The following is a 72,089-nucleotide window of genomic DNA, read 5'->3' as shown; positions in this document are numbered from 1 at the left end:
ATTCAGGCTTGTGCTCTTCTGAAAATGGTGTGTTTGTGGAGCATTGCAGAATGTCTGATGCTCAGCTGAATTCCATCTGCTTGCCCGTATTTCTTAGCTGCCTTGCAGTTTGTCACTAGCATGTGACCAGTCTTGGCCAATGAAATGAAAGTGAAAGGTATATGCACCCCACCAACGATGCTGCTATATCTCTTCTCCTTCTCCAACAATCAAGGATGCCCCATCTTTCAGAAGGTGCTGCTCCAAAATGGGGGGGCCTCTGCAAACCTGGGATGCTAGGTGAAACTATGAAGGCTAGAGTCCTGTCTGCATGAGTAAGTATATGATAAAGTGCTGAGATTTGGGATTTATTTGTTATAATAGCAAAATGTGGTTTATTCTGATTGATATTGAACAGCTGCTATCTCCAATATTATTTTTTACAAATTAAAAAATAATTAAAGTTCTCGAAACTTATGGTGAGGCTTGTAATGTGAAAAATACTTTAGTTTTTGTCTATTTTTTCAAGGAGGATATAATGCTACACTACCTAAAGAAGATTAAATTCGGATGCATGAGCTTTACTTCCACGAGCACACAGGTCCTCACTTAGTCCATTATATCCTGCAAAATGGATAGATTAACTATTATTATTTAAAAATTATTGGCTCATTGGGGAGCAAAAGACCTAGACACATAGACTAATGAGTAAGGCGGGATGGAGTAGGGTCCTCGGGTGGAATCGGCCTTGGTGGTGGTCAGAGAAACTGAGAGACACACATTTTCCGTGTTGCCCTAGAATCTGCCCTGATGGTCTTATCCTTTTCACCACTGTGGCCTCCCCAGTGACTCCTCTGGCTGTAGCCCCCATGTCCACCCTTCCTCAGCCACTGTGGAATTTGGCACAGTCATTGTAGTAAAGCCGAAAAGGAACAATATACACTGCTACTGTGTGCAATTACCCGTTCATCAAAATCTTAGGAAAGATAAAGGGAACCTGGAATACTTATGGAACTTAAAAAATAGGAGCCCATATAAATTTTAATATCAGAAACCCAAATCAGAATACAAACAAGTGGAAATTAGCAAGTATCAAGCACAGCCATTCATTCAATTAATATTAATTGAGCATCCGCGATATACTAAACACCATGCTATGCACTGAATATAAAGTAAGAAACAAGACTGAATCTCTGTTCTCCCAGAGGGGCTTGGAATCTAGTGGGTACAAAACAAACCAAATATGAAGAAATGAGAAGGAAGTTAAACAATCCATCTTCACCTGTCATTCAAGGTAAATTTTTATATTAAAAGAAATGAATCATATCACTGTGTTAACAAAAATCTTTCCGTGACTTCTTGTACTAAAACAAAAGTTGAATTACTTACCATACCCTATAATTTATTTTGCGATTGGATTCCCACCTATTTAACCTCTCTAAGTATCAGTTTCTTCATCTATAAAATGTTAACAATAATATTTACCTCAGAGAATTTTTGTGAGGATCAAGTGAAATTATCTTTGCATTGTATCTAGCAGTAGAAAGCACAAGATAAATGTTAGCCAATAACATTGGTATTATTATTATCTCTCCTACACTATCTCATGACTTTTCCTTTCCTCTCATTGTACTTCACCCACATCAGCCTCTGAAAACTGTTAGAACAGGTCGAGTTTTTGTCTACCTATAGGCCATGAAACCTTCTAGTCTCTGCCTGGCTCTTGGTCTGACAGGCTTCTTCTCATCCTTTACATTTCAACTTGTATTGTCACTTTCAGACTCCACCTAAAGTGCCCTCCTGCACCTGCTTGTCTCCATCATAGTACCCTGTGTGTTTATTTCATTGGACGCTTTAACTACGTGAAATTTTTTCATTTATTTGAGAGTTTACTTATTTATTGCATGTCTTGACCAGCAGAATTAGGTTCCAAGAGGCAGGGAGCATTTGCCCATTGTCGTATCCAATATACTTAGAGCAATGTCTTGCACGTAGAAGTTCTTTAGCAAATGTTTACTGAATGAATTAAATTCACAGATAGGGGCTGGCCCCGTGGCCGAGTGGTTAAGTTCGCGCACTCCACTGCAGGCAGCCCAGTGTTTCGTTGATTCGAATCCTGGGCGCGGACATGGCACTGCTCATCAAACCATGCTGAGGCAGCATCCCACATGCCACAACTAGAAGGACCCACAACGAAGAATATACAACTATGTACCGGGGGGCTTTGGGGAGAAAAAGGAAAAAAATAAAATTAAAAAAAAAATTCACAGATAAATAAGAAGTTCTAATTAGAATGAAGTCCAGGAAAATATTTTTAAAAGGATTGAATTCCAAAGAATACCAAGTAGGTAAAGCAATCTCAAAGTTTTTGCCTTTTTTGTTAAAGGAGTGGTCAAGAAGTGGATCACATCAAGGGGGTAGGACTTCTGCTGTCATTTGAACAAAAGCTGCCCTATGATACCCAGGTTCTGATTTTAGTGGTTCAAACCATTAATATTAGTAGACATTTAAGTAATTATTTCTTACAGAGCAGTTTAATAGGTGCTGAGACTATGAAGAAGAACAAGAAATCACAAGGGGATTCTGATATAAGTGAAAAGAAAAAATATTCATTATAAAATCAGCAAAAGTAAAAGATGTTAAAGTATAAGATAGTCTTGTCTTAAGCAGTAAAGTACCTAATGAGTGCTGTGGAGATCACAAACTGAAGGATTTGACTTTACACAAACACTGGGTGCTGAGGAGATGCAAGACTTGAGCAGGACCTGGAGACATGAGGCCTTGTACAAGGACAGAGAAAGAAGAGGTTGGGAGAAGAGTGTGAGCACTCTGGGCATGCACGTGATCCATGAGGGTTTATCAGCAGATAGATTAACAACCAATTATCTCGTATTAAAGCTGCACCGATTAAACACTTCTTGTTGGAGAAGCTCCAAAAAACAACAGGACACTTCAGCTAGCATCACTGAATAAAGGTGGCAATACTTTCCATCAGGAAACATTCTATGATTAAAATGTCATTTCCAGTTGTATAATGTGCCATAATTTATGAAGCATTTTCATATAAATTATTGTAACTCACAATAAATCAATTAAGGAAGTCCTCATTTTCTAGATTAAAAAAGTGAATTTTCAAGGTCACCAATTAGTAAATTACACTTATGAGAGTGACCTGGAATACCAGTCTCTAGCTCAATGTCTTTCACTGTCCCATACCTGCCTCCCAGTTGCACTAAATATTTCTTTCACTTCAAATACTACAAGTACCTCTGTTCAGAATGAATATCTCAGTCATAGTATTTGCTCACATGATTTAAATTTATATTTTTAAACCAGTTACGCTGGCATTATAGCAGAAACATTGCCTTAAAATTTTACCAGATTTCTTAACAAAAAAGGAGTATGAAAGAACAGAACAAACGTATTTAACCTCAGCAGAAATATTTGTGATCAGAGATTGAAATGTTAGAATCAGATCTTTCAGTTTTCACTCATTAAAAAATGTATGAGGGTATGAATGCTAAATGAAAAGTATGAATTTAATGAGGATGAATAATTTAGGACCATTATATTACAGAGTTAGCCCATAAGAAATTAAGTTGATATCAAAAGTATAATTATATAATACAAAGTATTGTGTTATTTGGGCTTTTTTAATAGAACAACACAAGAGCTTAAAATTTCTGCTGTTATATTTTTGTTTGTGTTTTTATCACCTAGGACATTTACACATTGAATGTTATCAAACTTTTCACTTGTCCCAATTTTGAGTCATATTTTGATCAATATTTTACTGTTTGACATTCATATTATTATTGTAAGTCAAATATCATTATTTCTCATAGAAATCTATAAAATCAAGCAATTTTTAAAAAGAAGAAAATATACCAAATGGAAAATTCTATCAGGCCAGATATGAAGATGCAAAATAATCACAAATAGATACTGCTTTAATTGAGTAGGGACTTGTACATATTTATATTGCTAGTGACATTTATTCCCCAACAGTTTTCTAAAAATTATTACAGTATCCTTTTTCCAAAAATGGAAAAAACGGAAAAATTGACACGCCCAACTTTCTTCATTGAGTATCATTTTAGTACTAATGTGAAAATTTTGTTTTATGCACACTTTTCTTTAGAGTGAATTAAAAAAAAAAACAAAAAGAACCCTGAAGAATTCTGTATCTGTTTCACTGGTGATGACAAGTATGTTAATTGCTTGCAGATAACATCTGTTCTAGTGAAATCAAGATGCAGAGGCTGGGTTGAATATGTGGTGCTAGCAGCTTTCCAAAGCTTTGTCTGGGAGACCCACTGTAAGCATTTCACAGACTCTCCAGGCAGCTGGAGGGCTTTTGAGTTTTTTTGAGAACCTTCCAGGAACTGAAATAAAATCTGCCAGGAATCCTGGGTCATCGAAATGTCTCCCTTTGAGCAGTGGACTCACCTTTGAAGCTCCGAGATATCCACTGACCATGACGCCTGAGTGTGCTCCGGCTAAAGCAAGTTCAGGGTGAGCTGCCGACCGCCTGCATGCAAGAGGGGGCCTCTGACTTCCTTCTCTGTTTACAGAGCGGTGAAGGGCCTCTCTAGAGGGGATGGCAAGAGCCTGGTCAATATAAAGTCAGATATAAGGGGCCCTTATGCTCAACAGGCCACACTTAGACTTTTACAGGGTTCATGGGCTACAATTGCTTACCAGATGTGCCTATGGAGTTTTGCTAACCATGGCATCTTGATGGCTCTGCTTCCAATCTTTTCCAGGCTCTGTATGTTTGCTTCTTCTTTAGGCTATGAGTTTGCCTAGATTCTGATGTACTATTTCTAGAAGAGTCAAAGCTACTCACCTGTGGATCAGACCAGCGTAATGCCTTGTGCTCTGCTGGAGATGCATGGGGTAAGGGCTGGAGTATCCTTTTCAGTACTTACAGACCCAGCTGACTATGTCAACCAGAGTCGTGAGTGTCGGGATCTCACTGGGTCTGCAGGTAGGCTTACAGCGGTGTAGTTCAAGGACCTGAAAAAATATCTATATTTGTTACAGGTTGTACAGTTGAGAAGAAGGAGACCAGAGAGAAGGATGGAAAAAGTGAAGGAGGTAAGCACATGAGACACCTGAGAAAGGTTAGAGATAAAATGCCAAGAGTAAGAAAAGTGATTGCAATGAGAATAGAGATATTAAATAATATGACGTGTTTGTACTATATTGGGAAAATTTATTTTAAAAATGTAATTCCTTATTGCCAGTATGAGTTTTTTAGTATATTTTCACTGTGTTTAAACACACTTTTGTATAAAAGTTAATGATGTAATAGCTTAAAATAAATACACTCTCACCCTGTAATCTAGGAGAAGTAAGCTCTTTTCACCAGCTCATTTGAGGACCTTCTCCATGTAATAACCAATACTATGGCAAATTCATGATGGAAAGTACATTTCCTCACACGTGGAAACACTCTACTCTTTCAGGTTTTCCTGACATTGCTCTGAACTCTACCAGTGCATAAATAAAAGCAATCATTCTTACAAACTTAGTGACACTGAATAACATACACCTGTTCAAAGAAAGTGTAGACATAAATATCAGTAAGGTTAACAATTGCGTTCTCAGGACTGTAGTTCCAGAACACTTGCTACAGAATAAATTAAATTCATTGACTAGGAGTTGGCCTAAATGGTTTTTGTCAGGGCAGATGAAAGTAAAGAAGTCAGCTTCCATTGTTTTTTTGTGGTAGTTTCCTTTCTAGACTTCTGCAACAGAAGGAAGCTTTATTCTTCCAAACGAATCCAGCATCAAACAATAACTCTCCAGGAATCCAACACTGCGTTCATAAGAACTAACAGAAAGTTTGATTTTCTTTTGAGGAATATTGGCCCTGAGCTAACATCTCTGCCAATATTCCTCTATTTTATGTGAGATGCTGCCACAACATGGCTTGACAAGCACTTCTAGGTCCATGCCAGGGATCCGAACTTGCAAACCCCAGGCTGCCAAAGCGGAGCACACAAACTTAACCACTACACCACTGGGCTGGCCCCAAAGTTTGATTTTTTTAATAAGTAATTTTAAAAACTTGAGTAGCATTTATTTGAACTCAGAATTTTAGAACACTTCAGAAGCCTGATTTACAAATGTATCTACATGTTTTTACAAAAAAAAAAGATTATAAATAAATATACAGATACATACAGTCATAGAAATGTACCTTTTGCTTCTTGTTCGGTGATAGCAATCTCACATAAAACACAGTTATTTTTTTAAAGAATATATTTATTTGTATTTTTCTGGATAGAATACCGTGGAATGATGCACATGTTCCTCAAAGCTGCAGCTAGCCAGAGACAGTGAAGCATTTGGAATTCTTGCCTTCATCATTCTGTGCTGCTAAGTATCGTTTCTCTGTCTGTTGATATCACCAGCAGAAAGTATTAAGTTTTCCAAAATGGTCATTTTCAATAGTAGGAGAGAAACTATTTTGTCCATTCGCTGTATTATCTATTGATGACTCTTTAGTGGTTATATAGATAATATTCTTGTTCTCTTTTTATCAATCACCAAAAATTTTTAGAACATTTCACTACTTATTCAAAAAGAGAATAAGAGGAAAGGTAATTTAATAAAAATTTAAGATAGTCTGCATTTATGAAATATCATATGTTTAAATAATTGGATAATGGGAGATATTTGCTTTATATCTAGATAAAATCATCCTTGTTTTCCTTATCAGCATAACCAGGTGAAAGTTCACAGTTGATATTTTTGTTGATTAGAGAGTGATGTTAAAGAAAGAACAGAAATACCAAAAATTTCAGACCAGCAGACTGAGTTGAAGCATAAAAGTAAAACAATATTGCCAATATGTTTAATCACAGATATTATCAACAAGAGATATTTTTAATTTAACAGGAATAGATTAATTGAGTGGGGAAGACCTTGTTACTGAAACAAAAACAGTTAACTGATATTTATTTGTTTCTAAAAAAACACTGAGAAAAAAATCTCAATATGTATGACTATAAATCCAGTGTTACAATCTGATTTAAAAAATCCTTTGGGCTGAGAAATCTTTTTGATAATTAGATTTTTGCCCTCAGCTCCTTAAACTGAACCAACTGAAATTACTGTTAAGAAATCACTCATTTCAGACTTTTACAATTAAAAATATTATTTTGAAAAGATAGAGTTTCATTTTAAAGATGGTGCACATAATAAATATAATTCATTTCTTTAAAAACAAACGTCATAACCTTTTGTCCTCTAGAATTATGGAGGTGAGCAGGTCTCACCATGCATGTTAACCCTGTCGAAGTAGCCCCTATTTTTCGTTTATAGAATTTGTCCCTCTTCTAAGTAGTTATTTGCTCAATAAGTGTTTTCCTACTAGATAGTGAGCACCATGAGGACAGGGACCTGGGGTGTCTTATCAGTGGATCCATAGTTCCTGGAACAGAGGAGACACTCAAGCACTACTCGTTAAGGAAAGGAGGGAGGGGAGGGTAGAAGTCAAGGGAAACACCACCTGTGAATATCATTTGTTAGGTCAGTTTGGTCTCAGGGATGCTCAGTCATCCATCAAGAGAAGGAAAGGGAAGAAGTACCATTTTCTCTTGAAATCTAATGTGAAAGGCAATGTATTAAGACAAGAGAAAAAAAAAGATTCAGTGCCTAACGTAAAATGAAAAAGAAAACCCATGCTGAATTACTTTAAAGGAAGAAACACTAAGGTCAAAGCAGGTTAGAAAGAAGGCAGATTTGTGTATTACCATAAGATGAAGATGAATGTAGGGAAAGAAGTAATTAAAGAATCACTTAGGTCAGTGGTACTCAAAGAGTGGTCCACAGGCCAACGCTGGTCCACAGTTTTACCCGTCCATGACATAAGCACAGAATGAGAGAGTGACCATTTAGAAATGTTTATACAATTTGATGGAATAATTTTGTGCCTGTTGAATCTAATGAGACAGATTTGAGCTTGTATGTGTACATTTTCTATTTGAGTTTTGGGGAAATAATTTTAATTGTATTTTCAAAAGATAAACTGGTTAAGTTGAAGAGGTAAAAACAATGTTAAAAAATGAAATTTTGAAAATGTTTAAAATTTAACAACTGGCCTTCACCAAAGATGGCCTGAGAAGCACTGACTCAAACAAAATGTTGGCAGTAGTGCATGGTTTTCACTGCTTTTTTCCATCTCCTTTTTGGTTGCACAATTCTACTTCACTTAAAGCAAGTATACATGCACGTCCTCTGCAAGCTTTCTTACAATGAAAATACAAGCCTAAGCTTACTTACTGAGAATTATTTTAAAGAGCTTTCTAATTTGCTGTTTGTGACAATATATGAAACTTCAAGTAGAATAAATCCGAGGTTTTGGTTTCATGTCAACACACAAAGCTAAGGCATTGTCACCACGTAGGCTCAAAACTCTTTCTGCTCAGTTGTTTCTACAGGTGTTTACAGAGAAATATACCACTTTGCTAGCTTTGAAAACTGTGGTTTGCTATATTATACATTCATGAAATATTTCTTTCAGAAAAATTTGCGTGCAGAAATATTGAGTTCTAAAGATCTTAAAGTCCTTCTCCAATTTTCCCCTACTGTGACATCACTCCCTCCATAAGTCCACTTACACCCTTTCTCTCCTTTTTAAAAAAAAAAAAAAAATTTATTAGAACACATTTCAGACAAGCAAAAACATATTAGTAATGGCATAATAATCATCAATATAATCAATATATGTAATACCGAGCTTAATAAATTAAACACTAACGAGTGGAGTTGAAGACTCTGGTAGCCCCTTCTCCTGATCATGTTCTCTCTCCTGATTTGCTGTATGCAGAGGTAAATGCTGGTTTTGATTGTTTCTTTGTTAGTTTTAAGAAGGAAGGTGAGTTTCATGTCCTCTGGTATTAATGACTAGAATGTGGAGAAAACTCTGAACCTCTGAAAATACTAAACTGGCAGGCTGATGCTTCCAAATAGCAGGTAACCACTTTTAACTGCTGGGTTTTGAAGAAACCCAATAAGCAACATCCTTTCCCCCAGCTGAGTTCAGAACCACGTAAAAGCAAACACACAAGTCAGACAGAAGCGGATGGAAAATTCCCCAGCTTTAGATCTGGCCACATGTCTTCCCAGCACTCCCTTGACTGGACCTTCTGACAAAACCTTCTGAAAAACCGAGCCTGCTGCGCCCAACTTACCATGTGAAGGAGAGAAGGTGGTCATTCTTTCTGAGACAGGCAGATCTAAAGAGAAAGGAGAGAAAGGCTGAGTAGAATACACAAGTCTTTCTCCTCAAATTACCATTCAGATAACTAACTCCTGTTGCCTGTGGGAGAAACGAGTGGGTAGGCAGAGAGAAGCAAGCAGTCTTGCTCTGGAGGATGCGAGACATGAAATCAAAACCTGGGAAAAGAAATTCTTCCTCAGCCTTAACTACAGCCCCCAAATTTTCTTCTATATTACTTCATACAGAGATATGCCTAAGAAATATTATGTATTGTCTTCATGCTTTTAAATTTATTGATTTTTTTCAAATTCTGTAAATTTAATAACAAATCAAAAAGCATGCAATGGATGACATATTTTATACGATGAGATTCTGATACTAATTTCCTGTTCTTTCTCACAAAGGAACTATGAAAGATTTATTAGTTCTGGCTAAAATAATATTCAAATTGTGGTTTAGTGCTGTCTTGTCCTTGAATTTCCCAACTTTTACTCATTCATTTCTCAGTACCTCCATTATTTTTAAAAAATACCTTTGTTAGATATGATTCACATATATAATTCACCCATTTGAAGCGTACAATTTAATGGTTTCTCACATATTCACAGGTATGTGCAATCATCACCACAGTCCACTTGAGAACATTTTCATCACATCAAAAAGAAATCCTGTAAGGGCCAGCCCTGTGGCCTAGTGGTTAAGTTTGGTGCACTCCACTTCAGTGACCTGGGTTCAGTTCCCGGGCATGGACGTATACCAGTTGCCAAGGACCAGGTTGTGGTGATGACCCACGTGCAAAATAGAGGAAGACTGGCTACAGATGTTAACTGGGGCAAAACTTCCTCAGCAAGAAAAAACAAAAAGAAACCCTGTACCCTTTAGATATTACCCCTCTCTCTCTCCACCCCACTCCCATTCCTAAGCAACCATTAATCTGCCTTCTGTCTCTATAAATTTCCCTATTCTGGATATTTCATATAAATGGATTTACTTAATATGTGCTCTTTTGTTACTGGCTTCTTTCACTAAGCACAATGTTTCGAAGGTTCATCCATGTTGTAGTACAAGTCAGTAATTCATTCCTTTCTAGGCTGAATAATATTTAATTGTATGAACATACACTTTATTTATCCATTCATCAGTTGATGTATATGTGGGTTATTTCCACCATTTGGCTGTTATGAGTAATGCTGCTAATTCACATGTAAAGTGCATCCCCTACAGACAGTATCTGGCTGGATCTTGTTTTTGCATATCCAGTCTGACAATCTTTGCATTTTGATTTGATTATTTAATCCATTCACATTTAATGTTATTATTGATATAGTTGGATTTACACCTGCCATTTTACTTTTGTTTTCTATGTGTCTCATGTCTTTTTTGTTCCTTTATTTCTCCTTTACTGCTTTCTTTTGTATTAAGTGAATATTTTCTAAAGAGGCATTTAAATTTATTTAATGATTTTTTTACTATATATATATATATATATATATATGTATATATATATGGGATTTTTTTTAGTGATTGCTCTAGGGCTTACCATAAACATCTTAAATTAGAGAATCAGCTTTAGCTTTATACTTGCTTGATTCCAGTGAGATATAGAAGCATATAACTCCTATATAACTCTAGTCTCTTTCTCTCCCTTTTGTGGTATTATTGTTATGTCTATTAATGTTATATATTACATCAATTAATATTACAAACCCAATAACACATTGTTAAATCCAATACAGCTTTGTTCCTCTCCACCTCCTTTGTGCTGTTATTGACAAACATATTACATTTTTATATGTTATAGGCCCAATAATACATTATATACATATGTTATACAATTGTTTTTTATATCAGTTACGAGAAGAAAGGAGAAACATATGCTGTTATCCTATTTTTCATAATTTCATAATTACCTTTACTGGTGCTCTGTGTTTGTTTGTGTGGATTGAAATGACCAGTTAGAGTCACTTGTTTTCAGCCTGAAGAACTTCCTTTAGTACTTCTTGTAAGGCAGGTCTAAGCAACAAATTCTCTCAGTTTTGTTTATCTGGGAGTATCTTTAACTTTCATTTTTGAAAGATAGCCTAGCTGGTTATAGGATTCTTGGTTGACAGTTTTTTCTTTGAGCATTTTGAGTGTTACCCTGCTGCCTTCTATCCCACATTATTTCTACCAAGAAGTCAGCTGTTAATATTACTGGGATTACCGGCCGTTTTTCACTTGCTGCTTTCAAGATTTTCTCCTTGTCTTTGACTTTTAGAATTTTTTTCTATAATATGTTTGTTTGTGTTTCTCTTTGCATTCAACTAACTTGGTATTCACTGAGCTTTCAGGATGTTCAGTTAGTATTTTTTAAATAAATTTGGGAAGATTTCAGCCATTATTTTTCAAATTTTTTTTCTGCCCCTTTCCATCTTTCCTCTCCTTCTGGTACTCTTATTATACATACATTAGTGTGCTTAGTGGTGTGCCACATTTCTCAGACACTCTCTTTATTTTTCTTTATTTTTTTTTCCTCTGTTCTTTTTCTCTTCTGTTAGTCTATCTTAAGGTTCACAAATTCTTTATTCTTCCATTTCAGATCTACTGTTAAGCTCTTCTAGTGAATTATTAAGTTCTGTCCTTATATTTTTCTACCTCAGAATTTCCATGTGGTTCATATTTATAATTTTTATATTTTTATAAATATTCTCTATTTGATGCAACACTGTAAACACACCTTCCTTTATTTCTTTTATCCAGATTTCTTTTAGTTCATTGAACATATTTACCATGTCTACTTTGAAGTCTTTGTTAAATTTTCCTTGTCAAATTTTCTTGGTTTTTTTTGATTACCTCATTTTTTGTTGTAAACTGGACATTTTAGATAAAATATTGTAGCAAATATGGATAACATTACCCCATCTTCTTGTTTCTTCTTATTATTATTTGTTTATTTCTTTAGTGACTGGCTAGATTACTTTAATCAAATCTATTTCTGTCCTCACTGTGTAATGTTAATATTTTGTTTGATAGATTTAGCCACATTGTTTTCTTCCTTCATTTTAATTATTACAGCATTCCATTGTATAACACCATTATTGCAAACTGTGGTGCAACTAACATTTTTGAACATATTTCCTTATAATCAACATTAAAGTCTCTTAAGATATATAGCTAAGATCAGAATTTTGGGGTTTTACAAAATATAAATACAAATAATACCAAATTGCTTTTCAAAACATTTAAATCAATTTTCCCTTTTATCAGTAGTGATGTTACTTCTCATTGTACCATGTTCTCACCATCAGTTGATATCTTCAGATTTGCAACTCTCATGTGTATGAACTAATAATTCATTGTGGTTTTAATATTCATTTGCCTCATTTCTAGTAAGGCTGAACATATTTTCATATGTTTATTGACCATTTATGTTTCCTCTTTCATGCACCACATAATTTTTTATTGCTTAGTATATTATCTGTACTGGAAAACATTTAATGCACACTTGAAAAGAATGCATATTTTGCTCTTGTTGGGGTATGTTCCACATATGTTAGGTCATGTTCATTGATAGTGTTGTTCAAATGTTCTATATCCTTCCTGCATTTCTGTATTATTATTATATCAATTGCTGAAAACAGAGTGTTGAAATATTATCCAACTTTGCATTTCTGACAATTTTTGACTAGGTTTTGTTCTAGAATGTAGTTATTTGGAATGAGATTTCTTCTTTTGGGACTTTCTTTTAAGCTTTGTTAGGTCAGGTGTAGGACATCCTTAATCTATAGCTAATTTAACTCCACTTCTGAGGTAAAACTCTCCTGAGGACTTACCTGATATCTTGTTTACCAGGAATTGTTTTTACTGTGATGGATGGGAACACAAACTATTCCTAAGCCTGTATGTGCTTGAGGATGGTCTACTCCTTTCTGGCCATCCTTTGCATTAGCTGGATAGTTTCCTCACTGTAGCAAGATGGCCATCAGCCAAAGACTCAAGAGGATCCCTCTGCAATTTCCCGGAACTCTCCCTTTCTATGTAACTCCTCTTTCTCTGGTATTTTACCCTACAATTTCTAGCCACCTTGTCCTGCCCTACTCCAAACATTGTCTCCTCAATTCATTGAGAGCACTTGGCTCTCTTTGGATTTCCACTCTTTGCATGACACCCTGGAAACACTCTGCACAGTGAGATGAGACATTCACAGCATTCATCTCATTTATTTTCCTGTTGTCCAATGTCTGAGAAGCATTGTATCATATCTTTTCCATTTCTTTTGCTTGTTAAGATGGGAGGGTAAATCTGGTCCCTGTTATTCCATTATGACAAGAAGTAAAAGTCTCTTTAAGTATCTCAAATTCTGAAATATACATGGAAAAGTAAGAATTATCAGACATCTAGGGAAAGTTTACAACCTGAAAGAGAGATACAAAGAGAAAAGAAAATAAAGAAAAGACCTAGGAGTAAACAAAATTAATTCAGAGAAAAAAACTTCAAAAAAACAAAAGTATAAATCAATATCTTTTGAATAATAAAAGAATATAATGCCTATATAAAACATCTAAGAAAAAGGAACAATGTTCAAATTTAAAATATGATAATAACCATATTTTTAAATTTTAGTAGGAAAGTTAGAAAATAAAATCAAGTACCTCTTTCAGAAAACATAACAGAGATAGGAAATTGAGCAAAAAGGATAAACATATTTAGAAAAATCAGTCCAGGATCCACCATGAGATCAGCAGGTTTTCCAGAAAGAAAAAAGAGAATAAGGAAAACACTCAAATATATAGTGCAAAAATCCTATTAATGAAGAGATTATCCAACTTTTATTGATACAACAAATACAAAAAGTACCACACTAATGTACGTTCTTATGAAATACCACAGTGACAGTGATAAAGAGAGGATCCAATAATTGCTAGAGAGAAAAATCTGTTTTATATAAAGGAGATATCAGAACACCACATTGTTTGATTGCAACGTTTGGTACTACAGGATAATGTGGGATCTGAGGGTATGTTTGAAAATGTTTATGAATAGGAGAATATTATATAAGTGTAAAAAGTGAGACACTTATTAACTTCAGGGAAAATAAGAGATTGCCAAAGAGAGGAAACGTAATCCTAGTACACTTCTTTCCAATCTATTAAATATTTACATATTCATAGTATTTCATTTATAGTAATTAAACTACATTATTAACTAATGTTTATATTATATATAAAATTATATACAATATTATAATTAATTATAATAATATTAGTTAATAATATTGGTTAATGATAATTATTAGTTAATAATAATTATACTACATTGGGAAGTGAGAGCTGGCATGAAAGAGATTTACATCCTTTTTCAAGCTAATGAGACATTTATTAGAGATGTTAGAAGTGATAAATCGAGGGAAAGAAATATAGTCATTTTATTTAGGTTTTGAAAAGTGGAGCAATGAAGGCTAATACCAGAAGAAACAACTAGAATTACTGCTTCTCACAGTGGTCTAGGGAAGCGCAGCGCAGGGGACATTGATTTCAAAAGAATCCTCCAGTACTAACTAATTATGTACATGGATTACTTTGATTAAAAATCAAGACATACATATTTTCAATAAAATATAAAAAATATTGACTCTGTATCCTGTGTCCTTGGGGCAGGCCTAATCCTTTTTGGAGACAGAAAGGCCTAGAGGACTGCTATTTTTGATTTTAACCTAGCCAACTCATGAAAGTTTCCTGCCTGCCATCTTGTGGTCCAGGGATTTTTTTTTTTTAAGCAATGAGGCAACTGTATCTCAGTATTCATTTTGTTTATGCTGGTCTCAAAAATACCTCTGGAAGAAAGGAAAGTCACATGTCACACCCAAGATATTCTCAAGCATGCTTTCTGTGGTTCATGCTTACTCACCACTCAACTCTCACCACCTCTACTCAACATCCCTTCCCAACTTTAATCTGGTTGCTCTCTTAAGGTGGTATTAGTCTGTATGCTGTTTCATCGCTAGTTGCTGTGCTCCTTGGTGTGAACAGGTCTCTTGTCCAGTGTAATCAAGGTTTATAGCTGAAGAGCTCACTTGGACCCTGTTCCACTTGGTCCCCTTCCAGCTATGTTCTTGGCTTACTTCACTTTGGTGGTTGAGAAATTACAGGGACCCTGACATTTATCCTTCCTTATCTTACCTGCCTTTTCATATATCTTACCGATTAAGACATGTTCTTCTGATTTAGTATCTTTTATTGCTATTAAAATAACAAAAATCCAAATACACCTAGTCACATTACTATTATAACTTTCCTTTACACAATCTCTAACCAAGCATATTTTGCAAAAGTATTGCAAAACAAAATAAAACTTACTCTTGTCCAATATTACCCATCACTAAGTAGTATGACAGAGGAATAATAATCATCAAAATATTATTACATATCATTTTATCTAATTTAAGTGCTTTCTATGGGCCCTCTCTATGTTAACTAATTCACAGGCATTCTCACAACAGCCCTGTAATGTAAGTGCTATTATTAGCTTATAGATGAGAAAATAGAGACTTGGGAATATTAAATACTTTCGAAAAGTCACAAATCAAGTCAGAGGTACAGCCAGGAGGGATAAGTTCCTGTGGAATCATACAGACAGGAAAACCTATCCTGCCTGTTAGGAAAAAAAGTTTTGGAAAAAGAGTCCTAAAAAAGATGATACCTGAATTGAGTCCTGAAGAATGAATAGAGGTTGGGAAGGTTAAGAACATGGTTAGATAAGGTGTACCCCAAAAAAGGGAACAGCAAGAGCCAACAAGTGGAGGATGAAGGGGTATGGCACCTTAGGGCAGCCCCAAAGGGATCAATATGACAAAAATATAGGCTGTGCTGATGAAAGGGTGAAGTTTTATTGGAACAGCGCTTACCTGTTTGTCATGCATTGTCTGTGGCTGCTTTAGCACTACAAAGGCAGAGCCGAGTAATTGCAACAAAGTTCATTTGGCCCACAAAGCTGAAAGTATTTCCTATCTGATCCTTTATAGAAAAAGTTTGCCAACTCCTATTTTAGAGTCAACTAAGTTGTAGAGCAATTACGAGTAAGAAAAATAATTATTCTTACCCTTATTTATTTTATTTCCAGCACTCTTTATTTCTTTGTGTAGATCCACATTTTTGTTGCGTCTCGTATCCCTGTGGCCTGAAGATCATCTTTTAAGGCTTCTTGTGGAGCAGGTCTCCTAGAAGACCACCACTCTCCACTCAGTGATGAGCTGGGTTCCTAAAACGAGTCTGGGCTCCCCCAAATGGCATTACTCAGGCTGCCTCTGGTTCGCTTCTGTTCTTATAACATAGCTCTTCAGAGTTTTCTCATGCTTTCTTTTTAAACTTTTATTAAAAAATATTTAAGCCTGCAGGAAAATTGCAAGAATACTACAATGAGCTCCCATGTAGCCTCACCTAGAGGGTAATATTATTTTTGTTAACATTATTTTGCCACATCTTTTTCTCTCCACACACACGTGCACACACACACACACACACACACACTATACATCAGCTGAAATATTTGAGAGTGCCAGACGTCATGACCTTTCACTCCAAAATAATTCAGTGTACATTTCCTCAGAAAAAGAACATTTTCTTACATGAAACATGACACAACTATTAAGTTCAGAAAATTAAACGTTAGCATGAAACTATTTCACCTATTGTCTCAATATTGTCCTTTATAGCCTATTTTTTTCTGATCAAGTATCCGATGCAGAATCATGCTTGCATTTATTTGTCATATATCTTTAATCTCTTTTAATCTGGAATGTTCTCATTCCTTCTTTGTATAACATAAGTGCCTGACATTAAGCTTTTTGACTTTAGTGTAAGTGTCTGACAGTAAGCTTTTCGTTGCCAAGGCATCCACTTCAAGGCTATTCATCTCGAATAAACATTTTGCCAGCAGTATGACACAGCTACTAGCAAAATAACCAGATAAAGAACCAGACTGCCTCCACCCATGAAGTTCCCTTTTAAGGAAGCCCTAGGTAACCCGATGACTGACAGGTTGAGTGACCCCACTTTTCCCTTCCCATACCCTAATTCCTGCTCTTATGCTTTAAATTCACTGATAGAGAGTGAACCTGCCAAACTCTAGGCATGCTACCCTCAGACCCAAATAAAGGCAGAGCCTCAGGTCCATGCTCCCTCCCTCTCTCTCTACCTGCTACCTTATTTTGTGGCTCTCAGGCTTGCGGCGTCCCCTCCAGGACCTGTGAGTAATAAATCTTATTCTTCTAAAAATTCCCTGATGGTTTTGGTGAGGTACATAAGAAGCACAAGAGCCAGTCCAGCCAGAGCATTGAGCCTGGTGGGCTGGGGAGGGGCGAACATCTGTGGGGCTTGCTACAGGGAAACGAAGGTTTAGTTAAGTGCCTTAGGCACTCCTAGCCCAAAAAATTTCTGTTAATAGGCTGGGATTGACATAACACTTTGTCTTCCATAAAAGGACTTTTTATAAGAATAGACGACAGACATTATTCACAATAGCCAAGACTTGGAAGCAACCTAGGTGCCCATCAAGGGACGAATGGATAAAGAAGATGTGGTATTTATACACGATGGACTACTACTCAGCCATAAGAAATGACGAAATCCAGCCATTTGTGACAACATGGATGGACCTTGAGGGTATTATCCTGAGTGAAATAAGTCAGAGGGAGAAAGTAAAATACCATATGATCTCACTCATAAGTAGAAGATAAAAACGACAAAAAAAAAAAAACATGTAGTTTTGGAGATTGGACTGGTGGTTACCATTGGGGAAGGGGGGAGGCAGGAGGGCAAAAGGGGTGATTAGGGTCACATGTGAGGGGATGCACTATAATTAGTGTGCGGGTGGTGAACATGATGTAATGTATCCAGAATTTGAAATATGATGTACATCCAAAAAAAATAAAAATTAAAAAACATAAAATAAAATAAAAAAGAGCAAAGAAGAATATACGCCAGATATTTCGTGGAAAGTTCCTCAACTTGGATTGTCTGCTCACTTTTCATGGTTAGATTCAGATTATGACCATTCTGGCAGGAATACAATGTAAGTGATGCTGTGTCCTTCTTAGTGTATCATTTCAGGAGGCACACAATACTCATGTGCCGTGTTGTTGGTGATGTTAACTTCCATCACTTTGTTAAGATGGAGTCTGTCAGATTTTCTTTTCCTCCCCAAAGCCCCAGTACATAGTTGTATATTCTAGTTGTAAGTCCTTCCAGTTCTTCTATGTGAGCCGCTGCCACAGCATGGCTACTGACAGATGAGTGGTGTGGTTCAGCAACCAGGAACCAAACCTGGGCCACTGAAGCAGAGAACACAGAATTTTAACCACTAGGCCATTAGGGCTGGCTCTGTCAGATTTTTCCTTTACTGTATAAACATCCTTTTTCCTTTGTAACTACTAAACAATACGTGCAGGAAGATTTTTTTTTTATGAGACTAGATGTATACCCTACTTCTCAAATATATTTGTCCAATGATTTTATCCCAGCAGTGATAGTGTGCCAGTGGCCTGATTTCTCAACTTATTGCTATGCTCAGAACCGGTCAGTAAAAAGCGGCTGTAGATTCTCGGTGTCAATATGCCATACCCTCTAGGACTTTTGTTTCTCACCTTTTTAGTTTTTAGTTCTTTGTCTCCCAAGTACTATCAGACTGCAGTGGGTTTCACTTTGAATTTCAAAAATTTTTAGTTTACATTTCAGCTTCGTACACAGTCTTAAAATATAGCAAAGGTCTTTTGTGAAGAATGGTTATGTATCTGTGGACCTCAAGCCTTCAGTTTTCCCTCTCTATCCCCAAGTAACTGCTAAACCTATATTGGTTGCCCCTTCTTTTAGTGGTTGTTCTCTGTCTGGGCCAAGCCACAAACTTTAGGTCACACCAGGAACTCACAAATTCCCCCATATGAAAAAACAGCTGCTGTTTATCTACTCACCTCTGAATGTTTTTCCTCGCTGTGTAACTTAGGCCATTTAGTTGTCATAGCTTCCATACTTCTATGATGCCTTTTCAAAAGTATTTTTTATAACTTATCTTTTTTTTCTAGCTGTGAACTATGAGTCTGTAGGGTTGCCATAACCTTTTATATCCTACCCAGAATTCCAAGAACATTCAATCCATATTTGCATCTTATCATGCCAATATCTGCATCTCTTGTTTCTATTGGCCGCTTTTCCTCTTAGCTTTTTGCATGTAATCTGTCTCCATAGCTGTCTGGTAATTTTTTGACTACAGGACAGACATTTTAAATGAAAAACTGTAGAGATAATTTGAAGTTCGAGCTGATGTTATCTTCCTCAAGAGAGGATTCAGTTTGTCTTAAGCAAACAGGCTGAAGGCAAATCACTTTAATCCAGTCAGGAACTGAACCTTTTCTAAATTGGGCCTCCTTCTTTATGAGGGTTGGTCTGTTTCTGTTTCTCTCTTACTCTTAGAGTGTAGCCCTTTAGGAGTCTCATCTGAAACCCTAGATTACATGTTAGATCTTTCTCTTTGGAAAGCCTTGAAGTCTAAGTTTTATTTCCACACTCTGAAAGGACTGTTGGAAACACTGCTCGGTTTCTTGGCCTCTCAGCGGCAGTTTGCAAACTGACAAATGTCAAGTGGAAAAATTGGCTTTTCTCTGTTTCTTTCTTTTTTTTTTAAAGATTGGCACCCGAGCTAACAACTATTGCCAATCTTCTTTTTCTTTTTTATTTTTCCCTTTCTTCTTCTCAAAGCACCCCCAGTACATAGTTGTATATTCTAGTTGTGAGTGCCTCTGGTTGTCCTATGTGGGATGCGGCCTCAGCATGGCTTGATGAGCAGTGCCATGTCTGCATCCAGGATCGGAAGCCCTGAAGCCCTGGGCCACCGAAGCAGAGCATATGGACTTAACCACTCGGCACAGGGCTGGCCCCAGCTTTTCTCTCTTTACAACTCTTTTTTCTGGTACCTTCTGAGTTCTCTATGCCTAGCTCTCCAGTGTCTTAAAACAGATTGTGTGTGTGTGTGTGTGTGTGTGTTTTACTCACTTTTATACTTATCCTCAAAGCAAAGATCGTTCTGCCATTTCTGACAGCATAAAACCCTTGCTTTTGTTTGCTTGCCTGATACACATTGAATACTTGTATGCATTTTATACATTTCTTTTAGATTTTACGTGTGTCTTATGTACATAGCACAGAGTTAGGTTTTGCTTTGTGACCCAATCTGAAAATTTCTTTCTTTTAATAAACCTTTGTCTTTTCTTTTAAATCATTTATGTTTATTAATATTAACATATATCTTGCCTTAGTTCTAACTACATTTAATGTTATGTTTTATGTTTTTATAGTTTTTAAAAAGTCTTTCAGTATGTAGTTTTTTTACTTTACTTGGTGTATATATTTGTGATTATTAAAATACTTAATTATTTTTACATTTTTATTATAGAGATTACTTTTATAACTTTATATCTTACTTAAAGCCTTGTATTTGTGTGTGTGTGTGAGTGTGTGTGAGAGAAAGATTGGCCCTGAGCTAACATCTGTTCCAATCTTCCTCTTTTTGCTTGAGGAAGATTGTTGCTGAGCTGACATCTGTGCCAATCTTCCCCTATTTTATGCAGGATGCCACCACAGCATGGCTTGACAAGCAGTGCTAGGTTTATGCCCAGAATCCAAAACTGCAAACCCTGGGCCACCGAAGCAGAGTGTGTCAACTTAAACACTATACCACTAGGCTGACCCTGTATTTTAAAACTGTGCCCATTATACCTCTATCACAATCAATATAACACTATCCTATTTCTTTTTCTTACCCTCCCCTCATTGCATCATCCAAATTTAGTCAATAATATTATCTTTCTTAGTGTTTACTTTTAAATGGTTAAATCAATTTATACTTCTGTTACTTGATTTCAGTTTGAAATGCAGTCATTTGTTTCCCAACATTTACCTGAAGTAAATTGAAAACTTGCTCTAAGCCCCACTTAAATTGTGAGGCTTATGTGTAAATTGTGAAAGCATGTCATATTTACAGTTTCATCTGTCACCTAATATCTACAGTTAACATATGTCAAGAATTTAGAACAATACCTAGTACAAAGGAAGTACTATATAATTGTTTTGCTGTATATTTTAGTTGTCAACATTTAACTACGTATAGTACTCACACAGTCCTTTTGCTGTAGTGTATTTATCTATCACATGGTGGGCTGAACTTCACCCTCTGGTAGTTTTCTCAAAAAAGCTCAAGGGAATTTTTGCATGTAAATAGTTGTATAGTTTTTTACTACTTGAAGCATAGTTTGGCTAGATTAGGTGACATTTTCTTCTATTAAATTTCTTAGATGTTATTCAGTTGAATGGCATTGATCATAGCTGTGGGGGAAATCTGGGCCAGTCTGATGCTCTCCCTACTATAGGTGATTTTCATTTCTTTCACTGCTGTATAAAGGAATTTTTTCTTTAACTTTCAAGTCCAATAATGTCTTAATATTGATCATTCTGGATCATTTTTTTCACATGCATTGTGCATTTTTAATATTTAGGCTGAAGTATTCTTTTATTTCTTAAAATAGTTATCTTGAATTATAATTGTAATCATGGATTCTCTCCCTAAATTTTAGTTTTCTTTATTAAGGGCTCCAATTATGAATGGATTGGATCTCTTTGCCTTCTATGTTTATCATGTTTTCTATAATCCTTTTTCTCTTTATTTTCCTTTCATTTATGTAGCCCCACCTCACTTCTTCTTTGTAACATACAAGTAAAATTAAAAATCTATGTCGACATAGAAAATGTTCTGTAATGTTTTAAATTTTAAACTTTGAAGTCACTGTATTTGCAGACTTATATATGAGTTGTTCTCCAGTCAAGTCTTAATGGGATAAACTCTGTACTCTCTGAGGAGTATCAGGAGAACACTACATTTGATAAATATAAACATGATATTTCATTTTAATTAAATTATGATATGTGAATGCAAGAAGTAAAATCTAAGAAAGTCTATGAATTTGTCATTTCCAATTCATGTAGTAATTTTCAGTCTCTATATAAACCTCCAGATACGTGAAACTAAGAGGAATCACCTATTGCAATTTTCTCATTTCATAGGGAAAACTTCTTGATATTCAAAGAGGTCAGATGACTCTTTCAAGACTCTACCAAAGAAAAATCTAAATTCTTATAGTTGCCTGAAGTTGGTCACAAAAAAACAACACCTGATGTTGTTTCAACATCCCTATTATGATTTTTATTTTTCCTCTGGTCTTTTAATTAGCTGAAGTTATTTGTGAAGATAAGATGAGTTCTACAAATCATATCATCTATTATTCTGAGACTTAAAAGCCCACTCCAGGTACTGATTTTCAACTTCTACTTTGAATAGACTATGAGCCAAATAAAAATGAGTTACTGGTAGGTTTAATCACTAACAGAGACAGTAACTTAACTTAGAAAAAGATATTCTGCACCAGCTTGCTTCAGGTGCCAACACAAATGTTGAAGAGAAACTCTTATGCAGAGGGTTGAAACATACTGCCACAAAGCTCCCCCCTTATGTTTAAAAGAAAAATAATAATAACTATGCTTAGCATTATTAATGCCATACACATAGTAACTTGTTTAGTGCATGACACAAGATAGATCCATAATATATAGTCATTATTGTAAACTTACGGATTTGGAAACCAAGTCTCAGAGATGACAAGTAAATTTCTTTGGGTCAGCTAGTAAAATGCAGAGCTAAGATTTAAACCCACTTGGTTCACTCTACCCCTCTCTGAAAATTTTCTTTATATTGACCAGGAATTTTCCTCAACACATTTGTTCCAGCTATAGCTTTCAAACTAACAAAAATTAAGAATGATCTCTCTCCAGCATAACAGTTTAAAACATTTGAAGGTGGTTACCATACACCGCAATGGTCCTTCCTTCTGTAAGTTAAATATTCTCTTTCTGGTGGTTCCTCTTTCATAGGACGTGTGGCTGATCTTAAAGTCCATGCATCAATCTGATCATTCTCTCTGAACATGTTCCCATTTGTCCACGTCTCCTTCTAAAACGTAATATCTAGAAATTATCAAAACACTCCAGTTGTGTTGTCAGTGCTGAGCACGAAGTAGACCATTTAGAGGTCTAACTATTAACTGGGAATAATGAGGAATTGCTGTCTCTTGGCTGAACTCAAGTACCAGAAGAGAAAAAACCTTAGAAAAAATATCTCCTTTCAGTCGGGTCATAATATTCTGCTTCTGACAGAAAGTGGTCCAAAATAACCACCACTTTTACTGAATTCAGAAGATATAAATATGTTGGTTATTCTGCAAGAAAGCACCAATGCTGAACCCAGGAAGTTCATGGGACAGTCACTATAGACTGCTGTTTCTCCTGAATTTGCAAACAAGCCTGTTACTTCTACCAGGGACAGGGGAATACCTGCTGCATGCCTCCTATATGTTAAGCACAAGCTATGCTATTTAATCCTAATCACAACCCTAAGAGTTATGGATTATTGTGCCCATTTCATGCATGCTGAACTGAGGGAGGGTGGAGCATATTAGTATTCATTTAATTACCTTCACAATAGAGATTGAAGACTTGCCAAAGTCATGCAGCTGGTAAAGTGCAGAGCCCAGATCCCACCTTAAGTCTGAGGGACTGTCCAAGAGTCCATGTGTTTTCCCACATGTCAGATGGCCTCACACAATGTGATAGGCAGTCTCTGAGATGCCCCCTAATCATTCTCTTCCTCCTGATGTTTGTGCCTTTGTGTAATTTCCTCTTCTGGGTGTGGGCTGGACCTAGTCATGCTTTTGAAATAAATAGAAATGGCAAAAGTGATGCAATGTCACTTCCAGAATTAGGTAACAAAAAGACAGTGTCTCTCATCCGGAGTACTCCTTCTCTTGCTCTTTCCCTCACTCAAGCTGAGGAAAGCCAGCTGCCCTATTGTGAGCTGCCTTGTGGAAAGGTCCACATGGCAAGGAGCTGATGTCCCAACCAAGAGCCACAAGGACTTGAGGCCAGCCAACAGCCATGTGAGTGAGCTTGAAAGAGTTCTCCCTCAGGGGAGCCTTGAAATAACTGTAGTCCTAGCCAATGCTTTGATTTTAGCCTATGAGGAGCCTGAGCTGGAGATACCCAACTAAGCTGTGTCCTGATTGCTGATTCGCTGGAATTTTGAGATAAGAAATGTTTGTTGTTTTAAGCTACTAAGTTTTGGGGTAATTTGTTATGCAGCAATAGGTAACTAATACACCATACTAAAGCAGAGAGTCTGTAGGAAAGAAGCAGAATTGCATGAAATCACCTAGACTAGTGTCTTTCATTCACCAGGTGTCGAGTGTGCTCTAAACATTGTCCCAACTTTATGCTTGTTCCACAGCTGCACCAATCACATTCCTAATGGAGTTGATGCCACTATATACAGTATATGCATTGACTTGTGCGGGTTCCAAACCTTTTTTTTCTTAAACATGGTAAAAAGCATAAACTTCTCATAATTTCCCTTGTTGCTATTGTTTACAAACATGGCTATTAAAATGGAACTGTGTCATTTTAATAACTATGGAGTTTTTGATGCCTGTTTTATAGGAGAAAAAACTGAGGCTGGATCACAAGTTTTTTGAAGGCTGTGACTTTTATTCACCAATGTATTTCTAATCTGGCTCAGATGGTAGAAATGAATGAGTACGTATATAGAACAGTATATGTTACCGCCAACTTAATTGTGTTTAGGATTAAAATGAATAAATATGAACCTACAGTCCAATTGTATCTTTTCTGTTTTCCTTGCTCCTAGGAAGCAATGCTGTGAGAAATTGATACACTCAGTTTGGGCAAAAGACTCTTGTCATAAGTGTTTATGTGCCCTTGCCTCCATGAAAGGGCAGGTCTCCCCTCAGCTTTTGCATACTAATACACAGTCCTTACATAGTGCTTTTACCTCTTCTTATGGAGAATAAACAACAAAAGACTAAATTAACAATTGGCTAAATTTAGAATTTAATTAAAACAGCTACTGAGGTCAATATTTTGAGCAGGAAAATGTGTGTGCTAGTTGAAATTTCATTATTTAGAAAACTGTTCTTTGTAATGTATGAGAAATGATGTTAACAGATTATGCATGACTATTAAAAATGTATAAAAACTGGTGCCAGGCTGGTGGCACAGCAGTGAAGTTTGCACTTTCTGCTTCAGTGGCCCGCGGTTGACTGGTTTGGATCCCGTGTGTGGACCTACACACTGCTTGTCAAGCCATGCTGTGGCAGGCATCCCACATAAAAAATAGAGGAAGATGGGCATGAATTAGCTCAGGGTCATTCTTCCTCAGCAAAAAGAGGAAGATTGGTGGCAGATGTTAGCTCAGGGCTAATCTTCCTCAAAAAAAAAAAAAAAAAACACATAAAAACTGGGGCCAGCCCTGTGGTATAGTGGTTAGAGTTCAATTCACTCCACTTTGACAGCCTAGGTTCACAGGTTCAGATCCTGGGTGCGGACCTACACCACTCATCAAGCCATGCTGTGGAGGCATCCCACATACAAAATAGACGAAGATGGGTATGGGTTTTGGCTCAGAGCCACTCTTCTACAAGCAAAAAAAGAGGAAGATTGGCAACAGGTGTTGGCTCATGGCCAAGCTTCCTCATCTTCTGCCCTTCCCACAAAATGCGTTAAAAACTAAGAAAATTTTGACTGAGAATAACTTCCTCCCAGGGAAGGTAAAGCTGACATAATTCCAATATACCAACAAAATTTAGAAAACTTATTTTTACTTTTGAAGAACAACGATGAGCATTATAAATGAACATGTTCTTTATTTCAACCAACAGTTGTAGCCTTTTCTTGCTGAGGCACGTGCTGCTATTTGTCCCCCAGTATTCATCTTCTCTTCATTCTGTAGAGTCTCAATTTTCTACTGGGTCCATGGTTGTTTTGAGAAACGGCTGCATTTCTCAGCCGTTCTTGCAACTAGGTGTGACCATCAGTTGGCCAATGGGTTGTAAGGAGAGAGTCTGAACAACTGCTAAGGAGTGTCCTTATAGGAAAAGTGTGTTCCTACCTTCATCTCTTTCTCCTCCCTTCTGATTCAGAGAAAGGGGGGAGTTCTAAGAACCATCTTGGGACATGAGGTAAACTTTCTGATTATTAGGGCTCTATGTTACTGACTTGGGAGAACTCAGAAATATAAGTAACATATCCTTCACTGCCACCACATCCAACCCTAATCTCACTCCAGTGAGCCTCAATGGTGAACCATCCCCATGGGAATGCTGCCTCTGGTTCTCCAATTACCTCAAAATGGGTTTCCTAGAAGCCTCAAAGATAGTGAGTAACCAAACTCCCCACTTACTGGGTAGGTCTGAATTAATAGATACTCTTTTCCAATCATCTGGGCACAGGATTTCCATATTCTAATCAAAGATTTGAACATGATAGCCTGGGAAAAACTCTCTAATATGTGAAAAGAAAAAAGAAACTTTAAAAATATATAATTGAGGGCTTCTTTGGGTAATAACATTTGAGCTACAGTCTAGTCAGACTCTTCAGCACAAAGATGAAAGTTTTCTTTTATGGTGTATTCATCTCGGGAAAGATGAGTATGATTTTCCAGGGGCTTTTTTAGGCTTTTAAACAGTAATAGTTTATGACATAGTGTAAATAGAGAGATAACTAAATAATAGTTTCAGTTTAATTTTGCTGGAAGTTTCTCCCAAAATTTTGAAGTGTTCTTAGAAAAACCCACATTATGTTTTCCTTTTTCAATATCTAAAGATTAAATATATGTTCACAGTTCTATTTGTTAAGCTTTAAACTGCCTTTAATATCCTTTCTATAAATCTCTTGTTTTATACTTCACTTCCATTTGCATAAAATTGGACCTGGTTTTGTTCTTTTTTTAAAAATAATTTTTCATGTTTCTGGAAATTATATAACAGCCCCATCCCAGGCAGCAAATCCATCTGTCCTCTGGTAGAGACTGCACTGTGGCACTGCATATGGGACTACTGAGCTAGTCTCTGTGTCTCCTGGTATTATTCATTATAGCATTTTGTGCCAGTTTTAGTCTCCTAGGCCTTTTCAGTTTACATTCCTCATTCAAAGAGATGCCAAAAAGCCAGCAAGAAAGCATTTATTAAGTTGGACAGTGAGACATTACAGAAATGAAGGCGCTGGATGGATGAGTATTTATCTTTTCTAGGCCCCAGCAGCAAGGCTTGTTCAGATGCTGGCAATTGCTTGGTTTGGTGTTCACATTACTGTCTTCCTCCTTCAGAATGCTGCAGTCCCCAGAGAACTGAAGAAAGGGCTGTGAATGCATTGTACACATGTAACCGTTTCTGGGAACGTGGAAGTGGAGACAAGGTCATGCATTTTTTAAATAATATCATGACACAAATCTATGGAAGGAAGAAAAGAAAGTGTATTCTTGAATGTTTAGTAAATCAAAATGCAAGGTTTACTAATATGTTTTGGGCTTAATTCCTTACCACAGTTGAGACTGTAGGAAAAATACCTCACATAGCTTCTGCAGCGAGGGTGGAAGCAGAGGGGCGATAGCAATGTTTTGTGGTTTTGGTGGGCTTCCATGGCTCAGCTTCAACTGATGTTTGTCTGAGAAGCCAGAAGTCCCTTCTCATTGATCCAGTCAGTTCCAGGCTTCTGACATTGTCAGTAACTTCTTACTGGTTAGCATTGGAAACAAAGTCACACTTTTTTAAATGAGAAAATGCAAATCTTCAGCATCACTCCTGCCCACAGATATACTGAGGTTCCCACATGTGGAAAGCAAAAAATTCCAAGACTCTGAGATCTTTGACATCATTTCTGCTTTTACAGCCCAAGCACATTGGCTGCCTGGAAAACGAAAGTTAAGCAGCTCTGACAAGGAAGTATATGGAGACAGGTGAAGAATGCCGCTTTTTTATCCTCTGATTTCTTGTATATCTCCAGGGGCCACTATGGAGGGATGTTTAATTTTTAAAAATGCTTCTGTTGGTAATTTGGGATTTCTTTGCAATGATTATTCTAGACTTCATTTCTGTACTCAGGTAATTTGCAGACCTTGTATACTTTGGCCTCAGGAAACTTGAGGGAAAATATCTTTAATTGGTGCTGGCAGAAATTTCTGGCACAAGATTTCTCTAGTGGCAAAGTGAAGTATTTCCCAGGAACTCACAACTAGATTGAAAGCTGATGGAAGACAAGGGCTAACTCTAATACAATCTTGTCTTACCCAAAATGCTTAGTATATGCCTGGGTATGTTAGTTACTCATGGAATATGAGTCATATTTGAGGAAATTGTTGATATCAGATTATAACCAGAGTTTTTGACAGGATAAAGAAAGGCATCCTGTGTGGCTTATTACTTGAGAATTCTTACTCAGAATAGATCATTGATTCACTTATTTATTCATTCAATAAAAACGCATTGACTTCCTCTTACATAAAAACAAAATAAAACTAAAAAAATGTGAATTAATTTAGGAAAGGATAGTTTAAAGAAGATAAGACATAGGCTCCCTCCACAGAGTTTTTAATTCAGTTAAAAAGTGATTATTTGGAAAAAACAGAAATTATAAAAATAACATAAAGTCCTTTAGATCTATCAAAAATTCTACTGGGAAAGATAAATGACAGAATAGTCACACATTTCCTGCATCTAAATGTTAAAGAAAATATAAGTGCATGTCAACTGTAGGTTATAAAATATTGGTATTTGAAATCAAATTTCCAGTTGCAGCTGATAAGTTCTGCTTTTGACCTGATTTAAACGGGTGATTTCATGTGGAGCATTAGTGGTCAATTTTGACTTATATACAAAGGTACTATAACAAAAGCCTAAAGAGAGAAAGAAAAAAATACAAACCAGATATTCACAACTACATTAGGGCTAAGGATGGCCCACAGAAGACAGAGAGGACGTGGCACCGGTTTTCAATAGCTGAGTACCTTTGTTGGTCTGAGAGCAGTGAGCTCTGCTCCATTCTCTCCCCTCAACCTGTTAGTGAAGACCACACATGTTTATGTATACCCTCAGAAAGCTGGAGGTCAGATCCAAGGAAAGCCAGCACATCCTTTTTTAGTGGTTGTGAAAACCCGAATATTTTCTTTTTTTAATCCTGGCTTTTTTTTTTAAAGATTTTATTTTTTCTCCCCAAAGCCCCCCGGTACATAGTTGTATATTCTTCGTTGTGGGTCCTTCTAGTTCTTCATTGTGGGTCCTTCTAGTTGTGGCATGTGGGATGCTGCCTCAGTGTGGTTTGATGAGCAGTGCCATGTCCGTGCACAGGGTTCGAACCAACGAAACACTGGGCCGCCTGCAGCGGAGCACGTGAACTTAACCACTCGGCCACGGGGCCAGCCCAATTTTAAGGATTCGAGAGTCAAGTAGCTAAAGAATATTTTCTGCCCTAATTGTGGGGGGAAAAGATTAATTATGACAAAATAACAATTGATTCCTCCTCTTTTCTCCTTTCTTTTAGTAGCGTTTATCTTCATTCACAGTACATTTCTCGCAGGCAAGTTAGGAAATCTGTGAATGGAAGCTAAAATATGACATTTATGCATATAGTTTCCAAAAAAATAAAAGATGGAAGTGGAGAAGCACGTCAGTTCTAGAAGCCCCTCTTCCTGCACACAGAGCACCATTCGGTGCAAGAACTGATCAGCAACAGTGAAGATTCCCAGAAGAAATCCCTTTCATTCCCACCATTCTGAATCTCTTTTCACCTCTCTATGAAAATACCCCAGTCTACATTCCAAGATGCAAAATATTAGTATATTCATCAAAAATCCCCTCTTGCTTCATGCTCTCAGACTGAGGATGGGAAAATGAGCTCAGGGAAATGCTTATGAAATTCTTTGGAATGCAGCTAAATATAGGAAAACATGAATTACACAGCCCCATGTAAGTAGTAATTCAGTGAAAAAAAAATGGTGTCTGAAACCACAAAGCATTTGATGATTCTTAAATTTGGCAACAGAATCATGAGATCCCAGGCCCTGACCTTTCTTGGCGGACCGCTGTTACTGGCATGAGGGTAAAAAGTCATTAGTTCCCTCAAGTTACCATGCAAGGTTTTTCCTAAGCTTTATGTGGTTTAATTGCATATCTCATTTTCAGAACCTTGAATTAATGTCAGTCACATAGCAAGAAGACAGATAACAATATCAGAAGTGGTGAGAAAAAAGAAAGTTATTGAAGGATATGTGGTCTGCCAGGTACAAATCTTCTCTCATCTCCTTCCTCTTTCCTTTCTACTGTCCATTGTGATACTAAGTAGCAGAACTCTGTGTGCGTACGTGTGTGTACGTGTGTGTGTGTGTATAACAAGGAAAACAAGTTCTCCTTTATATTTTCACATTCAGGTAACATCTGCCTTCATGTTGGACTTTACCTATATTTCATATTCATAAAAACTGCTTATTTTGTTTCTTCAGAAAATTAAAATAGTCATAAAAGTAGCTCCTACATCAATCCTATTAGATTACATGCCCTTTAACACCTTGCCTTGAACACAATAGTATGGCCATATGGCCGCTAATTCTGTAGTATATAAGGGACCGAGAAGAGAAGCAGCCCACTTCAATCAGGTAGTGAGAGAGAGAGTAACGTGTACGTGCTATAGAAGACGCTATAGGAGAAAAGTGGACGGGTTGCTAAGCCTGAAGAGGTGTTTGGGAGACCACAATAAAGGAAGATATGAGAAAGCAGGAGGCAGACAATAAGGTGAAAACAGAGAGGAGCTGGGAATATTATTTACAACAAGGGAAGTGCTGGTCATGGAGTATGTAGGATTTGGAGTGATATAAAAGAGGGGTTGAGCCTTCTAGCTCCAGAATAGATAAAACAAAGTCCTGGAAGTAGAAAGACACTGATGACTGGAAAAGAAGCTTCATACTGGAAGAAGAAAGGCATACTGAAGAAGGAAGGTAGATTAATGAAGGAGGCACTGGACAACAGGTGATCGTGAAAGCTAGGCTGAGCAGATACCACTTGATATGATAAGAAATGGGAAATCATTGACATAGCCGATAGTGAGCTAAAAAAAAAAGGGACATTATAGATACACAGACCTTATGAACTTCCAGTTCTGACATTTACTAGCTACTCGATTTTGGACAATTTATCTAATCTCTCTGATGCTCAATTTTTTCTTCTGTAAATAACATAATAATACCTATAGTGTATTGTTGTAAGGATTAAATATGCTTACTTATGCAAAGCATTTGGCTATGTTAATAGGTATACAATGATTATTCGTTCATCCTTCCTCTCCTTCTTCCTTCAGAGGAGTGTTGTAGAGCTAGAATATTAGACCAATTATTTAGTCAACGAGGAATGTTAGAGACAGAATTTAGTAGAAGTAATCAGTACATAAAAATATAGAAAAGGTAAGTATTTAATATGCCCAATGGTTAATGAAAATTATTAATAAATTAGCATTTTCTCTAAGACAGAACTTGATTTTAACAACACAAAACAGTTCCTGTTCATGCCAACCTTAACAGATAGGTCATTTATATGAATGGTGTTATCTGATTGGTGTCCTTGTCCTCTTAGAAAACGTAACAACAGTATTGGTTTTACAAAGCTTTTGAGTGGTATAAATTATCCTTTCCAAGAACCATTCTTGTATTCTTTTGAGCCTTAAACAAATCTAGCAAAGAGAACTATTCCTGTTTTTAGTGCAAAACATTTCACCATTAAAAGGGTGACCTGCTTTTAATAAACACCAAAGTTATTGTTGGCTCTAAATTCTCTTTATGCAACTGAATGAATATTTGTGTGTATGCAAGTTCTGAAACCTAATATAGACTGCAAAATGGTCCAAATCCTCTAGCAACTACTTTTGTCCATACAAATGGTATCAGGAGAACTCAAAATATATTTCAAAACTTTCACATCGTCTTTGTTACAGCACACTTTCTATTGTTAAACTTTTATTTAGCTAGGAGTGGAAATAATAGCAGAATTTAATTAATGGGAAATTGGCTGGGCTATCTATATTATGGGTAAGAAACCTGTTCTCAACAACTCCCATATTTTACAAATCTCAGAGTACTGTGGAAAAGAAAATAAACGGGCAGGTTAATTTTACTAAATTAATACATTTCCTGGCATCTACTCAAGTGAATTTATATTGAATGTTATTGAAAGAAATGTCTTGATTTTCAATTTAACTTTCAGTCGTAGAATTAGGTTGATGTGTGTCTTATTTTAAAAGAATTGTTTGCAAGTTGAAGTAGAAATATTAAATCTGCCACTGATGTTTTTTCCACACCCCTTCTTGGAGAGTCCGATACCAACCTTCCGCTAAGTGGATATTGAAACATCTCTATTCTAGACTCAAATTCTAGTTCCCTGATTAAACTTGCAGTGTGTACATGACACAAACTGAGGTAACCATATTCTCCCCCCTGGGAATGTGAAAGCAGTACACAGAAACCACATTAAATTAGCAACATGGTGGTTTCAGGCGTGGAAGGTTGTGGAGGCCTGGGGCAGATATCAGCGTAGCCATAAAGGACCATGTGGATACAGTAAACTCAGTTCTGTGAACAGAGAGGTGTGAGATAGATGCCCACATAGATTAAGAGTCGTGTGACCCCAGAAGGAAAGAAATCAAGAGATTAGCATCCTTCGTTCTTGAACAACATAACAGTCTCTCATTACAGAATCATTTTTGGCCCAGTTCAGCATCCTTTCCTTTTGATTCCATTATGTTCCTTTGGTTTTCTACAATAAAACCCATTTACTAAATGTGAGATTCTTTTTTACTTGTAGTCGTATGATACCCAAGTAACATAAAGGCAATGAGTGCCTTACAGAGCTTCCATTTTTAATATGCTATAGTATGCTGCAAAGTAAATGATACATGGGGGGAAATTTTATAATTTACAAAGGGTCAAAATTTTATATAAAGTCCTAAGCGTTGCTTTTTATCAGTTCTCTTTCTCTGACTCATCTCCTCACTAGTTCCCTCCCTTCTAAACACAGACACAAACACACATATAGACACACCCAGGTTCTGGGAAATTCCCAGGATGTGAATTTGAGAGTAGGTAGTCCTGTTGTGAGAGTTATGACAAAACCAATATATAGTAGGTCATTGTCATTCCCAAAAAGATGAACACTGGGGCCTTGGGAGAAAATGCAATGTTCATACATCAATTTATTCCACTCTCGGCAGCACAAGAGAGTCCAATGTGCATTCAAATTTTGGGGCATCCTGGAACTCTTATGACTGGGTTAGTTCCAATCTGTGGAATTTCTCTAACCCACACTCCAGTCTAGGAAATCAAGTCTGCTGTGTGTGAGAAGCAAATAGTGAGTAAAGTATGTAAATCTCATGAAAAGGGAATTACAAGTCCATCTTTTTCAGGATCACTTGTAAAATCAGTAAACTAAAAAAAAATTGATTGGGAGAGATTCCATAAAATGATGAACAAGGCAGACAACTCCCGCATCATATACTGTATGTTATGAAGCATTCAGAGGTGAACATATTCTGTATCCTTAATTATGGCACTCCAAAATCTTCCAAAACTCTTGAGTTCCTAGTCTTCGTGTTTTATGAACAAACATGACTTAAGCTATTTGAAAAATGTGTACCTTTCACCCATTTGGAAATGAGAGTCTTGTTATTATATTAAAATCATAGAATCACAAGAGGTCCAGTGGTTACTGAAAATTATTGTGATTGCCTTGTAACAGGAAAATTTCCAAACTTCTTCCTTAATGTGGTTGCAGTTTTGAATACTTAGTGTGAGAGAGTCAGTGTGGTAAAGATACGAAATACTTAAATTTCTCTACTAGAATAAAGACCTGGAGGAAAAGTCTTGAGTTGTGCTGACAATTCATCTTGGTCACTGCTTAGAAGATTTATACAAATGTAGAAACACTAAGAAGAGATCATTTTTCTAGTCTTTTGAATGTAAAATATTGGAAAGGAATTTTGTTTGGCTGTGTCTTCAAAGAGCAAATATCAATAGTGTGTAAACAATGCCAATCCAACAGAGGGAGCTAAGTGCACACAGGGATTGAGGAGATGGCAAAGATCATTAGATTATAGTCAGGCAAATATTTTATTACCTAAATCCCAGCCTGACCCATTGACCTGAAGGGGAATGGACAGTTGACTCAGAAGCCCACTGCCGTAACTTCTCTCATCACTGAATGTTTATTCTTCTCCTTTTTATCCTACTATTTCTTTTGCTTCTCCTGTTTTCTTGATGCAATTTCTCTCTCTTAGTTTCTTTTCTTCCTTTTTCTATCTGCTGGGTCTGATAAGGTCTTCCATGGCTGTTATTTATTGCCATTATTAGGACTTAGACCACAGAGTAATCCCTCCTGTGCTCACTAACTGTCCATGTTTCTTTCAATACCAATTTTCGTTCCCTATTTGTACTGTATACTGCAGACTCCAAGAGTGAAGGGTGCAGGGATGAGAAAGGTATCCTAGAGTTATTGGCAACTTCAGGCTCTAAGTCAACCAAAGAACTTTGTGGGAATCAAGAACAGTAGATAGTGAAAAGGTATTCATATTGCTATTTCACTCAAGGCAAATGACACATAAAAACTTACGGAGTACTACCTAAATGACATACAAAGTAAAAGATGTCTTGGAAATTCAGAGGACTGGAAATAAATGGCATTCTTCAATTTTCTTAAAGGAAAATAAATATAGATTATGCTCTTTCAGAGTAAAAAAAAAAAGAAATACGCTAAAGTCACTGTTATACTCAAACAAATCCAAAATGATTGATAATCAGAGTAGCCTTACTTAATAATAGGCTATAGATCAAAGATTCCAAAATAAAAAATATATCTAATAAAAACTATGCTTTTGAATATAATGCTAATTTCAAATTTCACCTATTTTTATCATTTCCATTTTAATAGCATTGAAATCTGGAATATGACATCAAAGGAGAAAACATGGCACCTATTCTCAAATCATGTACAATCTAAGAGTAGGCTCCTCTTTTCAAGACCTTTTTATTAGAAGCTTACATATAAGCATATGTATGTACACAAGGATATAATTTTGGCATTAAGGCAAGTCCTAGATAATGATAAAGGAGACAGTTATGTAGGTTTATGTATTAACTAATATTTTATTGTCGTGCCTCCTTAAGGCATTCTTTATTGCCTCTGGGGTGGGAGTGGATTTTGTCACTGTCAAGAAATTGCAAAATCCATGGTGAGGGAAGCACAGGTATTATTGAAAGCATTTTATTTGCTACCCTTTATGGATAAAAGCTGATAACGAACTGTTACAAATGAAATTTAAATAGATCTTAAGGGAAGTAATGGGATCCAAGAGTGGCAAAAACATAGAAGCAGCTTTTAAACATCAGAGACAAGTGAGTGTGGTTATCATAATAACCTTCAAGGCTAGATCAGTAATAAGAAAGGTTTTAACTACAGAGATCTTTGGCAGTAGCTAATTGGTCATTGGGACTTGAGGAATAAATATAAAGCCTGTCTTCAGTCATCAAAATGGAGAGTTACATTCTCTTACAGCTTGATCCAGTTTGTAAACCCAGAATCCCCGAAATGATGGGTAGACCAGATATCCTTGAAGAAAAATCCACATTGTGTGTTGTAATCTTCTCTTCTTTTTCCCCAACTTTATTGAGGAGTAATTGACAAATGTAATTGTATATATTTAAAGTGTACAATATGAAGATTTACTATACATATGCCTTGTGGAATGACTACCAAAATCAAGATAATTAACACATCCATTCCCTCACATAGTTAACTCTTTTCTTGCGTGTGGTGAAAATGCTTAAGATTCACTTGTGGCAACTTTTAAATATACAATATCATATTATTAACTAAAGTCACCATGCAGATTAGATCCTCAGAACTTATTCTTATGACTGAATGTTTGTGCCCTTGACCCACAGCTCCTCATTTTTCTCCCTCACCCTAGCCTGGCGAGCACCATTATATTCTCTATTTCTATGAAATCAGCCTTTTATTTTTTTTAGATTCCACTTATAAATGATAATATACAGTGTTTATCTTTCTTTGTTTAGCTTATTTTACCTAACATAATGCCCCCTAGGTTCATCCATATTGTCCCAAATGACATGATTTCCTTCTTTTAAGGCTGAATAATATTTCATTGTAAATATATATATCCCACTTTTTTTAATCCATTGATCCATCGAAGGACATTTAAGCTGTTTCCATATTCCAGCTACTGTAAATAATGCTGGAATGAGCATGGGAGAGAAGATATCCCTTTGAGATACTGACCTCATTTCAGTCAGATGTATACCCAGGAGTGGGACTGCTGGATCATATGGTAGCTCTATTTTAAATTTTTTAAGGACCTGCCATACTGTTTCCATAATGGCTGTACCAATTTACATTCCTACCAACAAGGTGTAAGTGTTCCCTTTTCTCGACATCCTCACCAACATTTGTTATCTCTTGTCTTTTTTGATAATAGCCATCCTAACAGATGTGAGGTGATTACTCATTGTGGTTTTGATTTGCATTACCCTAATGATTAGTGATGTTGAGCATCTTTTCATATATATATTGGTCACTTGTATGTCTTCTTTGAAAAAATATTCAGGCCATTTACTCATTTTTCAATTGGGTTATTTGCTTTTTTGCTATTGAGTTGTATGAGATCTTTATATATTTTGGATATCAACTCCTTATCAGATATACGGTTTGCAAATATTTTCTCCCATTCCATAGGTTGTCTTTTTAGTCTATTGATTGTTTCCATTGCTGTGCAGAAACATTTTAGTTTCATGTAGTCCCACTTGTCAATATTTGCTTTTGTTGCCCATGCTTTTGGGTCAAAACTGAAAAATCATTGCCAAGACCCATGTCATGTAGATTACACTTTGTGCTTTCTTCTAGGAATTTTACAGTTTCAGATCTTATATTTAACTCTTTAAGCCATTTCGAGTTAATTCTTGTGAGTGGTGTAAGATAGGGATCCTGTTCGATTCCTTTGCATGTGGATATCCAGTTTTCCCAAGACCTTTTATTGAAGAAACTGTTCTTTTCCCCTTTGTGTGTTCTTGGCACCTTTATCAAAAATTAGCTGAATGTAAATGCATAGGTTTATTTCTGGGCTCTCTATTTCGTTCCATTGATCCATGTGCCTGTTTTTATACCAGTACCATACTGTTTCAATTACCATAGCTTCATAACATAGTTTGAGATCAGGAAGTGTGATGCCTCTGGTTTTATTCTTTCTTAAGATTGCTTTGGCTATTTGGGGTCTTTTGTGGTCACATACAAATCACAGGACAATTTTTTCTATTTCTGTGAAAAACGCCATTGGAATTTTGATAGGGATTGCCTTGACTCCATAGATGACTTTAAGTAGTAGTTTGAACATTTTTACAATTAATATTGTGAAATTATTGTGAGTTAATATTCTTCAAATTCAAGAACATAGGCTATCTTTCCGTTTATTTGTGTGCATTCTTCTTTACCTCTTTGGCTGGATTTCTCCTGTGTGCCACACAGATTCCTTCTGTTTCTCTTTCTTATTTGGATTCCCTTCTCTACCTTCTGTACCTAAATTCTACCCATCTTTAAAAGTACAAGTTAAGTTCTATCTCTTCTGTGAGCCTTCCAATTACTCCAGCTCACAATGTCTATGATTCTCAGAAACTTTTTTCCCGCTCATAGTTTCTGGGGTTGCCCCATGCCTCTCAAACTTGGCCATGTAGATACCCAACTGATAATCTAGAGGTTTTGGAAATTGTAAGGACTTACTTTCATGGAAATTATTTTTTCTCTAAGACTTTGAGGGCACAAAAACAATACAAATGATTCTTGTACATAGGGTAGACTGCAACCATTACATGATGTTTAAAGACAAACCTGTCGTTTCAAAGATACTTCATACTACTTAAGGGCCACTTTGGGCAACATTCCCCAAGGATGTCTATTCTGTTTCCCTCCACTGCTTGTCAGTAAACATATGTTGAATGCTGGCATTCTTTTACTCTCCTCTTTTTGTCTGCAGGAGGTTCTTCTCCCATTCATTTTTCAACAGCACTATGGAACCCTAGAATCTCTGCAGGATTCTGGAATGCTAACATGAGAAAGAGAAACATAGCAGTAATTGCATTATATGAGAAAAGGTAAAGAAGTACCTTCTATTGCACCCTCATTAAAAGTCAGACGAAGTTAGGTGCTTTATATTATGTTGAAGCATATGAAAAATGTCATATTTGTAGGCAAAAATGGTAAATTATCAGCAATTTTATATGGTTCAACCCAATAGTTTTCTTTCTTTTTTCATAATGCCTGAAGTCTGACAAATTTTAATAGAAGAAAACTAGTTGTGTCAAGTCTATGAATCTCTTTCATGAAAACTCAATTTCTTTCTCTTCACCTTATCCATATTCCTCTATTTTATTGTGGCATTTTGAATTTTCCAGTTTCATCAATCCACCATCAGACCAGCATTAATTGGAGGATTTTGCTTTCCATTCTAATATACTAATATGTTGTCTACAGTGATGGAGCTCAGATTTCTGACATCTGCTGGCTCAATACATTGGCTCACCCCTAGCTTAGTTTCAATGGCACCACACTTGTTTTCTGACCAAATCAAATTTTTGTATCCAGTTCTCTAGGATAACACCAGGAGTATTACCTTTTTTTATACAATTAATACTAAATTGTTCATTAATATGATTCACATACTGAAGCAAGGTAAGGAATCATAGTGTGACCCATTATGAATCTCTTTACCGTAATTTATTAGATTGTTTTTATACATATTTAATTTTAAAATGCGGGATATTCTCTCAGTTCATACCATAAAACATGAAAAGAAATAGCTTAAATTTGCTGACAGGTATTTTTGCAAGGCATTTAATACTTTTAAGTCCAAGTGAAATATTTTTCTATAGTGCCTTTTCAGTATTTACAGTACAGTTGAGAAAATCTTTCTCAGATAAGGTCTATATTTCTTTTCTAATGCAATCCTCACAGATTCTCAAATTAACAATATCATGACATGCCAAATCATTATGATACTACTATTATTTTCAGACTTTTTGTCAAAGCAATTACAGATTTATTAAAATTCTCATAAATTAAAAGTTTCCATTTTGTAAGTTTTTTATTCAAAAACTTAGCAAAGGAATCATAGGTTTAAAACTAACCTTAAAGTAATCAGGGAGTAAATTTAGGATGTTTGAGTTTGGATCAGAGTTCTAGGAGCCTCCCCAAATTCTGTTATCTATTTATTCTATAGTCTACTAATATATTTAAACAAGAAAAAAAGTAGATTATTTTGTACATTATATACTTGAGATATAAATTATTATTATTTATATTAAAGGACATATATATAAGGAGATATATATATAAAACAATATGATAAAATAATTCATATAAATATTATTTAAAGAAGCAGGATACAAACCAATTTTGAGTGTCAAAATTTACCCAGAGAAATTTTTTTCTCAAATTTATTTTGGCACTCCCCTAAAAATCTGAGGTTAGCAAAATTAGTATATTTTTTCAACATCTGCCACATGCACGATATATAAGAAAAGTCATTTTGGCATGACTTTTTGGAAAGTCATTTGCTGAATTTTAGAAACTGTGTACATTTTGCATATTTAGAAATCTAACTAGTTTTGTGCGCCTAACCAATCCAAACTTCAGGTCTTTCAAAGAATTGCTTACGTCTAAAACAATGTCTGTTTTATCTTAAGAAAATGCAGAGCCCTATCATAACCGAAATTGACCATGAAGAAACTAGATTCCCATTCACTTTCCAAAAATCCACCAGGACTTTTCAATGGTCTCAAGTGACCAATAGATCTAGGAAATTTGTTTGTGAAAAAATAAATCAGTTTAACAAGATGAGGAACATTTTTGCTTTGGAAGTGTTGACAGTGGAAGGAGAACGATGTTAAAATTTAACCAAGCCAAATTCTGAGAAAGCCTGGACAGGGAAAGATGATTGAGGAGACTCAGCGTGTAATACTAAGGAGAGAAATGTCTTATTTTTTGATAAGTAAAAGCTAGAGTAACTTCTTCAAATAATTAAGCTAACTCAGTCCAGAACATAAAATGAACACTAATTTAATAATCAATAATCTCAGAATACTAATACTTTTATTTTGTTTTAAATTTTAGAGTGCTTTGTTGCACAAGTCATTGAACCTTCACAACACATTTAAAATCTCTATAGGAATTGCAATTGGTTTTCTAGAGCAGTTAATTGTCCATATATAAAATAGAATGCAAAGAAAGATAATAGATATCATTCAAATGTTTAAGGGATTTGACACAATGAAATCTAGCTCTGGATAAGAACAGATGCACATTCATATTTGAGAGTGTTGTGAGATGCAATACTACAAAATTTACTATTATTCATCAATATTTATTTATTTTTCTATGTCTTATCTCATTGAATTGAAGCAGACTGATGGCTTTTATTACAGTGTCTACAGAACAGTACCTTCAAACCTTCAATTACATTTCAATTTTATGAGTTATTAATTTCTGTTTATTCTGAAGTGATTTATCAGGGAAATATTATGTATCCATTTCTATTTGGCTTAAAACTTTTCTTTAAATTTTATCCATATGTGGGAATAAATAATCATCTACAAAGAGATTAAATTTTAAAAAAAGAAGTAGTGACAGTGGATAAAATCCAATCTTGGAAGACAAACAAAACGTTTTTTTCCTTCTTTTTCTAAGATAAGACTAGTTAGTTAATTTAACAATTCCCTGGTATTTGTCTTATTTTTGCTCCCTCTGTTCCTCTGTCTTTATTCATTAACTGTCTTTCTTAGTAACAAGTCTTTGCTATATAACAATTTTCAAGTTTGCTACAAACTCTGCTTTAATTTCCTAGTAATCTGAGAAGACAACCACAGTTGCAATTTTGAGGCAGACAGTGATTCCTGATACTGGCAGTTTTCCTGAAAAGAAAAAGGAAATATAACTACTCCCACGAGTTTACCACAAATAGTAAGCCAGTGGCAAATTCAAAAATTTGCATACAAGCACCATTAAATTGAACAAAAGCATCATTATCCCTAACAATAGCTATTTTAAACTGCTAAAATAAGAAAATTCAGCCAAGTTCAGCTGTATAACATTTTGTAAAGCATTTTAATGAGAAGCCTTTAATGGAAATCAACATTTAAGCCCAGTGTTTCTCAAACTGGCACTTGTGGATTCCTCAGGAAAATGCAAATACATTCTCAGGGCCCATGAGTTCTCAAGTTTGATAACCACTAACTTAAATCAGTTAACGAACACATGATATTTACAAGATTGCTTAAAATTACATTATTTTAAGGATAATTCATATTTAATCTTCTACAATAATACCAAAAGCATACTTAGCCAGCATTTATTTAAATGCTAGAATTTAAGTGATAAAATTGTATGTTTAGCATTTTGAAGAGCTGCTTAAAGTTGTGCTTTTAACTTGTGAGTAATTTCTACCAAAGTGGAGCACTAAGTAAGACTAGGTAATTGAATCAATCTTTATCTTAAAAAATTATTGATCCTCAGTAAAAGTTGCCTAGATAAAGACTAAATAGACAGAGATAGAAAATGTCTCACCAAGAAGAATCTGAGAGGTGATGTCAGTAAGATGGCAGAATAGGAAGTCCTAGCCCACATGTTCCACAGAAAGACTGACTTAACAATGATATATGGACCAGAATACTTTTATAAGAGGTAAAGATTTCAGTTAAGAAGTTGCAGTTCCCCAGATGAGTACAAAACCAAGAACAGCTGTATCGAAATTGGTAAGAAGAGCAATTTCACTTTACCTGTGTCAGCCCCTCTCACAAACCAGCACATCGCAGCATCAAGAAAGTTTAATTTGGCCCCCAACTTCTGCCTCTCAGGAAAGATAGAGTGGAGCATGCATCCAACATCCCAGGCCTTTCGCTCAACTGACTAGGGACTCGTTTCTGTCTTGCCTCATAGAGATCACTAACAGAACCAGTGTAGTCCAGACATTTGGGTACAGCTAAGAACAAAGAGGAGGACAGCTTACTGTTTTCCAGAAAAGCTCTATGAGATTGGGAGAAGACACACAACCCTAAGACTTCTTTCCTAGGAGTGAAGGAGAAGAGTGAAGTATATATATCCATAGAAAAGGTTTGAGAGGCTCCCAGAATCTCTAGCCAGGCTGAGTGGTGAAGGTCTTTCTCTGTTAAAGCTAGCCCTTAAAGAGCAACAGAGGTGGCTGTTTCTTCGTATGTGCAGGCACCAACACAAAGTTACAAATAAAATGAAGAATCTGGGAAATATGATACAACCTAAGGAACAAAATAAATCTCTAGTAACTGACCCTAAAGAAATGGTAATCTATGAAAAGCCTGACAAAGAATGCAAAATATATTCTTAATGAAGTTCAGTGAGATACAAGAGAAGACAGATAGTCAACTAGATGAAATTAGGAAAAGATATATGAACAAAATGTGAATATCAACAAAGAAATAGGAAACAAAGAAGAGCCAAAAAGATATTCTGAAACTAAATAACACAATAACTGACCTGAAAAATCACTAGCTTCAACAGTAGGCTAAATCAAGCAGAAGAAAAAAATCAGTTACCTCAAAGACAGTTCATTTGAAATTATCCAGACAGAAAATCAAAGGAAAAAGAATAAGAAAGAATAAAGACAGCATATAAGGTTTATGGGGCATCATTAAAGAAACAATGAACTCATTATGAGAGTCCCAGAAGGAGAAGAGAAGAAGGGACAGAAATATTATTTAAAGAATTAATGGCTGAAAACTTCTCAAATCTGAGGAGGGAAATGGACAACCAGATTCATGGTAGCTAAAGAATTACAAATAGGATGAACCCAAAGAAATCAACACTGTGATATGTTATAATCACATTGTCAAAAGACAAAGAAATGACTTTGAAAACAACATGAGAAAAGTGACTTATCACATTACAAGGGAACCACCATAAGACTATCAGTGGATTTTCAAGCAGAAACTTTAGCAAAGGAAATGGGATGACATACTCAAAGTGATGAAAGACAGAAAAACTGCCAACCAAAAACATTATACTTAGCAAAACTGTCCTTCAAAAGTGAAAGAGAACAAAGGACTTTCCCAGGAAAACATAGCTAAGGGAGTTCATCACCAATAGGCCTGGCTTACAAGAAATGCTAAAAGTAGTTCTCCAAGTTGAAATGAAAGAACACTAATGAACAACTTGAAAGACAATGCAACTATAAAACTCATATGTAAAAGTAAATATATCAACAAAAATGAATATTGTAATCCTGTAATGATAGTATGTAAATCAATTAATTTTAACATAAATGTTAAAAAAATATTAATAACTATAACTACAAATATTTATTAATGAATACACAACATAAAAGATGTAAATTGTGACATTAATACCATAAAGTGTGTGTAGAGGGGTTTAAAAGTGTAGAGTTTTTGTAGATAATTGAAGTTAAGTTGTTATCAGTTTAAAAATAGACTGTTATAACTATAACATGTTTTATGTAAGCCTCATGATAACTACAAAGAAAGTACCTATAGAAGAAACACAATAGAAAAAGGGAAAGGAATCAAAGCATGTCACCACAAAAAAAAAAAAAAATCAAAGAAACAAAAAAAAGACAGCAAGGGAAGAAAAGGAGAACAAAAGAACTAGAAAATAGGAAAAATTAATGCAGTAGCAAAATAAGTGCTCCCCTATCAATAATTGCTTTAAACACAAATAGATTAAACTCCCCAATCAAAAGACATAGAGTGACTGAATGGATAAAAGAACAAGACAATATATGCTGTCTACAATAGACTCATTTTAGATTTAAGGACACACATAGGCTAAAAGTGAAGGGATGGAAAAAGATATTCCAAGCAAACGGTTACAAAGACAGAACAGGGATGGCTATACTTATATCAGACAAAATAGACACAGTATGTCAAAAACTGTGACTAGAGACAAAGAAGAACATTATATAATGATAAAATGACCAATTCATCAGGAAGATATAGCAATTATAAATATATATGCACCCAGCATCACAGCACCTAAAATATAAAGCAAACATTGACTGAACTAAAGGGGAAAATAAACAGCAATACAATAACAGTAGAAGACTTCAATATTTCACTTTTGATCATGGATAGAGCATATAGACAGAAAATTAATAATGAAACAGAGGACTTGAACAATGCTATAGACAAAATGTACCTAAGAGACATACTTAGAACATTCCACCCAACAGCAACAGAATAAACATTCTTCTCAAGCACACATGGGAATTTTTCCACAATAGATCACATCTTAACACAAAAAACGTCTTAAAAAATTTAAGAAGATTGAAATATACGAAGTATCTTTCTCCAAGCAAAATGGAATAAAACTAGAAATCAACAATGAAAGGGAAATTGGAATATTTACAAAAATGCGAAAATTAACACATTCCTGAGAATTCATTATATTTTTAATTTCAATTCTAGAAAGAGAGGCTTGAGAGTAGAGGAAAGCAATATTTAAAGAGTTAATGACAGAATTTTTCAGAATTGAAAAATAATACTTTCTCAGGTTAAAAAAATTAAATCATTCTCCAACATAATACATAAAAACAAACCCAAAGTTTATCAGTCATTTTAAACTAAATTTGCAGTAACAAATTACTCAAAAATCTTAGTATCTTACAACAACAAAGGTATATTTCTTGCTCATGTTATGCATCCATCATAGGTCTACTGTCTGTCAGGTTCATGCCCTACAAAATCCAAATTGATCGGCATCTCTTCTCTGGGACATTGTTAGTTGTCACAGAAGGAAAAGAGAATAATGTGAAACCATGTAATGGCTCTTAAAGCTTCCACTTGGCTATGAGACATGTCACTTCTGCTCCTATTTCATTGGTTGAAACAAGTCACATGGCTAATACTAATATCAATGGACAAGGTCATACAATCTTTCCATGTTAATATAATTTACCATATTCTTATTTAGATAGTATTAATTAGTATCTAGCTGGGAAAACAGAAACAACTCTAAGTATTTCAATGAGAAGTATACAGTATAGAGACTTGTTTACAATGTGTTAGAAGGGCTACAGGAGCAAAAGGGAATGTAGTGTTATCTAGGTGTTCTGCTGCTGTTGCTGCGGGAACCACTAGCACAACCATATTGAAGGAATCCAACAGCTCATACTCCTGTGGACACTGAAATATTTGGGAGCCTATATTGCCACTGTTGCTGCCATATCCGTGCTACAATTGTTACTTGCAACTCTTGCTGCTAGAAATTAGCTCCTAAGCCTGCCAGACAGCAGAAATTTCCATCATTGGAACCAGAAGCCTGAGCTGCTGAGGTTGCCCAAGTGCTGCTGCTGCCACTCCCAGGACCAAAAACAGAAGAAGAGAAATCAAAGACAAGGGGGAAATTGTAAAAGCAATCAGAGAGAAAAGACACATGAAAAAACAATTAGATGAGAGCAGATTGCTGAGAACCACAATGGAAGCCAGACATAATGCAACATCCTTAAAGTGCTGAGAAAATATAAATGCTAACTTAGAATTCTAATAAAGCTAAACTCATTCAAATGTGAAGCTTAAATACATTTATTATCAGGCAAACAAAGATTAAAACAGATTAAATTTTGCAGACCTCACTGAAAGTACCATTGTAGGAAGAATTTTAGTAAGAAGAGAGTAAAATTAGAAGGAATATTACAAAAAGAAATTTGTAAAAATATTGGCAAGCCTAGCGTGATTTGACTATAAATGCAACAATAACAGTCACTATGGAAGGGTTAAAAACAAGCTGAAACTAAAATATAAAACCATACATTTGGGAGATGGGAAAGAATGATGAGGATACTGAAGCTAAAGCATCCTAAGTTTATTGTATATATAAGAGTAGAGATATCAATTATTTTTAACCATTTGTCAAACCAATTGTTTTCTAAAAATTTAAGAATAACAACTGAAGAATCAAAAATAAATGGATAGTTTCAAAATCAATAGAAGGAGAAAAGTGAGTGGGATTACCACCTAATAGAAATTAGGAAGGAAACAAAAAAGATATCAGTTTAGTTGTGTTTGGCTCCATTTTACCCATGTACAGTGGCTTAAAATCGTTTTTTTTTTTTTTTTTTCACATAACAAGAAGACAAGAGATAGGCAGCTGTAAGTCTTTTTCTAAGGCTAATAATGTCGCTGTTACTCTTTTGGTTACCAGATGGCTGCCACAGCTACAGCCAGCATGTCTGCATTCTAGTAGGACAAAAGAGAAAGGGAAAGGTATGACACAGTGCCAGCAGAACCAAAAGTTTTCAAAGAAGTGTTCCCTTTACATATCTGTGGCCAAACTGTGTAACATATCTATGCTATCTTTAAAAATCCTTCCAGAGAACAGTCATCTTAATTCATTTTAAGTGTTTTTCTTTTTATTTATTTTTTACTGTTTGATACCAAAAAACAAAAAAGCCCAGTCAATGATAGAAGAGCTAAGAAGAGGAAACTATAGGGCACTCTCACTTATAAACAGAACTATGTCACAATGACAGTAGAAATAAATAAAATTTTATCAGTTATCACAATAAATATAAATAGATTAAATTCAGCAATTACAGGAGATTCTCAGATTGATTTATTTTTTTAAAAATATCCAGCTAAATATTAATATCAAATACAAAAGACATCAAGGTAAAAATAATCATGAGATAAAAAGAGCTATTACATGTTTACAAAAGTAACCAATAAAATTAATAATACACTTCCTATAACCGTTCAAAATTATCCCAAAGTAAAGAAAACTAAATTTTCCAAAATTACAAGGAAGAATTCAAAAAATCCACAATGACAATGGAAAATTTTAACACTTAGAAGATGATATATAACTCTTAGAAGATGATATATAAATCACACAAAACATTAGTAAAAAATACAAAATATTTGAATAAGCAAACAACAATTTTGGCAAAAGTATTTAAGTTCCCTAAGTTCCAGTTTCTTCATCTGGACAGTGAAGACAATAATGGCACCACTCTTAGAAGAGTTTTGTGAGGCTTAAAAGAATTAAGATGTAAATTGTTTAGCACAATGTCTAGACGTCAGACAGCTCAATAGATGAAACCAGCAGCTGCCACAGTTAGAAGAGTGCTACCAGGAGAACTAGCAGAAGTTGGAGTAGTAGCAGTAACAACAATAGTGACACAACCTATTCTCATATTTTTTCTAGGTTCTCACAAAAATAATGAAAACCAAAAGATGGCAAAATTATTAAATTTCATCAGCTTATAATTCTATTTGTATTAAATAGATAAGCATTAAAATAGTATTAAGTTTGTATGTGAAAATTTGTCCTTCTAACCTTTCCTTAAATATCTTTTTATGAGTAAAATTATATATAATAATCTTTTCTTAATATTAACATGGCAACTATAAATCTTTAAAGGAATTAAAAATATAACATTGCAAATATTTCCATGTTTCTCTTTCCCTTAAATATTAACCATGTATTTGCACGGATTGAAGACATAGAAATTTCATATTCTTATTTAAGGCCCACTGTCATATTCCTTGGGCACTCTAGCACAACTGACAAATTTCCTTTCCACCACAATACCTGCTACATACTCTTCTTGGCAAATTCAGCATTCGTGGGGAGGACCAATTTAAGAAAATCTTCTCTTGCTCATCTGAATTCCATTGTGTTTCTTCCCCTCTCCTAGCCACTCACTAACACATGCCTACTCTCACACCATTTTATTTACCGTAAGGAACTTATTTTTCATCTTTTTTATCTTCACCTCACAATGCCTCCACATCCATTCTTCTTTCAATTCTCAAGAGGAACAGCTGGCACCTCCTTCCTCTCCCCAGGAAGAAACCAAGTCTTAATATTACTTAGAATTATGTAACTTGATCGTAATGATTACTGTCCCCTCTATAACTTGAAATAGAACTTCTTAGTTCCTGGAATTGAGATGACTTATTTGTCCTTGAGCAAGTCATTTCACATTGATTCTTGCCAGTCTTCTACAAAAATGCCTAAACATTTATCTTCTCACTGTCCCTACACACACCTCTGTGTCTTTCCACATCTTTCTTCTTATTGGAATAACAACCTCCCTCTGCTCCTTTATAATCTTATTTATCTCTTATGTCTTCTCACCATTTTAGCCCTCAAGATTTTGTCTCTTTCTGAACTACACTATATATTAATTTTAGCTCACCTTTGCTATTAATCACACACTGCCTTGGAATATGTCTAGGTTCATTAACTTTTAGAGGGCATGTATGATGCAATTTACTTCTATTGGGTCTAAACCAGAGCTTTACACATAGTGAGTAGAATAAAACTTATAGAAAAGTTTAAAATAATTGCTTTACAACTTGTGATTAACTTTATGGAATAAAATAAAATGAACTGATTACAAGTTCAATTGTAACTTCATTTCCTTGGATGTAAGCACAACATGGTATTTTCTGATCTTTTCTCTACTTTTTGTATGTTTGTCTTTTTACATCCTATTCTTAATACTTAAAAAATGAAATATGCCCTCATCATTGAGCACTTCCATCACTCTTTCCTGTTGTTATTTCTTTTACTTCCTCTTGCATAGTACCAGCACTTTTTGACAATGTGTTTTATTGTTTCTAGATTTTCATTATTGTTTGGTGCTCTTCTTTGTTCAATATTTTTTGGTTCTTCTATGACATACAAAACTGCAGAGATATTTATAAATAAGCCCATTATGATTGTTATTTTTGAAAACACATCAGAAGTAAGACATATATATATATATATATATATATATATATATGTAATTTTTTTTAGTGAGGAAGATTGGCCTTGAGCTAATATCCATTGTCAATCTTCCCACTTTTGCTTGAGGAAGAGTGGCCCTGAGCTAATTTCTGTGCCAATTTTCCTCTATTTTGTTTGTGGGACACCATCACAGCATGGCCTGATGAGCAAGGTGTAGGTCCATGCCTGGGATCTGAATCCACGGACCCCAGGTCACCAAAGTGGAACACATGAGCTTAACCACTATGCCACCAGGCCAGCCCCAGAAGTCATATTTTTTGAAGAGTATAAAAAGTAAATTCTTCTTTTGAAAATAGATGAGATTAAGTTTTTTGTCTCTGATATATGCTGTTGCCAATTGACAAATGAAGCTCTACCTTTTAGTCTCAAAGGCTAAACTAAATTACTTAATAAGTGACAAAGATCTGTATAAATGAAATATCATTTAAAGTACAAGAGAAACCAATGGAGCCTTAGCATATCTAAGTAAGCGTGAGTGTGGTCACAGAATATCTAAGTAATTATACACTTTAATCTTTCGTTTTATTTGAATTTTAAACATAGTTTTGTTCATTTTGGAAAAAACCTAAAAGTCCACAAACTACTGAGAACACCAGTGAATTTAAAATTCACTTATGAATTATGAGTACAGTGAAAATACCACACTAGAAAGCCACCTTTCCCAATTTCCTTTTGAGTTTGTGTGTTAGGGATCTCTTTGCTTGAGAGCTTTATGAGTTGTCTATGAACAAAAAACCAGCAGGTATAAAATCTGAGCTGTAGGACTCTTTTGAGGTCAGTTAGAACAGCTTGTGGTAGGCTGCTTTTAGGGTTTAGAAACTTAGAAATAAAAATAATATAATTGAAATTAAGAACTCCTTTTATGTATTAAACAGAAGATAGATATAATCCAAGAGAGGATTTTTGAACTAGTGGACAGATCTGAAAAAAATACCAAACTAAAAAGCTTCTGCACAGCAAAGAAAACCATCAACGAAATGAAAAAGTGACCTACTGAATGGGAGAAGATATTTGCAAGTCATATATCCAATAAGGGGTTAATATCCAAAATATATAAAGAACTCATATAACTCAACACAAAAAAAACAAACAAAACTTTAAAAAAATGCACAGAGGATCTGAACAGACATTTTTCTATGGAAGACATACAGGCATATGAAAAGATGTTCAACATCACTAATTATTGGGAAAATGCAAATCAAAACCACAATGAGACATCACCTCACACCTGGTAGAATGGCTATTATCAAAAAGACAAGAAATAACAAGTATTTTGGTGGAGAGAAGGGAACCCTTGTATACTATTGGTGGGAATGTAAATCAGTACAGTCAGCATGGAAATCAGTATAGAAATTCCTCAAGAAATTAAAGATAAAACTACCAAACAATCCAGCCATTCCACTTCTGAGTATTTGTCCAAAGAATATGAAAACACTAATTTAAAAAGATATATGTAGTCCTATGTTCATTGCAGTCTTATTTACAATAACCAAGATATGGAGACAACCTAAAGGTTCATCAATAGATGATTGAATAAAGAATTCATGGTGGATAGACAGATAGATAGACAGACAGACAGACAGACAGACAGACACAATGGAATACTATGCAGCCATAAAAAGGGAAATATTGCCATTTGTGACAACATGGATGGACGTTTAGTGTATTGTGCTAAGTGAAATAAATCAGATGGGGAAAGACAAATACTGTATGATTTCACTTATATGTGGAATCTAGAAAACAAAACAAAAAAAACAAATTCATAGATATAAAGAACAGATTGGTAGTTACTGGAGTGAAGGGGGTTTGGGGGGTGGGCAAAAAGTGTGAAGGGGTCAATTGCATGGTGATGTATGGTAATTAGACTTGTGGTGGCGATCACTTTGTCTTGTATACAAATATAGAACTATAATGTTGTACACCTGAAACATATAATGTTATATGCTAATTTTACCTGAAAAAAAAAGAGAAGAAAATATCAGAAATGCAATTTAGAGAAACAGACATAGAAAATATGATAGGGAAATGAAGAGATATGGGATTAGGATGGGAAAATCAAACATACGCCCAATTACAATTCATAATGAACCCACAAATTCAGGAAAACTGAGGAATGTCAAATAGGATAAATTAGAAGACAAAGATTATCAATCTCAGTCTTAAAAAATCCACCTGTGTTCTGTGGGCAAGAGACATTTCTTAATAGGAATGCAATAAGATAAGAAAAACAATAAAGGAAGATACAGCAAGCAAATACTAACCAAACAAAACTAATAGACGTATGTTAATACTTTTTGAAAAACTTGAAATGAAGAAGCATTACTAGAGATAAAGAGGGTCAATGCATAATGATGAAGCTTTCAATTATAAAATGAAGAATTTATAGCAATTCTAAACTTTTATGTACTTAACAATATAGTCCTAAAATAGATAAAACTAATTTTTCAGAATAAGGAAAATATACAAATTCACTATCATATTGAATATTTTAACATATCTTTTTCAGTAAATGACTGAAAAAGCAGACAAAAATAGTCCGTAAAGAAACAGGAGAGGGGCCGGCTCCGTGGCCGAGTGTTTAAGTTTGCGTGCTCTGCTGCGGCGGCCCAGGGTTCGGATCCTGGGTGCGGACATGGCACCGCTTGTCGGGCCACATTGAGGTGGCGTCCCACATCCCACAACTAGAAGGACCTGCAACTAAGATATACAACTATGTACCAGGGGGGTTTGGGAAATAAAGCAAAAAAAAAAAAAAAAAAGAAAGAAACAGGAGATATGAATAACACTATTAGTAAACTTCATCCATTGTAAGTATGTTTAAAACACTGCACTGGGCCATTGTAGAATTCATTTTTTTTTTTCAAGATTCATGAACTTGTTTTTAAAACTTGAGCATAAAATAGGGCACAAGTCAACTTTCAAAAGATAGGTATAATACATACTATATCCTATAGACTACTATACATATAGTATAATGTATTGGATAATACATACTATATAATACATAATATATACTACATTGTACAAGTAAGTTAGAAAATAATAAAAATATGATTAGAAAATACTAAGTTCAGAAATTAAGAAAAACATTTCCAAATAAGAAAGAGGACAGAAGAAATTTTCATGGAAATTAGAAAATACTTGGAGCTAAATAATGGTTTATTTACTAAATGAAATATTAAAACCACTACAGATGAAAATATCTGGGTGCAGCTACAGCAGTGCTTAGGACAAATGTGTAGTCTTGTTGCTATTAGAAAAGGATAAAAGTTGAAAATTAACTAAGGGTTCAAATAAAGAAGTTTAAAATAGAAATAAAATAAATTAAAAGTAGTAGAAGGCCGAAAATAAATATAAGAGCAGAAATTAATAAAACATAAAAATAAAACTACAAATTTTTTCACAGTAAAATTAATAAAACTCTGAGAAAACCAATCAAGGAAAATAAAAAGAAGGCGTGTGCAAATACACTTGCACACACATGCACACACACACACAATATGAGAGGTAAAATACGAGAAATAATAACTACAGCTAAGAGACAGGTAATAGTATACTATAAACAGATTATGGCAGTAAATTTGAACACTAGAATAAAAGGGTCAAGTTCATAGAAAAATATAATTTATCAAATTGAAGTGAAAATACAAAACAAACTATTGCTAATTATTAAAATGCTAATAACACAATGTTCTGATTGATCTCAAGAGCTAAGAGTATTTTCTGCACACAGATGATATGTAACATAGAATTATAAAAATTTTGCACCAAAATATATACAAGAATTATTTTAAAAGGCAAAAAATTGAAAATAACCTAAAGGCTCAACAAGAGGCACATAAGCAAGAAATTCTGGATTGTTTTCCTCAATAGAATATTAAGTAGCCTTTTATATAGTTCTAATATTTTCTTTCCCGCTTACATTGCATTTTCTGGTAACCCTCAAATTCTTACAAAATTTTATTACCTGTGAATTTCCTGGTATTAGTTGTTATTTGTGCAATTTAGCACGAGTTTATTCTTGAGATGTGACAGTCAGGACAGAGCTAGTGCAGACTGGAAATGTTGATCATAAGGTGATAGAGAACAGCAGAGATGAGTAGTAACCTAGAGTGGATAAAGCATGAAGGTGACATTTGACAGCCAGGATGGATAGGAGAATATATGAATGTTTCTCCAGAACCCCAGAAATTCTTGGAGAATGGAGCCTCCTAAAAGACTTCCTGCTAATCGAATAACGTGAGATTCTGAGCTATTAATATTTGGCTATTAATGCTAGAATCTAGAAACATCTCTTTTACTTTTGAAAATACATGTGTAACTTGGTGCTAAATAAAAAATTAATCTGATACTAATAATGATACGTTTGGTCTTTTTTTCCTTCTCCCCAAAGCCACTCGGTACACAGTTGTATATCCTAGTTGCAGGTCCTTCTAGTTCTCCTGTGTGGGACACCGCCTCAGCATGGCCTGACGAGCAGTGCTAGGTCTGTGCCCGGGATCCGAACTGGCGAAACACTAAGCCACTCAAGCAGAAGGTGCAAACTTAACCACTCTGCCCAGGGGCCAGCCCCCAATTGTGTGTTTTTCTTGATCTGATATCATTATGATCATATGATGCTTTTAAAACCTATGTAAACAAAAGGACTTTATTGGAAGGAGATACATCAACATGTTAAGAATAGTTGTATTTGTGTGGTCAGATTAATATTTTTCTTCCTTCTTTTGATTTTCTGTGTTCCCTAGGTTTTCTAAATGAGCATGTAGAGGAATACTAGTTAGAAAAATTCCAAAATGATTCAAATGCCCAGTGTGGGCAAAAAGAAAGAAGGGGGCCTGGCCCGGTGGCACAGCAGTTAAGCTCACATGTTCTGCTTTGGCAGCCTGGGGTTCACTGGTTCGGATCTCAGGTGCAGACCTACACGCTGTTTGGCAAGCCATGCTGTGGTGGGTGTCCCACATATAAAGTAGAGGAAGACTGACATGGATGTTAGCTCAGGGCCAATCTTCCTCAGCAAAAAGAGGAGGATTGGCAGCAGATGTCAGCTCAAGGCTAATCTTCCTCAAAAAAATAAATAAATATAATTAAGTAAGTAAGTAAGTAAATTAAAAAAAAAAGAAGAAGAGAAAAACCCTTACAGAATGGTGCCTGACTGGGCACCCTTCCCAAAAGCACATGCTCTACGCCACACAGCCTTTTACCTTTGACCTAAGGAAATAAACAAAAAGTCAGTTTCTGCTGAATCAGTTCTACTTCGAACTTAGTCTTAAGCACGATTCATGCTGCTGGCTGTTTGCCTCTTGTAATGTATTTTCTGAAATAGCCACAAAAATATGTAACGCAAACGTTATTTTTCAGAACCCATCATTCATAAGATAACCGTAATGAATTCTTCTGTAACAGACTCTCAAGGAACACTAAATTTTCATTCTGAAGTGAAATAGAAGCCTGCATTACATCAGCCTGGCATTTTTCTGACTTGCCTGCTGGTGATTGCCAATAACTTTCTTATCCCGGGCTCTGAATTCAGGACTGAAAGCAAACCACAGAGAACTACAGAGAGCCCAAGCCGCACTGCTGCTGGGGGCAGAAGAAAAACTTGACTCCTCTGGCAATCAGTGGAACAGAGAGATGTCACGTTCTCACCACTCCCACATCATCACCAAACAACACCACGCTGCCTTGAGAGCGCTGACTGGAACTGTAACAATGGCAAATGTTGACGTGGCTTAGCATTTCCCACAGAAGCATCTGGCACAGTTAAGATATTGGTTATTGTTGTCTATTTAGGCCCCCAAGGCTTTGATTTTTCAAGTTACATGTTATTCAGTAGACAGAAATTGGTCTACATGATACTTAACCAAAAACAGCAGCAGCTACTGAAATACTGACCTTAAAACACCCCTAGCATCTCTCTCACTCCAGTTCTATCTGTAGGTGTCTGTTAAGAACTCTAAAGCCTTTGTTCAGTTGCCTCAGAGGAAAAACATTGATGAATATTTATAACCTTGACTCGTTACCTAGTTTTACAAATATGCCACTTTCTCTCCATCTTGAGCATAGTTCCATAAATTTCCTTATAATTGGATATCCCGTACATATTCAGTGTGTATTATTTTAAAACCCCTAACAGCCTTTAAAAAACACAGAACTATCTTTATTATTTAAACTTGTGCAGAAAAGAATCCTTAAGTTTGAACAACTTTTTGATGTTTTAAAATCAATTGAAGTTTGAAATAAACTATCAAGGTGTTATTACAAGGAACCACACTAACGGGTAGATGAGAAGAGATGTCAAGCTCTATATTTAAGTGGATGCTTCTAAATTGAGTGAGCTTCTTCTGAAAATATTGTCCTTTGCTTAGCAAAATCTTTTCTTCACTGATAATGTAAAGGTAATTATTTCCTACTTAAACTACAAGTATTTCAAATTTGCAACAGTTTGCTATGCTTACAATCACAAACGATGAATCTCTTCAATGTGGCCCTATTTAAAAAGAGGCCGTTGCAATCAGAGTTGATCACCCAAAATTAGTAAAATAATAATTGTAATTTTACAGCCATTTGTTTCTATGATGACTTCTAATTTCAGTGAGTCCATGCTGTGCTCCCTGAATTTAGGAACTATAATTTGAGAAAAATACTAAAAATCATGGTTTTGGAATTAATACTTTTTCTACCTCTTTCCATCCCCATATCTCTCATTGTTTAAACAGGAGTGAGAAAACATTTTACTTTACTTCTGAGTCCTCTGCTATCTGAAAGTACCTGAAGTGCAAAAGCTCTGAATGCTTCATGTTTGCTTCTGAGCAGAAACAATTTCAACACAGCCTGTTTCAAACCCAAGCTTAATACTTAACAGATTGTCTGGTAGTGCAATCACCCTTTTGCCTGCAGGAAACCAAAGGGCTCAAATGACATGAATGACACTGTAAATCTACACAGCTATTCATTTCATACTGACTCTCAGTGATCTTAACCTCATCAGAGAGCCTGATAATCCTTAAATAATTTTGTTGGCTTCTTACACTGTTGCCTGGTAATGAAAATAGAGCCCTCCTTCCAGCTATCAGCCTTCACATCACCCTTTGGGAACACACACACACACGCGCGCGCGCACACACACATTCATACACATACTAAATATGTTAATATGACTCAGTGTTTATTTGGGAGCCTCAATTAGCTTATTTGGATCAAATCAGATAATCTCTTTGGGTCCTTTCTCTTTGGGTTCAATAACCTAACTTAGCAAATCACATATTTGCTCTGTCTTTTTTGGTATGAAAAGAAAACAGTGTGAAAAAAAGTTGAATTTTTAATATCATTAATCTATAGCTAACTCAGCTTGCTGTCTTATGCAATAGTATGAGAAACAGCTGGGCCCCACTAACCAGAAAGCACTTTTATGGTTTCTCTTAAGGGCCATTAAATCAATGTGATGAGAGCACAGCTGGACTGGATCCTGAAAAATTTATCAGATCCCACACAATACATAAAGGAAGCACGCGGTGCTATTGCAGACTCGGCACCAGCTCCCTTGTTTAGACTGCAGGTGGAGTTTAACAGAAAAAGCAAACTCCCCTATTGAGCCCTTAAAAATCTGACTTTTCCCTGTACCTCTCCCCTCTGTGTGGGTGTCTTCTTAAAATACCAGTTACTCATGTAACTATTAAAAAGAATTTTCTGGCTGGATTTGTTGGCATGACTAGGACATATAAGGACCTGTTTGGCTGTCCCAATATAGCTTTCAACACCAAGAGTCATGTTTTTTGCCTAATAAATTTTAGCACATGGTGGGTCCAAAACTACAGCCTTTATGAAAATTTAGAGAGCACAGAGACTGAATAAAGACTTCCAGTTAAGGGCCAATGCACAAGTAACAATTTCTACCTTATTAAACTGAAGTAAGAATAGGACAACTGCCAAAAATATACATGAAGTTTTTGTCTTTTCTTATTTTAAGTCAATTTTCTCCAATGCTCTACGGATAGTGAACGAAATATAAAAATCATTGTTACTCAAAGGGTATGGAAAGATTTTGTAAAGAACCAACAAGGACACATTAGGTAAGACAGTGATAGAACTTCAACATAGAAAGTAGACCTCCCATATCCATTGGCAATTAAGCATAATTGCCTAGGGATCTAATCCCACGGTCTCTGTTCTCTTAACCACTACATCCTACCGAGAAAGATAAGGGCATTATATAACATGAATCTAGATCTAAGCTATGAAGTCAGACTGCCAATTTTTTAATCTTAAGAAATTTATTTAATCTTTGGAAACTCAGTTTTCTCATCCAAAAAAGAAAATAATAAGAGAGTCTCCCTTATATGAGTATTAAAAGGGAAAAATGAAATAATGCATGTGAAGTATTTAGTTCAGTGATTGGCATACAGTCAGTGCCTGTTACATCTCCTTCTCTTCTCCTTCTCCTGCTTCCCCACCATCATCATCATCATCGTGGTCGTCGTCATCGTCATCGTCGTCATCCCCGTCATCAACAATTTTCACTGTAGTACTCATCACCCTCACAAGATTGTGAACTTCTCGACTGTAGGGAAAGTGTCTCACTTATTTCCACATCTCTCATAAGATATTTAATGTTTAATGGATGAAAGCATTATTTAATCAAGCCCTGGATGATAAATCACTTGCGATGTTCTGCTGGATGAAAAAGTCCCTAAACTCAACATCAAATCTCATCCTTAACATATGGCTGGAGAATTTTCCATGCTATAGAACTGACAAGTTCCTTTTAAAATCCACACTTCTCAAAACATAAATTCTTATGCTATAACAGTGATTATTGTATATCATGGATGCTCATAAAAAGCTATTTTTAGCAGAAGATCAGATAGTAAATGCTACATAATGACATGATTAAGCCAACTGTTCTGTGTAACACAGCCACACTAATGTGGCCACACTTTTATCTGCATAGTTTGAAGAGTCTGCTCTGGGGTAATTTATAGTCAAAACAGGGGTATCACAAGAGATATAAAATGAGAAATAGCAGCTAAAAATCAACCAGAAAAAAAAATCAGACAAATAAGCTTAGTAGGATTATCTTCCAGAAAAGACTAACGATATTTTGCCTATTATGGGCAGTTTAGGAACATAGATATTTTCTCCCTCTTTTTTTCTCCCTTATGTTAAAATCAAAAGTACACTCCTACTTCCTTTCCTCTCAGTTATTTTAAGCTGAGCCAGATATAACGAGGGTACCCTCAAGCAATAACAATGCACAAACTTAAATTTCAGAAGTTTACATTTTTTATTCAAGTTGAATTTCTTCAACAACTTTCAGAAAGCTTGCTAAAACTACTTACATTGAACTTTCCATGCCTTCTTTTAAAACTCTCTCGCCCACCCCCAACACACAAACATATCACATGGCAGCTAGAAAACTAGAGGTAAGATACATATCTTGTGATGTTATTACCTCTGCAAATGAGAGTCCAGCAATCACAGTGTCCTTGCAGATAATGTGAAGATTCCTTTTATTTATAGCATATTTTTGAATCATACAAACCCTGGTTTTAACCATCTGAGTACTAATCATTCATGTATGATTTATGTTTCTAACATAGTTTACCCTATTTAAGTTTGGCACAAAATGAAGGATAAAATCAAGGCCTGTTTCCAATTCCAATCTAGTTAGTGTCTCGGAGTGCTCTGATTTTGGGTCTTCCTATGATTTTCCCATTTCATGCTGCAGCATTATTTGTGAATTCTGTATTCTGTTGCCATCATAGCTCCACAGATAAGAATAGTCCAGGAAAAGAAAGAAGTAATTGACTTACAGGAAAGGAATTAAAATTATTAAATGAAAATCTATCTGAATTTTTCTAGATTTACCGCCATACAATGAAAGGGTTCTCTCACTACTTTGATGGAGATAATAACTAAGCATTTGATTCAGATAAAAACAATATTATTGTTATATTATTATGAATATATGAATATTATGAATAATCAGTATCAGTATTATGAATAATCAGTATCCTTTCTTCTTTTTTACCCAAAGTAAATCAACCAAGGTCCCCATCAAACCCAAGCCTGGGCAATTTTATAGATTTGCTATAACTGTGATTCATGTTGGTGGTTAGAACATGATTAAACAGTAGTGGGCAGTGCCCCTCATCTCCTTCTGTGGGCCTGGGCTACTCTGGGAGAAGTACTCCTCTCACTTGCTGCAGGGATGTGAACTAGAGAAAGGAAACAGTCATGTATCTGAATCAGCAGGAGCTGACACAGCCACGAGTTCTCACCTCCACCTCCTTTCTGGTTTAACTTGGAGCATTTTTGACACTAATGCAGACAAGTATTAAAGGCAATAGTGAGCCCCCTATGACACTCCGTAAGCCTCCAGACCCCTTGTCTAAGCCAGGGAGCCCTCGCGGTGTTCCCAGTAACCCAGTGCTGCAGCAGGCTCCACAATATGTCTACGCTCTTTCCTCTCCACTTCGCTAAAGCTTGGCGTTGTTTCTCCTGGGATCCTCATGATGCTCCTTCCAGTGGAGTGGTCTCCAACAAGGCAGTTGTACCAACTGCTCAATGTCTTCATCAATCTTCATTTGAGATCCCTAATTGAGCACCTCTGCCAGCAAGCTGGAAGATGGCCAAGACAGCTTCTGGCATGCAAGACCATCCACTGACTCGAAAAGGGCTACCTCGAGGCAGATGCAGACTCTCCTCAAAGCCATCGCTAAAGGACTACAGGCTTATTCAGTCCCTATTGTCATCCTCAGTCCAGTGCCTTTGGGGAGAGAATAAGTTCCACAAGCAATTGCAGAGGCTCTGCGGCCGCCCAGAGGTCATTTTAATTGTATTCATTAGAAAACAATGCCACAGGAACTTCAGCCAGGCCACGTTTCTTAGATGAATGTTACAATCACTGTCAGTCCACCATGCAGCAAAACACAGTGAATTCAACTTGGGTTACGAACCAAAGTATCTGATAGAGCGCTCTTCTGAAACAACCACTCCCATTTGCTCCCCAATATATAGAGTGGATGTAGCTCTCACAAGAGCAGAAATAAGTCTATAATGATGGAAAATAGGGGGAAAAGTTGTAAATGAAGCCCCAAAATATTGCCACAGTAGGCATTTGTAACATTAATCTAAGTTCAGTAAATTCTACCCATGTTGAGAATTAGCCTTTGGAAGCAGCCACTAACAATGGAACAAAATAGTGGTACTAAAAATCTCATATCTTAGCCTGAAGGTGCTTAGAAGCTGAGAACAATAATTACCCATAGCTGTCTTCCATTTCTTCTTACTGGAACTCGTCACTCTGGAGGAGAGTTCAGAAGACTGAGCAAAAACAGCTGCTGTGTCTCCAGAGTTCCCTGGCACTTTCTGCACAGGAAATAGGTATGGGAGAGAACCTCAGACAAGGTGTCATGGCCAATGGAAGGTCTGCTCCCCAAACTGACCTGAAGCTAATCCTGCGACAAATACGTTCTGCGAAGAACACTGGAAGGTGATTCCATAAATAGAGAAGAAGAGAAATTGATGTCAATTCTGCAAGAATTGTGTCTTCTGCCACCAAGCTAGATAAACAAAGTTTCATCTATCATCCTCAGGGAGACTACATTCTAAATCTGCAAAGAATCTAAGGAGTTAGGACATCAGTACCCAAATTCTAGAACAAGGCGATTATTGACATCTGCCAGACAGCAAAGAGAGAGAGGTAGAGGGAGAAATGCCCTGCGAGTTGCTTTGATTCAATATTTTGGTCTTTTGTTATATTGTCGCTGCTGCTGACAATATATTTCTGACTTCTTTCACAGTAGCTCTAAATAAACAAAATAACCAAATTACCTTAACTTTTTTTCTTTTGCTATCATAACTACTGTTCCTTTGAGTGGCTCTGGAAAAGAGCACATTTAGATAGTGGCTGCCATTCATTTTGTCCATTTGTGTCCATGTAACATTTTAACTAAATGCTCAGCTTTGAAATATTTTAAGTGTAACTAAGGTAGAGTACAAACAAAATGCATATATCTAGCTCACCTGAGTTTGAAGACCCTTTTAGTATTCACAACATTATGATGTTGGAAGGAAATTTAGAGGCCAGATATGTTTCGAAACATAGTTGTTCTTATTGTTGAACTTGAGTATGCCTTGAATGCTCTTCAAATCTATTGGCACCGTTCCAGTACAGGCCACCATTAGCTGTCACACAGACTGTTCTCTCTTGCTACCCTTCAATTCAATTCCTCCCTTCTCTCAGCACCTTTCCACTGTCATTCTTTCACCCGATACATCACTCACCCTTCGGGGTTCAACTTAAATGTCATCTCCTTTCAAAGTTTTCCTGACCTTCCCTCCCACTCCTCTACTGTATAGCACTTGTCCTCTGTTTCAGCCTATGATTCAGTGGGGTGCTGGAGCCACATCACACCAGCTCGGCAGGGCCAATTATGAACATTTATTCTCAATTTCATGTTCAGGAAACACACATTGGCAGCTTGAACTGACCAATGTGTAAGTACTTAAGTCACACAAATTGAAAAATGCTACAAATTAGGGCTTCTTTCCTCCCACTCCCCCACTGGTCTCGTTGCTCCTATTACATGTTCACCAAAGAGCTTATAATTATTTCTTGTATATTTTATTAAGTCATCTTTTTTGATCATTTTCCCTGCCTTCTCCTTGATGATAAATCTCATGATGTCAGGGACTATATCCCTTACTGCTGATTCCCAAGCCAGTGCTTAGAACATAGCAGATGGTCAATACCTGTTTAACAAAAAACAAGAAGTCACTGATTTACATAAAATACTGTTATAAAATATTTTTTTCCAAAATGAATGCATGATTATCGTAGAAAAATTGGAAAATTCAACATACACTAAATAAAGTAAATATCATGCAAAACCTACCACATAAGCAATCGCTGTTTAGATTTTGGTGATGACAATTTAAGACTTTCTCCTATTTACAAGTATATGGTATGGATATACATATGGGTTTTCTGATTTTTACACAAAATATTATGTTCTAAAATACATTATGAATGGTTTTACATGTTGTATCCATATCTATCTATCTATCTATCTTTCTTTCTTTCTTTCTTTCTTTCCATTTGAGCACTTACATTGCCAATTTAACGTCGTTTGAATGTACCTTTTTTTTTGTTTTGGTGAGGAAGATTGGCCCTAAGCTAACATCCATTGCCAGACTCCCTCTTTTCGCTTGAGGAAGATTGTCACTGAGCTAACATCTGTGCCAATCTTCCTCTATTTTTTATGTGGGATGCTGCCATAGCATGGTTTGACAAGTGGTGCTAGGTCTGCACCTGAGATCCAAACCTATGAACCTCAGGCTGACCAAGCAGAGTGTGTGAACTTAACCACTATGCAACCAGGCTGGCCCCATACCATATTTTTTTTTTTACCAATAATCTGTTTGTGAAGAATTTATATTTTTGGATATAATCTACAAACCTATAATTAGTTTTTATATCTATATTTCCTTTTATACTACTTTTATCATTTTCTTAAAATGGAGCAGTGTAATTACTTGTTTAAATTGGTTTTTTGATATGAATTTCCAAATTACTTTCTAGCAAGTGAAATTACTAACTTTACTGCATACAAGGGTCTGTTTCTCCAAAACCTCTCAATCATTACTGTCTGCATGCCTCCCAAAAAGATGAACAAAAAATAAACCTAGCTTTAATTCACATTTCTTTAATTTGAAGTAAGGTTTAGTACATTTTCCAAAATAAAAGAATAGTAATCTAAAATAATAGAAACCCCAGAGGATAAACCATCCCATTATTTAGAAAATATATTCTCTCTCCCCAAAAGAGTCTACTAAATTCTTTGGAGACAAGACACTCTGTCAAGCCTAAGGTCAGTTCTGAAACTCTGGCCCTGCAATTTTTATTTATTTATTTTTTTATTTTTTTGCCTAGGAAGATTGGCCCTGAGCTAACATCTGTTGCCAATCTTCCTCTTTTTGCTTGAGGAAGATTCACCCTGAGCTCACATTTGTGCCAATCTTCCTCTAATTTGGATGTGGGTTGCCACCACAGAATGGCTGCCAATGAGTGGTGTAGGTCCACGTCCAGGATTCCGACCCAGGCTGCCAAAGCAGAGCATTTTGAACTTAACCAATAGGCAATGGGGCCAGCCCTTAGCCCTGAGGAAAAAATCTAGGTGAAATAGGAATGGTAATTTACTTCTTGGTGACTGAGTAGAGCATGTGTGGAGAATTCCATCAACTAGGAGGAACCAAGGGCAACCTCAATAAGACCTTAGACTTTAGGGATACTGCCACCCTGGGAGCTATCCAGGGTACTGGACTGAAGCTCTGACCCAAAGGACCAAGAGCCCTGGGTCTCTATGAACATAACTTTTGTTGTAGTTCCATCTTGACTTCCAAAATTCCAAATACCACTCCAAAACCATAGGTATTCTGTACATAACCAAGTTAAAAAATCAACCAACTGATTTTCTCAACTATGTCTGAGGAGGTTTTGCCTAATCCTTTTGCTTATTTGCCTACTACTTGTTCCTATAACCTGTCATCTATCCCCCAAATAGACAGCATGATTCTCCAGCTGAGTACCTCAAACAAACATCTTAGTAGTGGCTGCCATTTTCAATGGATGCTGTCACCTATTCATTATTCACACCTACTTATCAGGACATTTTGAGAAATTTACAAAACCAGGAAAACTTCCATTGCCACCTTGGTCTTCTTTTTTCCTACTTCACCATCAGCAAATCATTTCTCCATGAATTTGACAAATAACATTGTGTTTTTTTCTTCTTTATTCAACATACTTCCTTATGACCTTCAAGCTTGCCTTCTCTGGCTCTTTTAAGAAATATTCATTGCATTGTATCCACAGTTTAAAATTCTCCTTCTCAAAGATTAATCTTCTCCTTCTGAAAACTGGATAGAATGAGGAGAATGTCAAATGCAGTGAACACACAGGTTGAAACAGATGTGAGAATGTTTCAGATATTAGGTAGCTCGGGAAACGTATGGCACCTCTAGAAATCTGGGCCTTTCACTTAATGATGCCCGTGCATTGGTCATAAAAGAGAGTTAAAGTCATTACTTTGGGTAACTGGAAGTTTTTGAACTAACTGCAGCATGTCTTTCTTGGTATTTTTTAGGGGCCACTCCCAAAAAGAAAAAGAAAATAAGAAATACACTCCTTGTCCACTCTTTTACATGATGACCACAGCAGCTATATTTTTACTTCTAGCAAGTGACCTGAGAGAACAGACGTCTCTATAATGTAGGGATCTCCCACATAGCCAGCACCCCACTCAACCATGTCAAAGCAAAGCCCACCAACTAAAATGTCTTCCAACATATATGGAGCCAATAACCAGCTTTTAAAATCTCACTCTTAAAAAACAAAGAGACAAAAAGTAAAATCAAAAATTAGAGAAAATTTAGGATAAAAAGCATAAAAGGTAATTCTGGAAGACAAAATTCTTCTAATTAGGATAATATCACATCCATAGAAAGGAATGATATTAGGTATCATAATATAAAAAAGAGATTAGGAATAAACTTTTAGCGGCTAGCCCTGGTGGCCCAGTGATTAAGTTCGGCATGCTCCACTCAGGTTCCCAGGTTCAGTTCCAAGGCACGGACCTACACCACTTGTCAGTGGCCATGCTGTGGCAGGAGCTCACATACAAAATAGAGGAAGATTGGCAACAGATGCTAACTCAGGGCAAATCTTCCTCAGGAAAAAAAAAATATTAGAGAATTTTAAAAAATGAAAATTTCCATAAAAGAGTTAGAAAATAACAATAAGAAAATTTCTCAGAAAATACAATAAAAAATGCAAGGCAATCAAATGTAGGAGCAAAAAAGATTAAACATAAGAGGCCTAATACGGAAAGCCCAATATCTAAACAATAAAACTTCCAAAAAGAGATATTCGAGAAAATAGAGGTTACGTTTTTTTTAAAAAAATCACAGCAAACTTTCCAAAACTTAAAGGATACAGACTGCAGACTAGAAAGCCTCCCAAATGCCCAGATAATTAGTAGCTAAAAATTAGTTAAAAGGTTTTTAAAAATCACAAAATTTCAGAATACGAAAGATAATGAAAAGATGCTAAAATCTTTCAGGAATGGTTACAAGGAACAAAAAAAGTAGCAATCAATTAGTCAATTATTGTAAAGATGTTTTTGGGCAAGTAGGGACTCAGAAAATTTACCACCATTTCTTAAGAAGTTGGTTGAAGATACATACCATCAAAATGAGAGAGTTAACCAGAAAAGAGAGTGGCAGAGAATTCAGAGAACAATGAATTCAGCCTAGAAAAGCCATCGAAGAAAGTTCCAGAATGACAAATGCATCAGTCTTTGACAGGAAATGGTCCAGATTGGAGCATGTCAGTGGAGACACCTGGGAGAAAGGGCCTTGGGATGAAAAGTTACTCGGAAGATGATGTTCTATGATAAAAATGGATGAGATCTGAGTCAAAGGCATATACATTTTAAAGCTATCTGTACACATTTCCAGGGTTGTGCCAACTTACAGCCTAAACTATAGTGAAGGTAAGCTTCCATTTATCACATCCATGCCCATATCCTACACCTTACTAACTTAAAACACATTTAAAAGACTGAAGTTTTAAAAATAACTACAAACTAAAACTAAATTAAAAGAAAAATACAAGAAACATAAAAAACATCAGGATAATAAGATACAATTAAAATGAAGATGAGGCTATGGGGAGATAATTCTTTCTGACTGGGTAATTCTTTGTTGTGGGGGGCTGTCTTGTGCATTATAAGATGTTTAGTGGCATTCCCGACATCCACCCAGTAGATGCCAAGAGTATCCTCTCTGAGTTGTGACAACCAAAAATGTCTCCTGACATGGCCCCTGCCCTCTGGGGGGCAAAATCGTTCCTGGTTAAGAATCATTGCATCCTTATCATCTCTCTATCTAAAAAAACCTCACAATTGAGACATTTATTTGAAAGAATTTAATTAGTAGAGTTATATATCTATTTAACAATATTAAAAAGATTTAGTTTTTTAGCCAAATTGCATGCTCAATTTGTACTCAATTTGTTTGAATTAATGACCTTGCCTGCGTTCGTAGAGGCTCATCTTTCAGTGCAGAGGCAAAGGTGTCAGGATAAGTATAACTTTACAGAAGAATGTTTTCCTTGTACGTTAACTAGCTCTTAGGTATGATACTTGGATAGAGATGATTTTTTATATATTTAGAGACTATAAAAATTTTTAATTATTAATTTTATTTTCCCACTAAACTAAGTCAAATAAAGAATTCACAGCGAAGGCCTCAGGTACTTGGCTGGATTTGAATTTTTTTTTTTTTAATTTCAGATGTAGTATGTGTTATTTCTAAGAAGAGAGGGGTGTGTGGGTACACATATTTCCTTTCTCCCTATGCCGTTCTTCTTCCTGTGGAGAATAACTGTTAATATGAACCTTTAAAAATAACTGTTAATATGAACTGTTATATGAACCCATTAGTGTGAACCTTTCCAAAGAATGTTAAATGTACAAAGACATAGATATCTATATAGTGTCCATATAAGAGAATTATGAAAAATTTCAAATAGCTTCTAATGCTTTCCTTGTGCATGAGTTACTCTATTCACACACACATACAGAGTCCAAAAATAAATGTATTCTCATTTTGCTGCTCCAACTTTCTCTTCTTGGGGAAAAAAGACAAGAAAGAACTTCAAGGAAACCTTAACAGAGGTTGTGTTTGAAGAGCAATGCTGTGGGTAATTATTTTTTTTCCTGATTTTCTACTGTTTCATGCTATGTTCCAAATGAAAATCCAAACATTTTAATATGGAAATATCACAAGCCTTGTACAAGTACTGTCCAAATAGTAAAAGAAGAAGCTACCCACATTTTTTAAAGTAAAATTTTTAGTATTTTACTTAATGAAATATATTTGTACTTTTTCAATTAAAAACTATGACTTTAAACCTTTCAGTAACATTTTCTGACCTGAGTTGTATGCGCCAGAAGTATGAAGCCAAGAGCAATGGAGCCTGTCCAAATCCAGACATTTACAGACAGCTCTTGTCAACACAGTGTTTCATTTTGTTTTCCCCACACACATGCACCTCTAATAAGCTTTACAAACACATGCTAATTCCCCTGAGCAGAATTAAAGCAACAATCACATTCCCAGATCTTAGGAAAAAGAGTTTTCTGTTACTGCTACCCAGTGGTGACTCATAAAGTTTCTAAGAAAACAAGTACTTTAATCTCACATCTTCCTTTCCACGCCCCCATCCCCAATCTACTTTACAACCATAATCTTGTCCTCATGTCTGTATCCTACCTCCTCCTTTAAGATCCAGCCTTCTGTGGACCGCCCATCCGAAAAAATATTTCCCTTCCTCTGCATTCCTGAAAAATTACTATTTTTATGATATTAATCCAGAATTAATTTCTTTTATGAGTATTAGCTAGTTTTTATGTCAGTCGGATTTTCCTCTTCAACTTGATTATGAGGCCCTATAAATAAGACCCTATTGGATTCTTCATTGCTTCTCCCACGGTATCATACATACTGCTAAGCATCCAGGTTCTGCTAAGAAAGGTTTATGTGAGTGATTGGGAAAGAATGGTGCACAGCTTCCCAATACCACTTTGGTATTTTTCAAAAATAATTTTCCTGTGCCTTTCTGGAGTCTCAGTGCCTCTCCTTTCTCTGCAAAACTTGATCCCAAGCATATTCTTTGCAGGTGCTTTGCTGTTTGCTTTTATTCAATCAAACAGAAAGACTGTAACAGGCAGTCAGCGGGATGAGGTGGTTAGGCCTTCTCAGATGTCTGCACTTTACTTTCCATGAAGATGAATCCATCTTTCAGGAAGATTCCTTAGTTTCCACTCTAACTGCAGCACAACTGGAAGGGATACACAAGAACAAGCCACATGGATTAACCTCTGTAAGATTCAGTTTCCTATTCTTTGAAATGGTAACAATAATACCTATCTATCTCCCTTAGCTAGTAGCAAGTTTAGTGCAATAACATATTTAAAAGAGCTAAGCAGAATGAATGGCCCAGAGTTAGCATTATTACCACCAACACCATCATCATTAGTATTATCATCTCAAAATCATAAGGTAGCCACTGCTGTCTTTATCACAAAATAGTTTTTAAAACAATGTCCTCTATACTTAGGGTCTTCTATATGCCTCTTATACAATCATGTTTTCTAAGAACAGATTCAGAATTTAATTTTCCTTTGTACCTCTCCAAAAGAATTGCAGGAAGTTCTTAGTTAAATGTATCATAGCCTAGAAAAAATGTCAAGTCACATACCCAGAAGGTCTAATGTTTGCCTGGGACTGCAACGTGAGTATTCAGGACTGAGTATTTGGTTGTTAAATTCATAGAACATATTTTCTATGTGTGGGAGGAAGGTTGCAGAAATAGGAGTGAATTTAAAGCACTGCCAAGACAGTAAATGATGAATCTACTTGTCCAAAAAGTGAGAGGTGGAAAAAAGAACTTACTGGAAAGGCTAAGAGTTATACCTGGACTATCTATAAGTAACATATACAACTGCATTAATTACTATTTTAAATAAAATTAAGAATTAGTGAGAAAATACTACATCCAATAAAATTGTTTCAAATCCAAATAAAGAGTAGAAAATTTTCTGATGTTTTTAAAATGGTTAAGCAATTAAAAAGGATAGCATGGCGAAGAAGATACTCAATTAATACTTTGACAAATCAATATTGCAGCATATAAAGCATTTTTTTTCACATTTGAGTAGGGTGAAATTTACAGAGTGAAATACACATATCTTAGGTGTACAATTCAGTAAATTTTAACAAATATATACATCTGCATAACTAATCAAGATACTGAACATTCCCATCACTCCAGAAAGTTCCCTCCTGGCCCCTTGCACTCAATCTCCATCCCCTAAACAACAACTTTTCTGATTTCTGTTACCATATATTAAATATAGAGGTTCTTGAATATAATATAAATGAGATCATACAACATGTACTCAGCAAAGGAATTTTTAAATGTGATCTTAAAAGAAACCAAACCAGTTCAAGTAACTGTATTGCGGCAGTGTCGTTGTATTGTGTGAATTGTAATTTTTGATTTATCATAAATATGTTTTCACTAATATTGCATATTTCCCAAAATTACGCCATATGTTTTTAAATCCTGTTAGTTGCTTTAAGACGGGAATAGTTAAACAAACGAAGATAAATATGATGCCCCAATATAGACTATCCAACAGAAAATCATCTCCCTTGCAGCAGAATATATGAATCAGGGTAGGCACTTTCAGAACAATCTAAATTTGTGTAACACCACAAAAGGCATTAGGCTAAAAGGGGTATTGCTAAACAAGTCACCCAAGGAACATCATGTTTGAAATGCCTGTAAAAGTGCCAACTAAAGGAAACTAAAGGCCTGTGAAACTTAAGGTACAACCTGCACACTCAAATGAAGTGGGCTGGGGTAGCATTGGGAATGGAGCAGAGCAGGGAAAACTGCCATAAGGAGGAGTACAGATTGATGCTGAAAGTCCTCAGAGAACTCAAGTCACTCTTTCCTTGACCTGTCATGATCCCCTTTCCCCCGAATGAAGGCGCACTGAGAAATCTTTGCAGAAGAAGAAGAAAAAATAGCAGAGACTTCAGGAATAAGTGATGTTTTTGGTAGAAAAACCATCATAATCAGGAAGTATATCAATAATCGTCAGACAGTTTATATAGGGGTTAGCCCCCAGGTGTGGACATTAGTCATGAAGCAGAGAATAGTCCTCTAATCAAGAACATTGAATTTCCAGCTTCTAGGATGGTCAACACCACCCTCCACTCCTCTCACATCCCTGTTCATTTTGGTTTTCTAGCCAATGCGAATGCCTTCTATGTATATGCATAGTACGCAACCAGTAAGAAATGAACATTTTGGTAGAAATTCCAGCGTTCTCAGATTTAATGTTCATCCACGTGTTACATTATGCACTTTCTCAAGCAATTAAACTGATTACTAAGACTGGTACCAATGCCAGCTAGCAAGGCTAGCAAGCTGCATTTTGTAGCAGCTATCTCTGGCAGTCCTTTGGAGTATGTTTGGGTGATGGTTGTGGAGGTGGGAGAGGCAGGGGGTAGAAGAAGCGGTGGTGGGTGGGGAGTGGATTAGGCTAAAAGGGTTATTGCTAAACAAGTAACCTGCAGAACCTCATGGGAAGATTAAAACTGTCAAACGTGGGGCATAAATTTGGTTCAGTTATACTCTAGGACATTTTAGAATTACAAAAGCTTTACTGGCCTAAACTTCTCTAAGGTAAGACAGTAAAATAAACACCAATATTCCTTGATTCTAACTTATCATTAATTACAGCTAGTTCAAAAAACACAACCACCTGTCAGTGTAACTTAGAACTTAAAGTACCCCCATTCACTTTCTAATTTACCTACCCCAGCAAATATTTAATTTAAATATTACAAATAATCTCAACATACCTTCATAAGAGCATGTTGGTCAAAGACACTTGTAGATAAATTAATATTGCACATATCTCATGCTGCATTGCACTTACATTGAATAAAACTTTGGAAAAGCTTTAAAAGTGGTTTCATTGCTCTACTTTTTTCTAGATAGGAGTTATTTTGGTGTTTCTTGGTGTATGCTTCTGAAATTAAAAGATAAATTTTCTATATTCAGAAGTTTTACATTCAAGAGAAAAATTAGAACAATCTTCTGTTTAAATAGCCTTTGGTCCTTTCTTTCAGTAAGCCTTAGAGTACAAAATGAAAATCTCATTACCAAACATCCCAGAGATTATTTGTACCTTCCTGAAAAACTACCACACAGGAAAAGATGGAATTTTAAATTATTTTGTCCCTTCATTTCTCAGAGGTAGATCCCGAAGACTCTCAGAGGCAGCAAGTAAAAGCATTTTGAAATTAAATGACTCATTTTATTAAAGCAAATTTCACTGTCAACCAACAGACGTTCTTAACCACAAACTCTCACATTACACTTCACTGTTTATTTGTTTGAGAAGGGAAGTAAAGTTTCCCCCTTCTTGAAAGCTGAACTGTATACAGCAGGAAAGCTGCTTTCTTTAAAACAACCATGACACAAAGTTTATAAGAAAGATATTTTCATAATGTTTAGTATATGGTAGCAGAATTTATCCCAAAGTGGAATCGTGTTTATTTATTGTTAATGGTGTGTACTGCACTGTATCTGACCTCTTCTCCATTAGAAAGCATTCTCTCTGCTCCTCACAGATACACCACTTTCAAAGAGGTAGCTGTTGGGGCAGCCCCGAAGGAGAGAGGGTGCGAAGTGGGGCGGCCATAAATGAGGTTCCCAGAAGTCAACGTGCAGGTACCACTTTCATCCCAGCTATGGCCTGTTTTAGGAATTTCACTTAACATATGTGTTACCCAAAGGACTTGTTAAAAAATTCCTGATACCAGAAATTTTGGATAATCTAAACTGAAATTTTCTATGATTAATTGTTGGTACCCTTGCTGCCTTCTGTCACAGTTTTGGTTCTTAACATTAGATATAGTCCCAAGATCTAAAATAATGGTAAAGGTAATGGTATTGATGGTCCACTGTTATGAACTAAGATGACCCTGACTGAATTTAATGGTAACCTCCTCTGCTATCAGTCAGTGTGTGTGTATATGCGTGTGCACATACGTGTTTTAATACGCATCTGAGGTCAGAAATAAATATTGCTTAAGGACCAATTCTCACATGCATTTGTCCACTTTGTACACTAAATCTTGACTGAAGTGGTCAGGTAGAACACAATTGGTCCAGAATTCTAGAAATGATGGTGACTCTTACCTTAAGGCTTTATGAATAAAATCAAAGGAATCATAGAAAATGACCAAATCCAAATTACAAAATCAGGAAAATATACGTGATACTGTACTGTTTATTTAAGAACAAATACAGACAGCAATCCCTGGAAGCTATACAGTAGAGTTCCGATGAAAGCTTATAGCTCCTTTTCACCTGGTGAAAAATTTTTACACAATGTGGCTAAGCAAATAATCTCTTTTCTAGTTCAGGTTGTA

Source organism: Equus przewalskii, chromosome 9, assembly GCF_037783145.1.
Source record: "Equus przewalskii isolate Varuska chromosome 9, EquPr2, whole genome shotgun sequence".
Classification (NCBI taxonomy): Eukaryota; Metazoa; Chordata; class Mammalia; order Perissodactyla; family Equidae; genus Equus; species Equus przewalskii.
Note: the sequence above shows the minus strand (reverse complement) of the source record.